The 72,089-nt window shown below is 37.6% G+C and overlaps 1 long non-coding RNA gene and 1 other non-coding gene across 2 annotated transcripts; one reads left to right on the top strand and one right to left on the bottom strand.

Moving 5' to 3' along the window:
* Positions 1–18,988: 18,988 nt before the first annotated feature.
* LOC131490044 (U1 spliceosomal RNA) lies at positions 18,989–19,150 on the bottom strand. Its single transcript, XR_009250923.1, has one exon. It is a non-coding gene; the product is annotated as a U1 spliceosomal RNA (small nuclear RNA).
* Positions 19,151–22,555: 3,405 nt separating this feature from the next.
* On the top strand, positions 22,556–68,264 carry LOC131510672 (uncharacterized). The gene is made up of 4 exons (XR_009261141.1): positions 22,556–22,713; positions 52,833–52,940; positions 59,134–59,241; positions 67,944–68,264. It is a non-coding gene; the product is annotated as an uncharacterized LOC131510672 (long non-coding RNA).
* Positions 68,265–72,089: the final 3,825 nt, after the last annotated feature.

The following is a 72,089-nucleotide window of genomic DNA, read 5'->3' as shown; positions in this document are numbered from 1 at the left end:
ACAGAAAGGCAATAGATATACATTAAAACCATTTATTGGAGACTTTAAAACAATACCCTTCTCAAGAGTAACAATTCTAGAAAGAAAAAAGAATCCAGTACTATAGACAGGAAAATGGAGAGGAAAAAGTAAGAGGAAGGAAATTGAGAAGTGTCTTATTTCTTTCAAATATCACCAAATAGACTTATGTTATTAATGCAAAAGATGAACCCTTCCACATAGACAAAGAGGTCTTGGGTGACCTCAATGAAGTGTATCCCACTAGATTGATCAAACTGACCTCAACAAAAGGATTCTCTAGGGAGCCTTTGGTTAAGAATATAATTAAGATTCTAATTTAGGAGAGAATAGTTTAATGCAATCAAATATTCTAGTACTTTGAAAGCATCGGCTGTTAGGTCTTCTCAGGCAAGTGCTCCAATCATTTTGTTCTTTCGATTTCTGCTCTGATGTCAAGAGAATTTTGTTTGGGCATGGCTCAGATGCCCACTGTCTCACTAGAGGTGTGACCTTGGAAAAGTTATTTAACCTCTTTGTAAAATAGAGCTAGTAAAACAGAGCTATCTCCTAAAGCTGTTGTGAGAGTTCAATGAGCTAGATAACCCAAGGAAAACTCTTAGGATAGTGGTTACCACATAATAGGCATGTTATTTATAACTATTTTTAAAGCGTCCTTGGTGGTAGTAAACAATTTGATACTGGACCTGTTTGAGGCAACCGTTAAGTAATACCACTAATAGTATTTTTGTCTTGAATTATTATTCAGATAACTTTTATTAGTACCTCTTTTGTATGGTAAGAACTTGAGGTCAGCAACAGCCTTAATCTATGTATCTCCTGCACAAAAGCTAGCATTTGTTAGCTAGCTAATGAATGACTGAATAAATGAATGGAAACAAATGGAAGCATTATTTCCTTCTATCCTCACCCTCTCAAGTTGTTTTTCTTTCAAGTTCCTGTCTTTCATGAAAAAAAGTAATAATTAATATAAAAACCTTCGCCCTCACTGCAGTAAGTTGTGTACTAATATTCCTAGAAAGGGCAAAGCCTTATTCCCCGGAATGAACACTTGATTTCAGGAACAAGGACTGTCAAAAAAGTGAGAGATTTGGGCTCAGTGAACATTTCTGGCTGCCCTGAAATCAGCCAATGGAATTTGCCTTTCCACATCAGCCCACCTAGAGACCATATTCATTCGTTCTCATTCTTCATGGCACCTTTGAAGCAAGACTGGCCGTTTGCGAGTGCTTCTTTCCCCTCAGATATCACCACATAGGTTGATATCTACTGCACCTTTGCTGAGGGCCAGTCCTTGTCTCTATTACACACTCTACACATTCACCCCCCAAAGGGCATGAATGGAAACAAAACTGCCAGTTCTCTAGAATAACATCTGAGGCGCTCTGTGAGTACTGACATGCTGCAGAATGGCCACAGATGGCCACCCAGGGACAACCATACGACTGCATAGACTTCTGCAGAGAGCAATATGTGCAGGGAAGTGTAGCCAAGGTCCACATCTACATGCCCACTCTGGAGTCACATAACTTGTTCTGCTGCCAGAGGGCTTCCTGAGGAGGGAGGAGATTAAGCAGGTGTCCATTTTCAGAAAGTCCCTCCCTTTCTATGACAAAGAGATTAAGACCTAGCTCCATGTACAAACAGCTTTCTGAATTTCTCTCATCCATTTAGAACACAGCACTGCAGTAAAATCTTTCCTCCTAGTCTTTGTGATTTTCTACTTATTAGCATTTTTACACCCTCTGTGCTTAACAGGTTAATGGAGCTTTCATCCCTTGTAATGCCACCAGAAATACAATGTTATCTATAATAAATTCTGCGAAAATGCCCATTCCAGCCAGTGTTCTTAATAATCGTTTTCTTAATAGAGTGTGCTGAAGCATTGATCACAAGCTTCATACCTTGGAAGCCTGACCCTCTGGGAGGGTCAACCCCTATCTGTGGAGTCACAGCTAGATCTCATTCTCATGAAGTGAAGGCAGACATTGAAAAGATTATGGCATCATTTTAAATATGTATCTTTTCATAGTCAAAAAAATATATTTTTAAATGTTGATAAAATTAATGATCAGACACCTGCTCACAAGCTTAATATTACTTTGCTGTGTCACCAAATATTTTTTAATATTCTAGACACAATGAATAAATCTTTTTGTCTGTTTTATTATTTTTAGTGCTGATCATTCAAGCAGTTAATGGCCCCAGGCTATCTCTACTGTAACATTCCGTTCCCCTTTTTTAATGTTTACTCATTAATTTTGACAGAGTGAGAGCATGAGCAGGGAGGGACAGAGAGAGAGGGAGAGAGAGAATCCCAAACGTGATCTCATGACCTGTGAGATCATGACCTGAGCCAAAATCAAGAGTCAGATGCTTCATGTATTGAGCCACCCAGGCGCCCCTTCTTTAATTCACTTTTTAAAAACCTATTTACAGCTAAAGTTTGTGGTCTACCTGGGGTGTTTACTTGAGTGAACTCATATTTTATTCATTTGTCTTGATTAGATAAATGAAACACATCGTGATCTTTTGTTCATCAAGCTTACCTATATTGTCTCCTGTTGAATTATTTAAAATAATAAGAAAAATTAAAAATTATTATATATCCAATAATAAGATATTTTAAAAGGGCACTATTATCTTTTAATGAGCTTTACAGTTAAATTTTTTTTTAAAAACTAATCAAGATCTTTTCTAATATTCATTTTATATATGATTATTTAAAAGCTATAGGAAACCTAAAAATATATTTCTAGAATGCTCAGAGGGATAATTTTAACCTCGTATTTTTTATGAGGGTTACCAGTCATGTAACACTAAGTGTAATTTCAGGCTCAAAATCCAACTGTGGAATTCTTTTTTCAGAATTTGCTCATTAAAGCCACAATTTCCATGGGTAGATGCAACAAATGTATATACAGAGAGGCAAGATGACATTTTATTTGTCCTTTAGAATTTTAGGGCATTCCTTGGATATTTCATTAATATTGTTAGATTTATCCCAGGGAATACAATGCAAAATAATGACGCATATAATTTGCTTTTGAAGTACTGATGTGAATCGCAAAAGATTCCCGTGTTAATTGGAGTGTGCCTGTTCAGCACTTTTTATGCCTTCTCTGAGTTCATTACGCAGCCTTCTCTGCAGAGTGCAGAGTGCAGCCTTCTCTGAGTTCATTACGTTGTTGCATAGATTTTGAAAACATTATTAATATTATACAAGTCAACCCTTGTGCAACAGTGATGAGAAATGTAGAAAAAACCATACTAAGATAAGATTACTCCACTGGGCATGATATACCTATTAGGTCACATCAGTGAAGTCATTTCTGGAACAAGAGGTATTTGTTTGAACTAAAATAGGTGTTAATCTTAGTTGGTACTGTGAGTTCTGAACGTGAATCTTAGAGTGAACAACTTCTCATGATAACTAAAAGGATAGAAATGTTTTCATCCATCACAAGAGAATCTGTGTCTGACACTATAGGGCATCTCTTAAGAAGTTTAGGGTGCTTTAAGGAAGGACTCCAAATTCAAATGTTTATCGTAGCCATATCTTTTAGGTTAGGTTCTGTTTTTAATGTGTGCATCATCTTTCATTGGGAAAATGAGAAGAAAATTAATAATATAGCGGCAGCATAAATTATGTGTATATATGTTTTTAGAGGTGGCATATATTTTTAAAATTATGAATATTTTTAATGGAAATAATCAGACAAAAGTTAACTTGACCACAGTGTTATTGTAGTTTATTTACTTTTCTTATATTTTAAATTTCTAGTAATGTGAATAGTAGAATTTGAAATTTTAAAATAAGGAAAAGAATCCAGAGCAATGGGTGACTTCTATTGCAATTAAAAAATAAATAAATAAAAGAAGGGTTCTGACACCAAATTAAGTATCTAGTGAAAAAGGAAATATCACCCATGACACATTTAAATTTGGTAGTTCTTATAACAAAATGTAGCCACAATAATACCTCATTCCTGATGGCATTTTTAGTTTGGTAGCACCAAGAGCAAATCAGTTTCAAAAATAATGTATAACACTCAAAGCAAAAAAATTATCAAACAATAGCAGTTTAAGATAAACTACTGTATTTTGTTCATTTTTTCCTTTTAAAAAATGTTATATTTAGGGGAACTTTAAAGAGTCTGTTTCAAAGAATAACATATCTTATGCATACAATGTTTTTTTTTTAAGTACAATTTGAAGTCCTGTACTAATTTTATGTAGTGTTATACTAGTCTGGAATTTGAAATTTGACTTATAAAATGCCTATTATGTATTTCAAGTAAACATTTCACATGTGTTCATAATTGAGATATAAAAAGAGAGAAAGGGAAAAAATAGGCCTAGGTAAATTTTATCATAAAATCCACCTTCAGGGGTACCCGGGTAGCTCAGTCAGTTGAGTGTCCAACTCTTGGTTTCTGCTCAGGTCTTGATCCCAAGGGTCATGGGATCAAGCCCTGTGTCGGGTTCCATTCTGAGCATGGAGCCTGCCTGGGATTCTCTCTCTCTCGCTCCCCTCTCCCCTCTCCCCTTTCCCCTCTCCCCTGGCCCCCTCTCAGCTCATGCACGCTCTCTCTCTCTCTCTCTCTCTAAAAAACAAAACAAAACAAAACAAAACAAAACAAAACAAAAAAACACATCCCTTCGTATAACTGATAACTGTCACCTAGTTAGAAAATTCCACAAAAATTGAATTGGTAATAACCAATCTCTGGTGCTTCTTGGCCCTTAACTTTGCCCCTTCTGGCAAACACATCAATTATGTTAACAACAGAGCTTTCTGGTACTCTACCCTTGGTTCTTGAACCTTTTCTCACTTTGCCTTCTGCTTGATTTATAAATCTGCTTGAGGTCATTTATATCATTTTTGCCACTTACTTACTAGCTGTGTGCCACTGAAAAGCTGCTTAACTTCACTCTGAGTCAGTTTCCTCATTTGTAAAATGGAATAATACTACCAACTCAGGGCATAATGACTAAATGGTACAGAAGCTGGCATACATGAATGCTCGGTAAGTGTAAGCTACTATCATTTCTATCAGATGGATGATGGATTCTGTATTATTCCTAGATAAATTTTAATATAAGCAAAATGTGTCATAACATGTTCAGATTTTCTTTTTGTCTTTTTTCTCAATTCCATGCCTTGCCTTCCATGCTACCTGCCCTGCCCTGAGTTGGCACTCTGCAGGGAACTCTGTTCCATACAGTCAGGGACTCAGGCTGGGAAGCATGGGGAAGCAGATGGAACATTGAGAGAACATCAATATGTTTGTCAGTCTGCCTTTCTGAGCACCAAGCATTCCTTTGCTCCCTTCTTTCCACACATGGATCCCATTCAAGCCCTCCTCACGGGAGAAAGCCAGAGGGCCCACTCTCTTGGCATCCTCATCAAAGTCCATTATCTGTGAGGGATGTGTAGTCACCTCCAAATCACTTTCAAATGTGAATCCATCTGTCCTACAGCCACTCATTGCACAGTGATGGAATAGTAACCACAATGGAAATAAGATAGTTATTAGACACAAAAAACCCACTGGCCTGTAGCAATTCTGAAATCCTACTAGGCAAATATTATGAGGTTTTTCAGTGAAGAGTGTGGGAATGTTCCTTTAGTAAGCCCTAATTTCACACCTTGGGAAGATCTTCCCAGTTCCATCCTGTAAGAGATTTTTTTCTTTTTCAGTGACCTCTTTGGTTGCTATTGAAGTGATCATTAGAATAAGCCCCATGTGGACTGCACAGATTTGTCAGTCACCTGCACTTACGAAGGAGAGAATCCAAAGACCTGTTTTAAATCTTGAGCAATCATAGGCTTTTAGACTAGGCTCATGGAATCTTTGACAATAGGATTTTATCCCCAAAAAGTGATATGTTTCTTTGATGAAATGACCATAGTTCATTTCAAGATATGTGCTCACATTTCCTTTTTTTGTTTGTTTTTCTTTCTGTTTCTTTTTTCCATTCTCAGCACCACCACTACTACCACCATCCCCTCCCTCTCTCTCTCTCTCTCACACACACACACACACACACACACACACACACAAATCCCATGTTTCTCTTTCAATTGAAGGGGCACTCCTTGAGACTGCAGGCTTTCCTATGGAAAGCTGAATCTTCCTATGGAAAGCTGCTTTTTTCCTTGAGTTATTTTGCCCAACCAAATGGTTTTTCTAGGTGCCTTACAGTTAGTCTGGCCTTCTCCCAGAGGCAGTTTAATCAATTGAAAGATTTTACTGGGAATTTCCCACTCCAAGCTAGATGCAGAGGACAAGTTTCATGTTCCAAAGATTATATATACAGAAGATAATAGAAACCTAGTTCCCTAAATCGCCATACAGGGGGAAAGATGCCTGCAGATCAGAAACACCTGCATCAGACTGTTTCATGAGTAAAAATTAACTTCTATTGTTTTTAGCCATTGAGCTTTAGGGGTTTATTTCTTACTATAGTTAGCAGTTCTCCACCGTATGCAATCAATTGCTCAGGACCATTCTAAAAATATTACTGTATTTTATTGATACACTGGGTTGAATTCTTGCTCAGTGGATAGTAATTGAGATAGTATTTTTGTAGAGTACACAAAACACATTCAATAATGAACAAAATGAAAAACAATCATTTCCAGGTTTGCCAAGAAATGCAATTTATTTGCTGTTCACCTAGTTTTCTGTTGATTAAATTAAACACTGAATCCATAATAGTTTTTTCTAAAATAAAAGCAAAGCTTGATAGGATACAACATATAATTTTAGTAGCTAAAATGAGCCTAAACTATATATGAAACAAAAAATGTTATGTAAAAGAAATATTAGCATATGCTTTCCAAGTTTGACTAAGCAGCAGGTAGAAACTAAACATAATGATTTTTCAAAATAGCAGTGATTGCCAGTAGGCCCCATTTTTAGCCTTTGAATTATTGATGACATAGGGGTCTGGCTAGAAAACATTTTTTTGTATGTTACCTGCTTTTGTCTAGAAACAATGGTTTATTGCTAGATATGAAGTGAAAAGGAGGAAATTCAAATGAGCTTTTAAGTGTAAAATACAACAATCAATATTGATATCTTCTAAGTTTAACACTAAGACACTGATTTAAAAATGTTATTTTCCCTTTAATTATTCCCTATATATAACTCATTAGAGTTATCTGTGCCATCTGATCCTTGGGCATGTGCCAATATTTAAGTATTTTCTTTATGATAGAGTAGTTTTAACCAAGCCCTGAAATTGAAAGATGAAGCTGGATTTCCAGAATTGGCTGTATTTTCTTTTCCTTTTAAATCAGTGGTTGATTGGGGAAACTGGGGGCAGTCTGAATGCTTTATGTAGAAACAGGTTTGGACATCCCAAGTTTATATCAGTGTCTTCTTTTTTTTTTTATTTATTTATTTTTGGGACAGAGAGAGACAGAGCATGAACGGGGGAGGGGCAGAGAGAGAGGGAGACACAGAATCGGAAACAGGCTCCAGGCTCCGAGCCATCAGCCCAGAGCCCGACGCGGGGCTCGAACTCACGGACCGCGAGACCGTGACCTGGCTGAAGTCGGACGCTTAACCGACTGCGCCACCCAGGCGCCCCTATATCAGTGTCTTCTAAGAGATAAAATATCCACTGTTAAACAGATTGGATTAAGATGCTAGAACAAACAGGTGATTCACCTTACTGGTAATCAAGGAAATGGAAGTTAAAACGAACCACACACAACTATTTTTCACACTTATTTGAATGACAAAATTTTAGAAGACTGATCACTTTTAATGTTGAAAAAGATGTGGGAAATAGTCACTAGATTGTCTGGTGTTAGCTCAGCATCACCAAGCCTCCTTTTATTTTATTTTTTTTATTTTTATTTTTTTTTTTAAATTTTTTTTTTTAATGTTTTTTATTTATTTTTGGGACAGAGAGAGACAGAGCATGAACGGGGGAGGGGCAGAGAGAGAGGGAGACACAGAATCGGAAACAGGCTCCAGGCTCCGAGCCATCAGCCCAGAGCCTGACGCGGGGCTCGAACTCACGGACCGCGAGATCGTGACCTGGCTGAAGTCGGACGCTTAACCGACTGCGCCACCCAGGCGCCCCCCAAGCCTCCTTTTAAAGTTCCTTTCATCAAGATGAGAAACCAGGAATTACCTTTGTCCAAATCCCTTTCATTGCATGTTCCAGGAACCATGCTAATAAGACATACTCACGCTGGATTATGGAAGCTGGAGAGGGGGAAGGACCATCATTCTCCAGAGGTTGCTGCAGCCAGATGTGTGTGCAGATGTGAGATTTTGACTAGCTCTAGACACCCACCTATTTCCCTGCTGATGACTGAGGTAGTTGGTCAGTGCTTCCCAGAAATTCCTGAGAGATTTTAGCAATTTACTGGCAAATTGTAAAGAACCACCCATGCTGTTGCAACAGCCAGAAATCATTTCTGGCAGCCATCTAGATGTTTCCTTTGCCCTTCTGTGGTTATAAAAGCTTCTAATTCCAAATACTAAAATTGCTGATTCATGGAATTCATAGAGTGGCCTCTCCTTGCCTGACTAAACCTTGACTGGTAAAGCCCTCCTCAAAAAAGTTTCAGATTTTTTTTCTTTATTAAAGTACAGTTGACACACAGTGTTACATCAGTTTCAAGTGTCCAGCATAGTGATTCAATAAGTCTATATATTATGCTGTGTTCACCACAAGTCTGCCTACCATCTGTTACCATAAAACCAAAACCCTATTACAATACCATTGACTATCTTCCTTGTGCTATACCTTTTATCCTCATGACTTATTTATTCCATAACTGGAAGCCTATATCTCCCATTCTCCTTCATCCATTTTGCCACCCATGCCACTCCCCTCTGGAGACCATGGGGATCTGGTTTACGGAAACCATTTATGGATCTGTTTCTGCTTTTTGGAGAATATAAATTATTATGACACTCTTAGTGTGGTGCTTTGAATTGAATACTTTGAACTGAATACAAATTTGAATTGAATACAAACTGAATACTGTGGTACACAGAATTCTAAAATGACTTTCAGTGGCCCATGCTTTTGTATAGCCCCTCACATTTAGTGTGGTAAGACCTTGACTTGCTCTAACCAATAGAATATGGCAAAAATTATGGGATTTCATTATATTGCATTAGATGGCAAAAGTGAAGGGGCTTGCAGGTAAGATTATTCAGTCAGCTGTAAGTTACTTAAAAGGGATATCCTAGGCCGACCTGATCTAATAACAGGAGCTCTTTAATAGAAGGTCTAGAGATCAGAGTCAGAAATAGAGAATCTCTCCTCTGGTCTTGAAGAAGCAAGCCAGTATGAGTTCTGTAGTTACTAGGAAATGAATTCTGCCAACAACTATGTGAATTTGGAAGAGGCCTCAAGCCTCGGAAGAGACCCCAGACCCATCTGACACTTTGATAGCAGCCTTGTAAGACCCTGAGCAAAGGACTTAGCTAAACCATGCCAGACTCTTGGTCCTTGGAAACTGTGAGAAAATAAATGTGTATTGTGGTAAATTTGTGGTAATTTGTTGCACAGCGATAGAAAATTTAAATATCATTTGATAGTACATATTAAAACTTTTATATGTATCTGTTATAGACCTAACAATTCTAAGATTTTTTTAAGATTTACCCTACATAAGCATTAGCAAAAGAGTATCAGATTATATGCAGACCTGCATCTGATATAATATTATTGTAAATAGCAAAAGAAGAAAATTAGGTAAGTTAATGTCCAGTAATAGGAGGCTATCTACTGGTAAGAGTGAGATGATTGGCATATGCAGATACTCATTTTATGTTTACTGAAATTTAAAGGCAAATTGCTAAACAGTACTTTTAGTATTGTTCCATTTTGTTATAAACAGTGTATACAAAGGTGTCTATAGGTATATTTGTATTCTTGTATGTGCATGGAAGGTTATTTAAAAGTATGCTTTTGAATACCTGAGAAAAATAATTAATCCTGCAGAGTTGGATACAAACACAGTAAGATGAGAAGAAGACTTTATTTTCCCCTTCCAACAATAACACATTGTGTATTTTTTTTAATTGTGTGAAAGCTTCACGCTTGTAAATGTTTTTAATAGAAAAAGTTATTAGAACTGAATGATGGAAATGCGAATGGCTTCATTTGCATGAAGTGCCTAGAACAATGCCCTGCCCAAGATAGGCTCTCAGTAAACGGTTGTTAAATGGATAAATCAAGTTATTACATTCAGAACTATTATCTTAGTTCATGAGATGAAGGAGGAGTTACTAATGTTGGATTTCACCCATAAAGAGATCTGAGTTGTGATAAAATTGACAGCTGACAGTCGCTTTCCAGGGACAGATCATAAAAAGCTTTGTTCATATTGTTCTTGAAAGGCTAATAATAAAATTAAGCTAACTATTACCAAAATAGGTTTAATTATATATTTAATCATTGGTGGAGATACTTTTTTTTATATATTCCTAGAAAAATACTAAAGATCATAATGTTTTTAAATGGAGAATATTCAATGTGTTCATTTTGACACATTAAAAGTTTAGCTCTACATTTTTCTTAACATCTTTCAAAATAAATTTTCAAAGAAAAGATAGTACCTTGTTGAATGAAAAAAGCTTCTGGTGAGTACCATTTCAATGAAGCATTAGATCCTATATTAGGTTGAAAATACACATTGGCTAAACGCATACAGATCAGAAGGAAAGAGGCACGTTGAGATAATTTGGACATAGGTAGTGTGGAATTTTAACCAAAACAAACAGAAAAAAATGAAATCGGAAAGTATTTCACAATCACAAAATGAACTCATGGACTAGTGAAATGAGTTCCACCCTCATGTTCTATCAATGTTTGCTTTAACATAAATTCTGTCCTAGAAAGTACCAGTGCTTGGAAACAAACTGTCTAAAAATTTAATTTCTGTTTTAGGCCCATTAATGATGTGTTTACTTAGAAAACATAATTTGGGAGAATAAGCAATATCAAATAAGAAAATTCACGGTCAAGTTTTGTCAGTAAATGTTAACACCACTTGTAGCACCTTATTATGAGCCTAATTACAGTCTGGATCTGTTATTTACATTAATGGGCATACACATCTTTGTGTATTCATTGTTCCTCACTGAGAATCTTAGAAGTAGTAACCTCTCAGAAGTATTACAGCTATTTTATTTGATAATTTGTATTTATAATTGGTGAAATCTTGAATTTTAAATGCTATTTAGCTCATATTTTCTGTCTATTTTTATGTACTTAGAAAAAAACACTGTAGCAGTTAATTTATTAGTACTAAACTACCTCTATGACAAAATTCCTCAAAGTGCATTCTGGAACCATCCACATTAGAACACCTGACAGGAGTCTGCTCAAAAGGTAGATTTCTGTAACCCATTCATACCTGTGGAATCATAACTTCTGGATAATGAGGCCTAAGAATCTGTATTTTGAAAAGATGTTTCAAGAACACTTAAATCATAGAACCGCTACATTTGCAGTGAGTGTATTGGCAAAGGAATCCTTAGTTAAGTGGAAGGGAGAACAAAAAGAGAAAAGATAGTGAAAGAAGAGAAGTTTGAGCACTTGCTTCTGCCCTCCTGATTCTGCCCTTGGGCAAGAATTAGGAGTAAAGAAACTCACCCCTCACCCACCTCACCCCTTCATTCCAGCAGAATAGTTTCCTTAACATTCAGATTCACCCTGAGAGCCCCAGCCCCTAGACAAGGAAACCTTCTGTGCCCTAGGCTGGAGTAGATGGAGTTTGAGAAAGTTAATGGATCCAGTGCAGAGTCTGAGAATTAGCAGTGGAAAGCTTCCTTAGCAGGGAAGCCTCCTTCCAAGACTCAAAATGCCAATTTTTTCTTCAGGAAATTCAAGTATCCCATTTTACAACTCATTGGAAAGAGAACTAAGTTTGGTTCTCCTACTGTTATCTTAGAGACTTGAAAAAAATTCGTATAACTAAAACATTTTGACATGAAGAACATGTAAGAACAGCTTTTTCTTTCATCTTCATAAATCTAAAATAACAAGTAATTATAATTTGCATACTATTAGAAAAAATTACCCCATAATGGCAAAATAATAGACAAATATATAGATCAATGGAATAGAATAGAGAACCCAGAAATAGACCCACATAAATATAGTCCACTAATGTTTGACAAAGGAGCAGCGGGAAAACAATGGATAAATTTCATGTCTTTTCAACATGGTGCTGGACAACTAAACATCCACATGCAAAAAAAATGAATGTAGACACAGACTTCATACCCTTCACAAAAATTAACTGGAATGGTTCACAGACTAGATGTAAAATGCAAAACTGTAAAACTAGATGACAACCTAGGAGAAAATCTAGATGGCCTTGGGTATGGTGATTCCTTTTTAGATACAACAGGAAAGGCATAATCCATGAAAGAAATGATCAATAAACTGGACTTCATTAAAATTAAAAACTTTTGCTCTGTGGAAGATAATGTCAAAAGCCACAGACTGGGAGAGAATATTTGCAAAAAGTATATCTGATAAAGGATCGTTGATGAGGTTTTGGGGTGATGGTGGGGTTTGTGGGGTCTGGAGCCGACCCGCCAAGAAGGAATTCTTGAAGAGGTCATTGGTGCAAAAAGGTGATTTTATTAAAGCCCGGGGACAGGACCTGTGGGCAGGATGAGCTGCACTGCTAGTGTGGGTGGGTGACCGTTTTATGGTGTTGTGGTTGTTGGGGAGATAAAGTCAAGAGGGAGTTTCCAAAGAGACTTTCATCTGCTAAAGATTTACATATTACTGGAGGCTTAGCTGTTGTCAAGCTAAAGCTGTTTTTCCCTCTAGCAAAGCATTAACATTAAGACAGTAGGGAGTTCCTGGAGAAACTTTTTTACTCTGCCTGCCTCAAGGATTTGTCATTGGGCTGCAGCTTATAAGGAAATTCAGTTTTACCTGCCATTTCCTTCTTGCCTTTGTTCCTCATATCAGTATGGAAGGGAGGGAGATGTTGGAGCTCCAGGAAACTGAGTCTGTAGGTTTCTGGAGATTAGACTATTGATAAGATTGCCTTTTTCTTGTAATTTACTAAGATATTTGTAAACTGATGGAGACTCTATCAGTTTAACCTTTTGTTTTCTGTCCTTTCCTTTGTCTTTGGGCAGCCAGGAGTGCCTAAGGAATGTCACACAAATCCCACCCTTGGTGGTGGGAGGGGACAGTAATGCTGGCTTGTGCTTGGAGCTTAGCTTGCCTTAGTTAGGGTCCCTCATCATGGGTATCCAAAGCATACAAAGAACTCTAAAACTCAACAGTGATTAAGACAAAAACAAACAAACAAAAAAAACCCATGATTTTTAAAATAGGCAAAATACCTAAATAAAGACTTCAACAAAGAAAATATACCTATGTCAAATAAGAATATAAAAAATTGTTCCACATCATATGTCTTTAGAGAAATGCAAATTAAAACTATTAGAACAGACAAAATCTTATTAGAACTATACTACTGTACCAGAGCAGACAAAATCCAGAGGTGAAAACACCAAATGATGAGCATATGGAGCACAGGAACTCTAATTCGTTATTGGTGGGAATGCAAAATGATACAGCCACTTTGGAAGATAATGTGGCAGCTTCTTTACAAAACTGAACAAACATACTCTTACCATACTATCCAACAATCATGCCCCTTGGTGTTTACCCAAGTCCACACAAAAACCTGCATACAGGTGTTTATAGCAGCTTTATTCACAATTGCCCAAACTTGAAAGCAACAAAGGTGTCCTTCAGTAGGTTAATGGATAAACTGTGGTATATCCAGACAATGGAATATTAGTGCTAAAAAATGCTAAAAAGAAATGAGCTATCAAGTCATGAAAATATACGGAAGAAACTTAAATACATACTAGTAAGTAAAAGAAGCGAATCTGAAAAGGCAGCATGCTGTATAATACCAACCATATGATGTCCTGGAAAAGGCAAAACTATGGAGACAGTAAAGAGATTTATAGTTGCCTGGAGTTAGGGACAGAGACAGAGCACAGAGGATGTTTAGGATGGTGAAATAATTCTGAATGATACTACAGTGATAGATACATGTCATTATACATTTGTTCAGACCCATAGGATATACAACACCGGAGTGAACCTTAATGTAAACTGTACACTTTGGTTGATAGTGATGTGTCAGTGTAGGTTCATTGATTGTAACAAATGCACCACTCTGGTGTGGAATGTCTGTAGTGAGGGAGATAGTGCCTGTGTGTGGACAGGGCTATATGAGAGCTCTGTACTTTCTGCTCAATTTTGCTATAAACCTAAGATTGTTCTAAGGAATAAAGTGTGTCTTTAAATAAAGGCAAACCGGGGACTGAATATGGAAATAACAACAAAATACCCTAACATTCTCCTTAAATGATTTTCTTAAACTCTTAAAATAATGAACTTGAGCCATTTAAACATAGGAATTTCTAAGTGTTCTATTAGCATCGTATAATCAGTTAGTTCTTTTTCAGTGTAAGCTAAATTCCTGAAAGCAAATCTAGAAAAAAACAGATTAGAAGGGCCTAAATCATGTGAATAGAACATTATTTTCTCTCAGAAGAAAATTCCATTCTTCCTTTTCAGGAATTGAAGTTTGAGTCCACTAAAACAGCTTCAGCCTTCACCTAAATCAGTCTGACAATATTGTGTAAAACCTATCTGACCATTCTTAAATTTACATTTACTCACTGCAGATTCTCCATCCTCCTATTTCTTTTATTTTGTACTGTGATGGTGCCTATATTAGCTAAAACATAATTAGGTGCTAATAACTCGAACACTTTTGGGTAACTGTTCCTAGGAAATGCTTTGTGGCCTGAGAGAAGGAAGAGTCACACTGTTAGCTTGGGACTGAGTTCACTGTTGTTACCACCGTAATGCAGTAGGTCCATGGGGAGTTGCCACACATGTTTGTTATATAGGTTGTGTTCAGCATAGCAACCTTCTGGTACTTTCATTCATTTGATAAGTGGAATGTATTTGGTATGTTCTAATGAATCTCAGACATTCTAGCATGATGAACTGTGAGATTTTTATCAGGTAGAAAATAGGTTTTGGATATTTGTGAAAAGCAGAGGACCTTTGTACACTGACCCATATTTTAAAAAAAACCTATAAAAAGTTGTAGATTGCAACTATATTCAAAAACACTTTTCTACTCATTTCACTAATATCCATTTTTCAATTCCAAAATTAAGCTTTTATAATCTCTGTCATTTGTACTAAGAAGTAGAGAAGTAGAAGAAATTCCAAAGATGTTACTAACTCTATTTTTAACTTACCAGTGACTTTTTCTTGAAAGGCCAATTACTTAGGCACTCATTTTTTTTTAATTTTTTTTTTTAACGTTTATTTATTTTTGAGACAGAGAGAGACAGAGCATGAACAGGAGAGCGGCAGAGAGATAGGGAGACACAGAATCTGAACCGGGCTCCAGGCTCTGAGCTATCAGCACAGAGCCCGACGCGGGGCTCGAACTCATGGACTGTGAGATCATGACCTGAGCCAAAGTCAGACGCTTAACCAACTGAGCCACCCAGGCGCCCCTAGGCACTCATTTTTTTTTTAAGTTCCTACTTACTGCAAAAGACAGTCATTCAGATTATCTTGATCACAATTCTGCACCTTCCTTGGAAGAAAAGTCTTATCAATTAGAAGTGTTTAGATTCAATTACAGTATATGCTTCTCTTCTTTGCACAGAACCATTAAAAATAAGTGTGATTTCAAAAAATTAAGGAAAAATATAAACTTCCATTTACTTTCTCAGTTTGTGGATTGCAAGCTCCCACTAGCCTCACACCACACATTTCTCTCCGGTGCGAGAACCCTGCCCATCCTACAACATGTTTCCCTACAAAGCTTTCTAGATTGCCCCCAACCAGATGTGCTCTCACCCTTTCTTGAACCCCATTGTATTTTTTACTTTTCTTATGGCACTTCTCACATTCTGTCTCATATTAAAGCTATTGCCATGTTGCCTACTCCTTATTTACAAGACCTTCCTGGAAAGCTGGAGCTCAGTCTCAATCATCTTTGACCTCCTCTACCTACTGTTCTGGACATGTGAAGCATTCATTAAGTGTGTGCTTAATTCATTTGGTCTTTTAGGTTTGGGGAGAGTAGCTATTTTAAAAAGGGCAACAGTCTTGAACTATTTCAAACTCTTAATTATATACATCAAAATCTTTTGAGGGCTTCATTCCTTGCTGACCATAACATGGTACTTTCACAATACCTGATGTATTTTCTCTGATGACCTCAGCTACTACCTATAAACCCTATTTCTGGCCCTTTAAAACTGCCTTACAACTACCTGTTGAATTAATGCATCAAAGAAAAGTGTGATTTGCTTTCATATTTTATTATCTTTTAGAGAAATGCTAATGACATCTTTTAAAGTGCACATAGAACATTTCATTGTTTTTTTACAGGAAAAATTCTAGTTTCTCTAAAAGAAGTGAGTTGATTAACGGATATCAAGTGGCTACAATAGAATTAAGAAAGTTGGAATTTAGTCATCTGTCACACCTTTTTTTTTATGAGACACTGCATAAGTCATGTAATTGTGAACTTCTTCTTCAAAGTAGGAATAGTTGTCCTTCCACACCTGCCTCATATTGCTGAGAAACTCAAATGAGATAAAGTACACGGCAGCACAAAGTATGCATAGGTAGGCAAAAACTAGTTGAGTGGCCAAGGTCATGAGCTCTGGAGTCAGACTCCCTGGGTTTGAATCGTGACATTGACTTTGCTGCCTGTGTGTGCCTGTCTCTGATACTTAATCTGTAAAATGGGAAGATAGTACTACAGATCTCTAAAGCTCTTGGGAGGAGTAAGTGAGAAAATCACTAAAAAACACTTATTACTCTAGTTGTGTGGTTTCAATAGTGAATTGGTTACGATCTTTTAATTTTCCTAAGAACTTTAACCTACATTGCATGGCCCAAGCAAACAATTAATGTATTTATATATAAATTTCCTAGAAGGACCTAAATGATTAAATAGTTTTATAGAAGGAAGTTTGTGTTTTTAACTGTTAAATCACCCAAAATCACAAATAGTAAGTATAGAAACAGTATAACTGTCTTTAATAAACTGAATACCTAGCATTCAAAAGCAAATAAGAGTTTTGGCCCTAGGAGTGAAACTTGACTTTCAACCTATTTCTATATTTGCATTTATGAAACACTTATCTGCTAGACCCCCAATCCATTGACTTCAAAGATTTCTTACCACGCCTTAATTGCTCAGCTCTTGTGTACATCTACTAAGTAAGAGCAGCATACAGATATAACACAACACACTGTACATTTTTGGTCAGCAAACTCTAGAGTGAAAAAAATCTTCTGGTAGCCCATTTTGACAATTCTTGTAATTTGCGGTGATGTTTTCATTACAGTGTGTCACACAGGAAGCCACAAAAGGATTAGACATAGACCAACTCATCCACATTTCTTCCAGCCAGTAATCACATTGATGCCCACCAGTGGCCCAAATCTGTCTTAGTGCCCGCTCTGCCGTTTACCAGACAGTGTGGCCCCTAAACTCATTAAGAAATGGATGTACCACATAGTTTAAAATGCCATTATCTGTGTTTTATTAGGCTCAGTGATTTGATCTTCCAAAAATATCTAAGCCCACAATAAGATGAATGTTGGGTATGACAAAAATATGCTAGCAGGATTTTGAAAACCACAGAGAAACTCTATAGGAAATATTAGGAAAGAAGAGGGCAAAAAACAAGTGACCTGGAGAAAACATATAGATACCATAAAATTGGATCCATGCTATACCCTCCTTATGGTCTTATTGAATAGATTTTGAAAATCCAAAAATCATGTGGACTTTATCCAAACCTGAATTTTTGAAAAAGTCATAGCTTTTACTGAACTAATAAAAACCAGGTAATGTGTTTGCTGATACAATGGAAAGACTACAATGGAAACTTTATATTTGATGATTTTTTTTTCTCTAGTTCCTGAGTTACTTTTTGTAGGTATGAAGGTGCCTAATATTCTAAAGAGTAATAAAACCAGTTTAAAACTTTGAATCTACCCATCAATTAAAGAAGCTATCTGCAGTATTTTCTTTTAGTAATATTTCATTTCAGTCTTTTCATTTGATGCTACAAAGCATTTGACAGGATTGAAAATTTCCTTCTCCAATTTTTTTCCTCCTTGATATTTAAAATGGGTCTCCTGGATTGGCTCCAATTCCCTTGATATTTTCCCACCATTTCTGTCACAGGCTTCTCTTCCCCACCCATCCGATAGATAGATAGATAGATAGATAGATAGATAGATAGATATTGGATCATCTTCCTCTATGTTCTCTGAGTAATCGTATTCACTTCCATAACTTTATCACCTATAAATCTACATCAAAATACTGCTTTCTAGCCCCAACATCTATCTTGAGCTTTAGATTCAGATTTTCAACTGCTGAACACACAATCATCTATAAAAATGCTGCATCATCTTTAAATTCAACTATCAATTTGACTAATAAAAAATAGTTTAACCTTATGCTTCCTTATATTTATTTTTACATTTATTATTACTATAAGTATATGCACAAAACCTTGTATACTGCTTTTCTCCTCAAAGTTGCATCCTGGATCTCTGCAAACAAAAGACTTTGTGATCAGACATTTTCTTCTTATTGCCTCCCATAGCATCTTTTGTATAACTCTGTCATAGTGTTTTATACAGTGAAATAATTATTCATTTTCCTGCCTGTGATGCTAATTACAGTGTGAGCTTTATCTTCAATGAGCATTATTTTTTGTTAATCTTGCATCCCTATCTGCCCAACAGTGCCTAGCACAAAGGACAGATTCAATCAGTGTTGACAAATGGATGAATCAATCATGCAGTTCATAAGACTGACTTTATTATCTTCACCTGTTTTTTTGTTTGTTTTTGTTTTTGTTTTTGTTTACTTAAGGAGCACAAACGCAGTCTCCTACTAACAGATTATGCATTCAAGTTTCCCACATTTGGGGAAATTGCAGAGGTCAGCACAGCCTGAAGTGCAATTGATGAGCCTCACCCTGAGAGAACCACTTTTGTGATCGTGATATCTGCACGGCCAAGTGTTTATTATCTTCACCTTCTTCACTATTAGATTTCTTTAGTTCGGTTGTTACGTAATTATAATGTTCTCCACATACACTTCCATTGTTGTCTAAAACACATTTCTCCAAGGCTGACAGCTTATAGTTACATCATTGGTGAATTGTTTGGAGATGTTAGGAGAGTGATGATGTATGTTGCCATATGATTTTCAGTGTCATGGCTTAGAGTGGAGAACAGGCAAGAATTAATTCCTTCTTACTGTCTCAAAGACATATAAATATAAGGAGATCTTTGAGTCCTTCAATGACTTACAGCCCTCTCACCAACCATGTACATCCAGCCTCCCAATGCAGATCTGGAATTCACAGAGATGGCATGGCTGATCTCTGCCTCAACTCCTTACCTCATTTAAGAGACACATTTCCCGACCATGCTTTTTATAATACATGTCCTCAAAACTCTTTCTACAATCCCAGTTTCAACATTTAAAAGCAATAATAATTTTGTTGTTACTTTATTATTTATGTAATGTATCTTGAATATTGTTGAAAGTGTTTTGGAGAAATTCTAATGAATAACATTGTTGCCTGCTAGAGTGAAAAAAATTGTTTTTAATCCCACCTTCATGAAGCCTATTAAACAAGGTGTAATTAAGTAAAAATCAGGAATGTTAAACAATGAAGTGCTAAGAATCAAAATTAAGTAGAGAAGGGGAAGAAAGGCATGCTTACATTTGAAGTAGAATAACAAGGGAAGGCCTCTCTGCAAACATGACATTTGAGTAAAGACCTGAAAAAAAGTGAAACCGCAGAACCATACAAGTTTCCAAGAGAGAGCATTCCCAACAGGGACAAAAGCAAGTGCAAAGGACCTGAGGCAGAAATATACCTGTTCTATTATAGGAATCACAAGGAAGCCAATGAAGCTGTAGCTAAGGGAGCCAGATGGCAGATAATGGATGTGTGGTTGTGGATGTGTGAATGAGAGGGGAACATAAAGGATGGCAGATTGGACAATTCTTTGTAGATTATATGAGCATTTTGGTTTTACTCTGAGGAAGGTAGAAAGCTAGTGAATGATATTGAGAAGAGGAGATGCTTGCCCTTATATTTTAGCAGGATAATTTTGCCTATTGCATCGAGAATAGACTATCAAAAGCCAAGGGTAGATTCAGGGACACTAGAAGACATTGTAATAATCCAGGCAAAAGAGAAGAGTAGCTTGCTCTAGAGTAATAGAGGAGGAAATGATGAGAAGCAGTTGGATTCTGGATATTCCTTGAAGCTGAAGGCAATTTTTCCCCCAGATTAGATGTAGTGGATAATAATCAAAATATATAATACCAATTTCTCACGCCCTACACCTTTAATGGCTTCTCAAATTTAGGGAGCAGTGTTGAATTTTCTTAAGGTTTCCACTCATTTCTCCATCTAGTCTGTCAGAAAACTCTACCATTTCCAATTCTAAAACATGTTCATATATGTTCCCTCCTTCCTTCCCATGCCTACCACTCTACTTACTGAGCTCTCATTATTTCTTACCTGACAATTGCAATAGTCTTTTAATGGTTCTCCATGTTTCCTGTTTCTCCCATATTTATCTAATTCTGCCTCCTCAAGTCTACCAGAACCATGTTTCCAGAGCAGAGATCTTTGTCTCTCCTCTTTTTAAAATCCTCAGTAGAGCTACAGTGCTACAGAACAAGTCCAAAAGGCCCTCCCTTTTCCAGCCTCATCACCCAGTAGCCAAACATGACCTCTCACCATTCCTCAGTTCTTTCCCATCTATGTGCTTATTTGCCTTTGCTCATTGTGCACTCTCTGTTTGAAATTTACTTTGCTTTGATATCACCTTCTGACATATCGTCTCAGGGGAAAGAAATTCATCAACCCCAGCCTTGCATCCCCAGAGCACATCAGGGCACCTATGACTCTGTGTTATGGCTAGTAGTATGACCATCTCCCATTTTACCCATTTTGTTTAATGCTTAGCATATCAAAGATGCTCAACAAATATGTGATAGATGTTGAAATATATACCTAACCCAAAATGTGCCCTATGCCTTTCCATGCTTCTTTTGCCCTAGGCTTACAGTAGGCCGGTCCAGTGACCATCCCTTAAAAATTGCAAAGTAGTAGGGGCGCCTGGGTGGCGCAGTCGGTTAAGCGTCCGACTTCAGCCAGGTCACGATCTCGCGGTCCGTGAGTTCGAGCCCCGCGTCAGGCTCTGGGCTGATGGCTCGGAGCCTGGAGCCTGTTTCCGATTCTGTGTCTCCCTCTCTCTCTGCCCCTCCCCCATTCATGCTCTGTCTCTCTCTCTGTCCCAAAAATAAATAAAAAACGTTGAAAAAAAAAATTTAAAAAAAAAATTGCAAAGTAGCAATATATAGGTATATAAATCCTTCACAGTCATGCAAAGGTATGTCTACAGGAAGGAGCCTTAAAAAGTCAAAGCAAAGTTACTTAGCAAACTCTTCTCTGCTTTTATATTATATTGCTCTTTCATTTGTCTTTCATTTATACGTCTCTAGTGGTTATTTTTCTGCCTTCTTTACCTATTCCTATTTCTCTTTTAACAGTAGGATCCTCATCTATGCTACCATTATACTTCTTATCTACCATTCCTCTCAGTTTCTTTGCAGACGTTAATGACTCATAAATCTAAAGCTGCACTCTAACCTCTCACCTAGTCTCCCATTTTGTATTTCCAACTCTTCATATTGTTCATATGCCAAACAACATTCACTGCATCCACTTCATAATCATTATCCCCACTTCAGCTCTTCTTCCAATGTCACTCTTTGAGGTACCTACTGCTCCAGTTTCTCAGCTTAAAATATTGCGGTTATCTTTGTCCCTTTTAATTTGTCATTTATGTTGTAGCCTAATAAATATTTATTCAAAATTCTTTTTTTTCTTGCTTGCATCAACTGTAGAATTAGGCGGAATTACAAGAGCAGTCCAACTGGTCCTATTTACTCCAGAATCTTCCCTCTTCATTCAGCCTTTGGCCGACAGGCTAATTAGGACAGTAATGCTAGCTGTTGTTTGCAAGTAAATCCTAAAATCTCAATGACTGAAAACTCCTGTACACTCGCATGTTACTCTGCAACACAGGTGTTTCTACTCAAGCAGTCTCCATTCAGGAATTCAGGATCTTTCTCTCTCATGGTCCCACCCATATCTAGGTCCATGGAGTGCCTCCATTCAGCCAGCAGATAGGGAAGACACATCTGCATCTTTACCACTTTGACAAAGAAATGACACAGATCACTTCTACTCAAGTTTTCACTGGCCAAAACTCTTATCCTATACCTTCACATAGCCAAAGAAAGACTGGAAATAAGTCTAGCTGTTTCCCCAGAAAGAGCAGAAAATGAATTTTGGCAATGCATAGCAGTCTCTGACACATTCATCTCTAAAACAGAACTCAGACCAGAGAAAAGTCTTCTCTGAAAGTATGAAGTCTCAGTCCCCATCCTAAAGGTCCAGACCTTCATAATATGATGCTGCTGTTGTTTGGATAAAGAACAGATTGCCACAAAGAGAGGTGCTTTTCTTCCCACTCAAGGTCTGACTCTGAAGAATGGTAAGTCTTCCCAATTTTTAGGAAATTGTTCATCTAACTAAAGCAACTATACTGCTGCCTGGGTCAGTGGCAATATAGATGTTTTTACTTAACATCACAGAACACTTGAGAAAAAACAGCCCTGCTAAATGCTGCTAAGAAAAACACCAGTCAGTTGACTATCACCTGTGGCCAATTAAACAGACCACTTAGTTTCCAAGCTCATCATTGTGGCTATCTTGACAGTAACATCAAATGAGAACAACTGCAGCTAAATCAACCACACAATGATCTCCATTTTGAGTAAGATGACAGAATCAGTTAGCACAGCCATAGTTTTATTATTTCCATTCAACTAAGTTAATCTAAGAATGTTGTTGAGGAATTAGATCCAAATCTTAAAACTAGATGAATCCTACTCTTACAGACCACACGAACCTGCTTTTCCTTTTATAGAAGAACAAAAGCACAAATCCCAACTACCTGTCACTTAAAAAGGAAAGAGGAATTATATCACTATTAGCCAAAGATATAAACATTGCAGCAGGAGATATGTTCCAGCTTGCACATGCTTCAAACTGTCAGTGCTCTCTGCATTATACCACCCTCTCCTTACAGCATCAGCTCCAGAATGCAGTCAAAACAGTGCAAGTTAAGAGGAGATATTTTGAAGGCAAAGTGACATACAGCCACACAATCACTCAATTGAATGAACAGAATTACAGTTTTTGGAAACTGGAAGGCTGTCACTCAAAGTGACACCTGGCCTGCTGTTCATTGGACAGTCCATGCATGCAATGTAATAGCTCCTCCAATTGTTGGCAAGAGAAGAGCAGGGATCAAGGCAGCTATTGCCTGAATTCCAAATGGCAGGAAAATTTTAGTATTGGGTTCTATTGTTTGAAATACCAGTGGTGTCACAAGTGAGAATGAAAAGAATAGAATTCTAAACACTAAAGAGAAGATTAAAAAAAATACATACTATTTTTTTTTCTCTCAGCTGAGCAATTCTCCATTCTTTTTGGTGGAGAACAGGGAATGAGAACCAAGATGATTTTCATAACTACACACCCCAGAAGGAAATGTTACTGTAAACATTTAAGATGACAGAGACCAAGATCTATGCATTTTCATGCCAAATATTTGAAATCAGCCTTGTAAAGGAACGGAAATTTATATAGTATGCAGCCATACCTGTTGACTCCAGTAATCGGTGCAATGAGGTGCCAAAACACTGTCTAATTCATAAGGAATAAACAAATTGTTCCTTTATTCAACCAGTGCCGATTGAATGTCTAACGTGTCACTCAGGGCTGTTGTTACCATTTACCAAAACTGTTATTCTTAGCACTCAGAATACAGCAGTGGACTGGTGGTCTGGTGGAGCTGAAATATTCAAATTGAGGAATCAGACAATAGACAAAATCAATAATAAAATACAGAGCCTATTAATAGGTGCTAATTGGTTTGCAAAAAAGAGTACAGTCAAATGTCTTAGTCAAGTTTACCTTTGTGAAGGAGATAGAGATAAGGAGGGATTACCATTGTAAATAGAGTGGTCGAAGTGAGGTGAGAGGGTGTTTTACCAATATTTGTAAGCAAAGTATTCGGGCAGAGAGAAAAGCCAGTGCAAATGCCCTGAGAAAGGAGTGAGCTTAACATACTCAAGGAAAATCAAGGGCACCAGTATGGCTAGTGAACGAGTGTGCAATAGAAAAAAGTCCAAGAAGTTAGAGAGGAAAGTGGCCTCAACTTTGGCTTCCGTTTGAGTGACACTGGATGTGAACAGAGGCATAACGGCATCTTAGTTAAGTTTTAAGTGGATTACTTGGAATACTGTGTTGAGGATAGACTAAGGGAGGCAGGGGTAGGAGCAATAAAGCCAGTTAGGAGGCATTTGCAAAAATGAAGACAAGAGATGATGGTAGCTTGGACCTGGATGGCATCAGAAGAGGTACTGAGCAAGAAGTAGTTGGGTTCTGGAAATATTTTGAAGATGAAGTCAGTAGGGTTTTCTGATGGAATAGCATGAATGTAGTACATGAGGAAAAAGGGGAACCAAGAATAATTTCAGGTTTTCTGGTGTGTTTTTTTTTCTTATTTGTTTTTGTTTGTTTTTTTTAGAAACTAGAGATAGGGAAGAGTGTGGATAGAATGAGTTTTCGAGGGAAGTCAAGTGTTTTGCATGATTAGTGTGTTGTGTGTATTACGCATCTGAGTAGACATGTTAATAAGCAATTGAATATGTGAGTCTAAATTGAGTTTTACTTGGGAGATATAAAGTTGGGAGCAGTCAATGTGAATGTGACATTAAAAAGATACTCAAATTACTTACACAACTCAACACCAAAAAAACAAATAATCCAGTAAAAATTGGATACAAGACATGAGCAGACATTTTTCCCCAAAGAAGACATACAGATGGCCAACAGACATGAAAAGATTCTCAACTTCACTCATCATCAGAGAAATGCAAATCGAAACCACAAAATATCACCTTGCACCTGTCAGATTGGCTAAAATCAAAAACACAAGAAAGAATAACTGTTGGCAGGATGTGGAGAAAAAGAAATCCTCATGCATTATTGGTAGGAAAGTTGGTTCAACCACTGTGGAAAACAGTATGGAGGTTCCTCACAAAATTAAAAATAGAATTGCCATATGATCCAGTAATTCCACTATGGAGTATTTCCCCAAAGAAAACAAAACACTAATTTGAGTATGCACACCTATATATATTGCAGCATTATTTGCAATAGCCAAGTTATGGAAGCAACTCAAGTGTCCATAAACAGATAACTGGATAAGAAGATGTGGTATGTATATACAATGAAATATTACTCAACCATAAAAAAGTAATATCTTGATATTTGCAACAACATGGATGGACCTAGAGGGTATAATGCTAAGGGAAATAAGTTAGAGAAAGAAAGACAAATACTGTATTATTTCACTCCTATGTGGAATTTAAGAAACAAAACAAAGTACAAAGAAAAAAAGGAGACAAAAAAACAACAACTCCTAATTATAGAGGACAAACTGATGGTTACCAGAGGGACAGTGGGTAGGAAATAGGTGAAGAGGATTAAGAGTACACTTATCATGATGAGCACTGAGTAATGTACAGAATTGCTGAACCACTATATTGTGCACCTGAAACTAATACAACACTGTACTTTCATTATACTGGGATTTAATTAATTAATCCATTTTTTTAAAGATATTCATATTAAAAAACAAGAGACAAAGGGAGTGCAGATAAAGGAGAGTTCCAAGAACGAAGCCTTGGCATACTTTGATATTAAGAAGATGGGAAGATGAACAGGAATTAGGTGTGAGATAAGTGACCACTATGGTAGGAGGAATATCAGAAGCCAGGTGCAAAACTTATTTCAAAAAATGGAGGGTTATCAATGTCTGGTTCTGTTGATAACTGTTAATGACCAGGTACAGCAGTAGGTGACTACGGTCAGATCACCTGGTATCCAGCCTAAGTTGATGTGTTTCTGAAGTTCAGACTAAAGATGATATCAGCAATCAAAAAAGAGAAGTGCTAAGAATAACAAGAGTAATATATTACACTATATTCTCACTATTTGCCAGGCATTTTACCATTTTACAATCACAACCTCATTCAATGTTCTCAAAAACACTTTTAAGTAAAGATTATTTCCTGCTTTTTACAGAAGAGATCCTAAGGCTCAGATAGTTCTTGTGATTTTCCTGAGGTCACACAACTATTCAGAAGAGGACCTGGGACACAAAACAGGATAAGACACCGCACTGTGCTTGGAACCATTATGCCACAGTAGTGCCACCTCACGCTGCAGTCTTTATTATTCTGAAGTTCCAACTTTTAAAGGGCTTTTAATGATTTTGAGTAAAATACTTACACAAAAGAAGGAAAAATGGCAACTGCATAACTAGTGACAGAATTTTTTCTAAATTAGACCAACCATTGCAACCTGAGTCATGGACCCATTTTTTTACACAGTGCTACATTCAAAGAGAAATTCAATCCCAGAAATATTGAAAAATAATACAGATTTTTTTAGTCATAATTTCTTAAAACTGAAGTATAGGGGTGTCAGAGACAGGGGATACATAGCATTCAACATAAAATGCTTTCTAAATACCTTATTTGATGAGTTTCCCTGTACCTCAAATTTATAACTACCTTTCTTCCTGTCTTTCTTTCTTGCTTGCTTCCTTGCTTGCTTGCTTTTAATGTTTATTTATTTTTGAGAGAGAGAAAGACAGAGCGTGAGTGGGGGAGGGACAGAGAGAGAGACACACAGAATCCGAAGCAGGCTCCAGGCTTTGAGCTGTCAGCACAGAGCCCAGCATGGGCTTGAACTCATGAACTGTGAGATCATGAGCTGAGCTGAAGTTGGATGCTTAACAGACTGAGCCACCCACGTGCCCCACAACTACCTTTCTCATAATAATCAACTCTGGCACTCTGCCCCCCTGAAACCCTGATGAAGAAATTGTCTGCCATATTTGTGAAGCAGAACAGCATACTAAAAGCACAGGCTGAGTCACTGAGCCCTGCTTTGGGAGATCTTTACGTCTCTGTGCCTCAGTTTCTCCATCTACAAAATGTAGTCATGATGGTATCTCACCCTAGGGTTATTGTGTAGATTAAATAAATCATCATATGTAAGCATTTAAAACAGTGCCCATCACATGGCAGATGCAAAATAAGCGTTGGTTAGTATGTAGTGTTACAGCATCTCTCTGGTTGTATCATGGTAGTATTCTGCAAAGACTATCCCAATCTCTGTATGTGCTACCCTGGGACTCTTCCTATTCACATTATGAAATCTCACACTCAGTTTCTGGATTCCCCTTCCTTTCCTGAGCTGTTCATGATTCCTCTCGGGCACTGTGACCCTTTGAAGCTCCTCTTAGCATGTCCAGAAGCAAAACTTGTCAGCTTTCTGAGGAAGTCCAACCCTCCTGCAGAGTCAGTGTTGCTAGTTAATAGAAGGAAAAAGGTGTATTCACTTAACTCATTCCCTTGGGGAGCTGACAGCCACTCAAAGCTTTTTCTAAAACAACAAAAACAAAGATAGGATCATCTCTTGTCCTGCCCCAGCCCAAATTTCTGAGCAACCTCTGTGCCCTAAGGTCTGAAAAACCCTGAGGAGTGGATGGCTAGAGAAGCAAAGCAACTTTGTTTATTATCACCGTGCCTGTCCTGAAACAAACAAGGAGGCAAATCTCAAACCTGATCATAACCAGCCTCTTCAGGGTTTGCAATCTGCTTGTCCAGGCCCAAGTAGACCTTATTTGTGGGGAATCAGACTCTATGAAACTAAAGCATTAAGTGTATCATTCCAGCTTCCCAAATCATGTCAGCATCTCAGGCCTTTGTGTTCCTGGAGGTTTGCTAGAGTTGCCTCTTTTTCCTCCAGGAAAAATTGTGATGGCTCCTTGATTTGGTAATAAAATCCAAACAAGTTGCCTATTGAATAGTAAATCTGCTTCAAGAGTCAAATTGACCATGCCTGCTTCAAATTACTGCCCCCTGGTGGATGGCCTGCAGTTCCAGTTGCTTCAGTCTGAACACTGAGGTCTCACTGATTCATAGTTGTCAATTCAAAATGTGAATTTCAGCTCTTCTCTGGGGCAGTGCCTGGTGAGTTTGCATCTCTGGATAACCTGAAAGACTGTAGACTCTCACTTAGTCGGTGGCATTTCCCTGCTCTGGGGCTATTTGTCTTTGTTCTATTTTAGTGGCTTCTCTAACTACATTTAGAGACCTTTACTCCAGTGCCTGGCATAGCACCTCCTACTAATTTCTCAAGTTTCTAAGAGAGTTGATCTCAACTGGGGGCGGGGGTGGGGGGGGTTCAAAGCCTGCTTAATTCCAGTCCCACGGTTACAGCCAAGTCCCCAGGGATTTGTTCTCGTCAACTGAGGTAACTCAAAAGCATTGAACAAGCCCAAGCATGGCTGTCACTGACCTCTTCTTCCTTCCCAAGAGCAACTCCAATTTTCTCAGTAAATGGATGTCCACTGAATCTAAGTTAAAAATCAATTTTTAGCTTGTTTGTTCACAAGGGAATTTTTAAGGCTTTCTCTGTTGATTCTCAGCCATTAATCTCAAACCAACCAACATGCTATGGAACACAGACTAATAGCACCAGATCCAGCCCAACCAGAGGACTGTTCCTAAGCAAGCCAGATGCAACAGCCATCTTCGCTCTTAAACTGTAGCCATTACATGAACTACCGTAACTTTATCCCGTCTAAGAGCTTTATCTCTAAGAGCAATCCTTAACTGATTAGAATCTGCCCAAGAATCAATGGCACAGTGAATGAATGATCCGGCTTATACATAATAATATAAGGAAATTGTTCTCTCTCCCTTCTTACCTCCCGTCTCCACCAGCAATTCACCACTCTATCCCTGTGACTTTAAGTTCTAGCTGTTGGATATTTTACTTTACCGTTTTCTTATTGCTGTCTCATGACCTTCTCATCCAGAGACTCTTATCTCCTAAAAGATAGAGACGGAGTCCTTTCAGTCAGCTCCTCTTCTCTGGATAATTTTGCTAATACATCATCTAAGAAAGTACCGTTGACTCTAAGTCCTACCTGGACATTGTGTGTATTGATACAGCTCACTTCTTCATGTTTTTGATCCAGTTCTAGAACTATATGTCTTACTCCTAAATCTCTCCAAAATCTCTGCATCTACCTTTCCCTATTACAGATATATTTCTATAGGCAGATATATAACACAAGAGAAGGAACATTCCTATATGTCTGTATTTTGTTTACTTGAAATAACTATACAGTCCAAATTGTATAATATTTACTTCCATATAATAACAAAACATAAATGATCATAGTGAAGATGCACTTTTAACCTATTTCTAGGGTAATGATTTATTTCCAAAACCCCATATATAGCCTAGATATATAGCTGACTCCCACTTGGACTGCTCTCTGAATAGGATTACATTAAATGAAACAGCACTCTAGCCACAGAAGGGCTAAAGTATTACATAAATCTTGATTGTGAATTACCTTTAATAGGTAATGTGGAGAATTTACACAAATGTCACAGGAATTCTTCCTAAAAATTATTTTTGGATGTCTTTCACTGTAGTTCTCCCTCTCATGGGAGTTGCCTCTTCCTCTATCTATCTATCTATCTATCTCTCCATGCTCACCTCCTGCCATGTTCTTCTCCTTCTTACTCTGCCCAGCATAGTTGACATGTCTAGAGCTCCCAACATGTGAATCCCCATACCTTTTGCAGTACCCGTGGAGCAGAGTTTGTCTTCTGCTCAGAATGCTTTTGCTCATAATAGCTTTCACAGGGATCTTGTTGAATAAAAATACAAATTTGCCACCTTGTTAAACTTTAAGTTTGTGAAGTATACAGTCATTCACCTAGCCACTGAAATTGTTCTACAAATAGAAATTATTTTCAGTCACTTCCTCTGAATGTCTCCTTATTTTAAGCTACAGTATCAATTTAAGATGGTCCTAGATGGGGGAAAGATAAGAACAAATAGTTGGCAACAGGCAATCTCTATCATTGGAAATACAAATGAATGCAAAAGCTATTTTAGATGAGCAGATGATAATTGAAGTATAATAATATATCTTACCTAGAATATATGTATGTGTGTGTGCGTGTGTGTGTATGTTTATGTACGTGTATTTTACCAATACAGAGTTTCTATTCCTGTATCTCTTCCACATTTCTGTTTGTTCACTTACATCTTCACATTTGAGAATACTTATGCCTGGTGCTGTATTCCTGACCCTCTACAGGATTTCATGGCCTTGAGGGCCAATTTTCAGTGACCAATGCATCTTGTCGGAGTAGGTCTGAGACTAGGGTCTGAGAAGAATACTAAGAACTTTGATGGATTATCACTAAAACTCAACCTTGCTGAAAAGTTATAAATCTTAAACTTCCCTCAGGCTTAGATGGGACTGATTTCTAGAAGGATCATCAAAGTCACACCAAGCTGTCCTGAGCCCTAAAAAGTACATTAAAAAGGGCATCAGCTACCAAAAATGTAAACAAGTGTAATACACATTCCAGGCGTATGAAGTTCAGGCACTAATCATCTCAGATAAATGATAAACAAATGATGAGTTACATGTAAATCAACAGTGTTGTCAAAACATTGCCCTTTTAATCCCAGATAAATGATGAAGTTTATAAAAGGAGATTTTTGAGGGTCGTGGAAGATTGTTTAAACATACGTGGAGAGTGGTTTAAGTGCTAATCCATTGCCATTTATGTAAACTGCATTTCTATCATCAGTCTCTGCTGCATAAAATTGCCTCATCATTTTATAAATCCATAGACCTAGCTGAAACTAGTCCCTGCTGGAAACAAATTTTTCACATTAAGCTTGAAAGTTTTAAAATCCCCTCTACATACACACAGTGACACAGTCTTGAAAACCTCAGCTCAAGACACGACAAAGTTTAAAGCACTTCACAACTTTTATAGGGTGTCACCCTCTATCCAACTCTAAAAGATCTAACGATACAGAAATGCTTCCACATCAAGATGTTTCACAAGATACTTTATAAATGAATCTGGATTCTACTGAAGCTGTTACACATCTGCTTTGCTTTACCGATGAAGAACACAAACATGTTGATGGTTTCAGTCCAAACCCTTTTTGCAAGCAAGAAGGAAATGCAGAATGTTCAGCTAATTGCTAAGAGGAAATCCATATGTGTTATTTGCTTTCCATGGAAGGACAGGTCCTCCTGCTATTTAATTGATGAAACGTTGTATGCAAAACTGACAGTGATTAATACCGTTCTAAGATGCCATTTTAAGAGCTGTAAGTGTAATGCTCTGGAATATGTTCTTTGACATTTACATTGCTATTTGCTAGGTATAAAATCTAGTTCTTGCCTTAAGCATTTATGTTGGGGTAAAAATGTTAAGTAATTTCAAATGGCAATGTCTTCCTAAGGAGCCAATCTTTAAAAAGCCAGGAGCTGATCACTTTTTGTTCTGAGTTCCTTATTAAAAACAAACAAACAAACAAACATTGTGCTACACATTCATTTTGAAATATTTATCAAGCACCCAGAGGATATTTTATGTGATTTCTCCTTGATGTGCCCCTTCCCATGATGAGGCTCCATGGGCATTGAATACCCCAAATCCAAGGGTCACGTGGTATAGTGAATGAATTCTTAGCAGGTTCTTCCATCCACGGTCCTCTTTACACACACACATAGAACTCAGCTGGGAAGTCTGCACTACATACAGTGAGCCTCAAGACAATACACAATGGCTCTCACATTTCCTTATTTGATGCAGTCTGGTAGGGTTCAAGCCTGAGTTTTCTTTTGTAATCTCAAGCATAGAGAAGGATAAGAAAGGCTTGTTTTTCTTCAAAGGATTCACAGTTCATTATACTTAAGCTTTCCACAGCCCTGTGACCTCTCAGACTCCCTCCTCACCCGGTGTATTACTGCCATCCTGAATCACTTATATCTAACAGAGATAACAAAGTCTCTTTTGCATCTGCCTTAGACATTATTCCTGACACCACAGTATTCAGACACCAGAATTTTACAAAAACAAACCACACAAAATAAATCCAACAGACCCATTTTGTGAGTGTCTTGATAAGAGGACCTGTCATTCTTTGCTCTGTATTTTCTATTCCTCATAGAGAGATGAAGGCAGACACCACAAAGGCAAATATTTTTAGGGGCTAAGAAAGTAAATACAATGGGAGAAGAAAGCAAAGTGACACAGGCACAATGTTAAAGATTTCTAACACTATCTTTAAAATAGCAAAATTGCAAACAGGATGAGTGGCAATTAACACTGGTCTCAGTAACAGAGAATTCACAGGGATTCTTGGAGCCTGGGCTGAACTTGTTGATTTAAAAGGACAGCAGCTATGAAGCTTCATCAGTTGTTTTGCAGGAAAGAATATAAGCCCAGTATTGCCAGAATTTGCAGTTTCCCAAGAAGCTGGAAATTAAGATTTTTATGTGAATTCTCCCAATTTTTAAGTTTGTGAGTGATGACAATAAACTCAGCTCAAAGAGGGGGGAAAAAAACAGTCATTTGGTGGAGTATAAACGTTCAGGCTAAACAAAATCTCATCTGCGAACCAGATCAGCTCTAAAGGCTGAGAGTTTGCACCTCTAGTCTTGGCAGTGCTCAGAAATTTTTTTTTCTGCTTTTAATTCAAGCACAAGATTTACTACTATTTAAACTAAGGTTTTGATGCTGAGAACACTTCCAAAAGCTAAATCCAGAGGTCTGCTATTTAAGTCTGCACTGACATCCCTTGTCAGAACCAGACTCTGTAAAGACCCAAAGGAAGCTAATTCTCTTGTCACCTATCATTTATCTTGAACACTGGAGGATGGAATCCATGATATCTGATATAAATACCAATAACCAACTGCAGATCAATTCAACTTCCATCCACTAAACTCTTCAGCTATCCAGAAGTTCTCCAAGACAGAAAACAATCATAAGGAAAGATGAAAGACAGGTTGTGGTGATAATAAAAATCAGAAATGGCAGCAAAGGCCCAGTAAGCATTATGAGATTTAGAGAAACAGAAGGATTAGTTTAGGGGCAATGAAAGCAGTGAGATGGTGGCAATTTAAGCAATTGAACAACTACATAGCATGGAAGCCAGTGCTTTTATGGGCCACCAACCAACTGAAACTTCCTCCTCCTTTCGATGTCTAGTCACATAAGACTGTTTCCTACCATATCCTGCTTTACTGCCTTAGAGTCCCTGATGCTGACAAACAGACTCACCCTTACCCCACACGCATTTTGAGTTTAAGGACTGAGAAATTAGCTTTGCAAAAACCAGCAAAAGTCTTCTGTGCCAGTTTTAGCTCTATTCAGAAGACGATGACCAGAGGAAAAAGTAAAATCCTCCATCCAAAACCCTCTCCTTGCTAATAGGAGAGCCGCAGACTGCCAGCTGTCTTGTGCCAACCACTTCATGGTTTGTCTTTGACAGATCAGTATCAAACCAAATAGCTATAGGCCAACCAATTGCCAAAAAAAAAAAAAAAAAAAAAAAAGAGACCAAGAGATTCATGCCTGCTGGTGAAAACTTAAACAGGCATGTGGGTAATATGAGTATGACAAGCTGGCAGCCCACAGCCTTTTTGAAGTGAAGAGCAAACAAGTTGAGGATTTTTATAATGTGGGCTTTGTCCGGTAATTCAGCCAGAAGCTTTACCGATACAGCTGCTTCCAAAAACTAAAACACATGGGGCAAAAGCATTGCAACTTAAAGCAAACAAGATTCGCAGCCAGGACCAGCATTCCCAACAGCTGAGGAGTAGACACGCTCTGCCACTAAAAATAAAGTACTGGCCAGATTTTGAATGTCTCCTAGACAGACCAAAAGCAAATGATGATGGACAATTATAAACTGTAAAAAGAACAACTAAAAGAGACTATTATCAGTGTTTGAAGTAGCAGCTAACAGAAAGCCCTTTGGGGTGGAATTCGAGGGTCAGAAGGGACATCTGGGAAAGGGAGATGTCCGTTATGAAAATAATGCTTAAAGTAAAAGAACAAAGATACCACAATTATTTTCTTGTGAAATATGTAGCATACTCTACCCTTACTTTCAGGAAATATGTATTTATTTATAGATAGGCATAGATATCTTACAATCCAACAAAGATAAACAGACTTCTATGGTAAAAGAATATGCAATTCTAAAGTCTGCATTCAAAACAAAGTTTACCTCTTTCCATTTTTTTTGTATTGTTCTTCACAAATTTGTTTTTCCCTGCAGCCCCTTTTCAAGGAGCCACATCCCCTAAAGGCATATCAGCCTTCAGCCTGATTGAATTTGAGCCTTCAGGGGCACAAGGAACTGAAGAGGCCCCATCACTCCCACTGAAGGGAAACTGTCCCTGTCATAACACTAGATCACAAATATAACGAATAAATAAGTTCTCAAATGTTAGGTTGTAATTGCTCAAAACCCAGAATACTAGAGAAAAACCAGGCTAAGGAAGTGCTTAAGTTCCTCCAAAATGGGTCCGTGATCTCTCTAATCAAAAGGAGAAACTCTTCATCTTTCAACAGGTACCCCCCAAAGCTTTAAATCTTCTGGGCAACTAAGTGATGTGCACTACAAGGTAGGCAGATTAGGAGGGTGTGAAGGGCTGTGTCAGCCAGCAGTGCATTCTTATGGGGGTGTAACTTGTGTTCCTACATCTATCTATACAATAGATTCCCCATTACAGTAATTATTATGAATTATAGATAAGCACTCTGTGTGTAATGTTCTGCTCTCCATTTCCTACAAATCAAATTACCGAGGGTTATATTGGATTGTGGACATATTTAGAAAATCCTTTTATGGTGTTTGTTAGGCTTCCTTCTGCCAAGAAACTCCAATCTCTTCTTTGACCAGATGCCCCTAACATGACTGCCGTGAAAATGACTACGCACTGCAGAGGGGTGGTGGTGCAGGGTGGTGCCTGCTGGACCCTGGAATTACCTTCCAGATCAACTAGGGGCTGACACAGCCATCTTGACTGGGAAACAATGAAACAATTGAACCCTAAAGTTGGGCAGATGGAAGGTATTCAGGAATCACTTATTGAATGTCCACACTGGGTATTATCCCAAGGAGGCTGGCTACCAATAGAGACAACCTCTACCGAGAAAGGCTTCTAAACTGGACTGGTAGACAATTACAACTCTCTTTCGCAGGTACTTGACAAGGGGTATCATGGACCATGTGTGCCATTATGGGGCGGAGAAGGGGGGTGGACCCACAAATTAGGTTAAACTGCATACTGTTTATTTATAAAGATTTAATCCCCAAATATTTAAGCTCCTTGCTCAGCTTATCAGTTCTGATTCTGGGTACCTTTGTAGCCCTTTAGATCAGTGATGAGTTGTGTGTTCATATGAATGTCAGAAGCCTACCAGTAACCTATAAAGTCTTCAAGTCTAAGGAGTTGGAAGGACCAGAGCTACAGAGGAAAAAGAAGAAAAAAAAAAAAAACCCTCCTGCGTGGAAGCCACCCACCAGTACCTGTCCTCTCTGTAAGATCCCCATGCTCCATAAATAAAGTGGCCTCATCAAAACTCATGTCCTTCCTCCAAGATTGTTTTGTAGGTGACAGCTGATTGTCACATGCAATAAATCTTGCTATGATGTTAATGACTGGCAAAGATACTCTACAGTAAAAATAGCTAACATTTATTGAACACTTATGGTATGCCAGGGACTACACTACATGCGGTGCATGTATTATTTCATGTAATCTTTTCAACAGCTTAATGAGGTTAGTAATATTATTTCTCATTCCCATCTAATAGATATGGAAAGTTAGAGTGATTGAATGCCACTTTCTTAAATTTGCTCCTGAGAAGCAGGTTCAGATCCAAGCAGTGTAGCTCTAGGACTGTAACACTTAACCACCATACAGCAGCTTACACTCCATTGTGTAAAAACGGACATTATCTGCATTATCTTCAAAACGCTGTTGCCTTAAGCCAGTGATTCTTGGATCCTCCCTGTCCCTCATCTGTAAAACTAAAGGATTGAACTATCTTAGTGGTTTTCAAGATTTAGTCAAGGTCTTTTTGGGCCTGATTAGGGTGGAAGTAAAAAGTGAGGGGTGCCCGGGAAGCATCTGACTTCAGCTCAGGTCATGCTCTTGCTGTTCATGAGTTCGGGCCCCACATGGGGCTTTGTGCTGACAGCTCAGAGCCTGAAGCCTGCTTTGGATTCCCTGTCTCCCTCTCTCTCTCTGCCCCTCCCTGCTCACTCTCTCTCTCTCAAAAATAAACATTAAAAAATTTAAAAAAAAAAAAAAAGAAAGAAAGAAAGATGAGGGTAGCAAAGCTTTGTCTCCTCACCCAATTTGAACCCCAGTACTTCTGCTTCTCTGTTTTTATGTGTTAGATTTAGGCATAATATTTCTTCTGCAGGCTGGTCCTAAATCTAAACATTTTGAAACCCACTAAAACAAAAACCATAAACTACTGACCCATGGTCCAAATCCTGCCTTGCAGAGTTTTTTTGTTTGGCTACAAAGACTTTTTTGTTTTGTTTTGTTTTTTTTTGTTTTGTACTTGAAGTACACACCAACATTTATAATTTAGGGTATTCTATATAAAAATTGAGCCTCTTTTGAAACTTTTGATGCATAAACACAGGGCAGGCCTTCTGCCCAGAGACCATTGTGTGAATAGCCCATCCTGCAGTTCACCATGACTCCCTCTTCACCCACTTCATTCAACTCTACTAACCTGATACCTGTGGACCTGTGAGTTTACCATCACTAGTCCAGAGATTATCTTTCAAGTTCTTCCCAGTCCTGAGTATATCCCTAACTGAACTGTAAACTTCTAAAGAAAAGGACTTTATTTTATGCGTACTTAATATTTCTCAGTGCTTTCTGCTTCTATCACCGTCTCATCCCAATGTGAGAATGCTCCCAAAAGCGTGGTGCATGCAGGCACATGCATACACACACACACACACACACACACACACAATACTCAATGCCTAATAGATGTTCAACAGTTGCTCTTTATGTTGAAAAATGGCTTTCTACATTATACCACTCAGTAACATTTACATTTTACTAAAGAATCTTGAGCCCCCAATTTCTTAGCCCAAAGGAATGCATTTCTAATGGTGCATTTCATCATGCTGTGTGTCAGGCAAGCCTGCAAGAAATTTTGGGGTTGAAGGATTCTGTTAGTAAAGCAACTTGTTTCCAATAAATAAATACTCACTCTGGTTACCTTAATTAACAAGAACTTATTATAAGTATATTCAAGGGCACAAAAAGTATCAATCAGACACCCTTAAGGATGAGAATATTTGATAATAAAAATCCAACATGGTTCCAGTGGCTACCTTATTGGCCCTTATTAGCAGGACTTTGTTTATCTCTCGCCTTTCTAGTGGCGACTCATCTCCTTTCTGACTGCAACTGTTCCTCCCACTGGTATCAGTTAGCCACCTTACCCTCTACTCTCTGTCATTTCTGTTTCAGTTTCTGCTTACTCATAAATTCTGTTTACTTACGCCATCAGTTTACTCATCTTTCTTACTGCCACAAGTCCTCTTTTTGTGGTTCTTTTAAGCTTATATTCCCTCCCCAAACCAACTAATTGACTCCTTCCCCAGATGCCCTAGTTCAAATCCTGAGCCAGAACATCTGACCCAACTAATCACCATTTTGCCTGTTTGGGCAGTTTTTCATGCCAAACCATCTCATAGGACACTGCCCAGCCTAGGCATTGGTTAGGGGTAAGACCACCCTGGTCCAGTGAGATGGGTCAGTAAGAAGGGAACTCATGGCCACCCAAGGCAGCTCCCACAGCCCACTTGTGGGTAAGTCACTTTCCCTTAGAAAGAAGCTATTGGTATGGCAGGCACTCTGATGGACCTGTCCAATAGGATCTCTGGACTTCGATTCAAATCATACTTATATCTCCATCTTTGAGGACAGTTTTTCTCTGTAGCATAAACCAAAGCTAAAGCTATATTGCTGTAGCATTCCTGTTCATGTGGATCTTTAAGCAGGAGACATCAGAGGACCTCTGTTCTTCTTATGTGCTCTTTGATGACAACTTACTCTAACTCTTCAAGGCATGGCCCCATAAAACATGAACTTCAGTTGTTTGGGAGGATTCTGAACCAGTTCTCTTATACATTATTATCCAGGCTTAAATGCTATTGAACTATGCTGACTTTCCATGACTTCGAATACCATCTATATACTAAGGAATTTCAGCCATCTCAGTCCAGCCCTGTCTCAATTTCATGTCTGTCTAAACCATCTCCACCTAGATATCCCAGTGGCTTTATGTTTTTTTTCAATGTTGCCAAAGTTTATTATGTCCAAACTAGTTTTACCTGTCTTGTTCCCAGTTAACCTATTCTTCTTAAGTCATCCAGTTGCTCAAACAATAAATTAGGGCATCACCCTTCATTTTTACCCCTCCCAGGCCCACATCCAATCAATAATTACCATTTCTGTTAAACATTACTTCTCAAATATCTAACAACTGTATCCCTAGTACTCTACTGCCACAATCAAAGTGAACTGATCTTAATATTTCAGAAGCATGAAGGTGCTCTTTGTTGCCTCTAGTCTCTTGTATAACAAAGCTATCCTTCTGACTAGTACACTATCCTCCCATCCGTTACCCCTATTCCAAACCCTAAACTCCTTTTGTCTGGCTAATTCTTACTCACCCTTCAAGTATCAGGTTGGAGTCACTTTCTCCCAGAATCCCGCCCTTACTTACCAGTTCTGGGACAGGTACCCCTCCTATGTGCCTTAGTGCTGTCATCTATCCCTTACCACATCATGTTTGTAGTCACCTGTGTGCTCCTTTGTAACATCCACTAAACCATTCCTTTTGAGGTAGGACCACGTCTGCCTTGGAGTTCCCAGTGCCAAGAACAGCAACAGACACATAGCAGCTCCTTGATAAATGTTTGTTAAAGGAATAAATGCACCATGCTATAAGACCTATATGTCTTTAATAATATTTTTCTTTCAAATGCACCCTGGAAATAAGGTTGTGGTTTTGATAAAGTTTCAAAGACAATTGGAAAAGCCAAAGACATGCACAATCCCAAACACAAAACAGAATGAATAGCATACAAATAAAAAAATGTAAATATCAAATGAAGATGCAAGTCACACAGAGCCATGTAAATCATCCAGATAAGCTGAATACAAATTCTGTACCTAAATGTGTTTCTCAGCCCATATTTCTAAGTACGGTAGCACACCATACCCCTGAGAATTATAGAGTACCTTTTTTTCCTTTTCCATTGTTCATGCACTAATTCATACTACTGAAACTCAGATATTCAGATAACAAATAACCAAGTGTTAGAAGGAAAGTTACAAATTATAGTCATATGTCACAGTCCAAGCAAATGGCAGCCAAATTTCCCTATATAAATTGCAGAATTCTCTTATGATTTCACAAGATGTATTGAAAAGAAAAACAGTAAAAAGGAAATTCATTTTTTACTCAGCTAATATAGTATATAGGTAACGGGTTCATGTTTAAACTGTTACAGATGAGTGAGTTTTTCCAGAAATGCAATTTTAACAAAGCATAATACCACTGAGATATTAAAACTGAATTTAAATTTTTCTTAAATTAGGTTAACACCCTCAGAGCAAATCATGCTAATATCATATTCTTTAAGTAATACTATACTTTAAAAGATTACTTAGCAACAAGAAAACAGATTACAGAAGAAGACAATGGAAAAAAAAAAAAGAGCTAGTCAAAGAATCTTTAGGAGCAAAATGACTTTTAATCAGCTAAAACCTATAAGCTAATAATAAGGAATACTTTATGTGAGTTACCTTCTTGTGTTTCTTATCATTTTGTACTATGGCTATTGCTACGAATTATTAGTAACTCCAAAGTTATCACTTGGAGAGTGAGACAATAGTGATCAATTCATATTTTTCAGGTAAAATGATTACAGTTTCTTGCTGAGAATGAATACAATATTCAAGACAAAAATCTTGTTTGTTTTAAAGCTGACAGTTAATTGTTACTAATTCTCATCATCCTTCCAACATTTTTACATAAGAGAACCCAGAGTGCAATACTGATGAGGGACCACCTCAAATAAAATATGAACAAAGCCTGTATCTGCTGCCTGAGGCTTCACTGAAGAAGTACACGAGCCAGTTTTGTGAATTAATTGTTTGGGGGCATCTGGATGGCTCAGTCGGTTAAGGGTCCCACACTGACTCAGGTCAGGATCTCCACGAGTTTGAGCCCCACATCGGGCTCTGTGCTGACAGTGCAGACCGGAGCCCCCCTGGAGTCCTTTTGTCTCCCTCTCTGTCTGTCCCTCCCCTGCTCATGATCTGTTTCTCTCTCTCTCTCTTAAAAACAAATAAACATTAAAAAAAAAAAAAAGTTTAAGGGTAATTGTTTATAGTAAGGTGAGGTTTAAGATTTTTTGACTCCCACTCCCTACCCAGGCCTGACCTCACAAGGTCAGGTACAGCCCCTGGCCTTGGCACAAACATGGCTATCAAACATTCCCATCTCTTCCCCTCCGTAAGAACAAATTCTCCAGTAACTCCTACTGGAATGCTACATGTGTCCTGATAATTCAAGGATGTAGGTTTTGTCATTTACGTATGTTTTTGCTCTGATCTCAAATTCAAAAAAAATAAGATGTATTTTGGGACATCCTAATGTAGAAACTCTAAATGTTCCCAGAAAAAATAAATAAATAAACTTTTGATGGCAAAGCCATTTGGGAATTAATAGTTGGTATCTTTTGGCTGTAGTCAGAAATAAGTGAGCATCCATCCATAGCAAGCCTCATAACATTATCTCTGTTTGCATTGTTATTATGCTTATAAGTGTTTTTGGCATCCAGTGCCAGTCTTAAAAAAAAAAAAAAAAAAAAAAGACCTAAGATCATCTTGTAACTTATTTTTTTCCCTTAAGTTAAAGCAAGCAAAATACTAAAAAAGTAACACATTTTTATAGAATATATGAGGGACATGAAAAAAATCCACATATAAGTCCTTGTGAAATATATTTGTGATCAGTGGAATTAGACCTCTTCCCAGTGTTCCAGTGACTATCAAAACAGATGTGTGATATCTGTGTCTGTCAGGTGCCTCTTTAAAGCCTTACATGGTTGTCTTGTCCTTGTTCAGCTCACAGTCATTTAAAAAATACTTTGAGAGCTAGCCATGAGAATTACAAATCATTTTTCAAAGGTATGTGCCGCTCTGCAAATTACAATGAGTTTACAGGTGCCGTCTTATTCTGTGTAACCTAGAGATGAAAGAGTCATCAAGGACACTGATGCTCATTGCTGCATTGATGAAATCCTCATGAATTCAAAAATTGTGGCAATAATCTCTTTCATGGAAATAGATCTAAGAAGTTGTCAAGCAGATGGCATCTGATTTCCTCCTAAATGAAGAAGCCTTGTAAAATAGTATAAGGGCTCCAATAGCAACAAGCAGCAGGAGTAGAAACTAGAAGCAGTGATCTTATTCCCTTAGTGACCTGCTGGAACTAGGAGGGACAGAATGGAGCAGGCACACTGCTGGTCACTTTGTCATACACTGGCTCACTTAGAGACCATAGCCACCTAATAGAATAGCATTCTTTAATTTAAAACGCATGGAGCTTAAATATAAAAGATTAAGTGACTTCCCCAAGATCACCAGGCTAACAAATGTCTTGGCAAGATTCTCACTCAAAAAAAAAAAAAAAAAAAAAGGCTAAGAAGGAAGAGACACCTGTAATACTTCAAACATATACACATAGCCCTACTATAAAATCAACATATTATCAGGGCTCAAAGTCTGATTATCAGCCCATTATTCCCACTTGCATACACTTTTCCACCCATGTGCTCTCCTGTTCTGATCTTGTCATTCTTTCTGTTATTATTGAAGGCTCTCCTAAATGTTTTTTATTCATTTTTTTTGAAAGAGAGAAAAGGCGCAAGCAGGGGAGGGACAGAGAGAGAGGGTGACGCAGAATCTGAAGCAGGCTCCAGGCTCTGAGCTGTCAGCACAGAGCCTGACATGGGGCTCGAACCCCCAAACTGCAAGATCATGGCCTGAGCTGAAGTCAGTAGCTTAACCAAATGGGGACCCAGGTGCCCATGGCTTTCTTAAATGTTGATATGAACCCAATTTTCTCTTTAGCTGTTCCCTAAAGCTGATCCTTGGCAGTGAACACTGGGTTTGTGTATGGTTTTTATTCTCTTTAACCTTCCCCTCCTTCAGCTTTGCCTTTCCCTTGTAAGCACTGCTGTCCATACTTGTGCCCCATGCTGATGCAACTAAGCACCGTTAATGAAAACCCAGGAACCCAGCTGACCTGGTCTAATAAATTCTATATTGTCACATTTTCTTGCTTACTGCAAAGCAACATCACTACTCCTCACTGACCACAGATGGCTCTTAGATCAATACCTCAAGTCTTGACCCCTCATCCTCTTTCTCATGACATATTTTGTGCTGTCTACAAAATAACTTTCGTTATCTGCCAAGATCTAAAACTGTGACAAAATTGAACCAGCATCCTTTCCCTCGAACCCTAGCCTCACTTCAACTTGTCTGCTATGGTCAAGGGGCACCCTTACCCACCTAGACACTAGAAACAGAACTGCGGCATCCTCTTCAGTCCCTCTTCTCTCACATGCTCCCAAAGCCCAGCACCAATTCTACCAATTCATCCTTCCTAAGTTGGGTTTCATGTGGTCATACCTCCACCTCTTTGTTTCCCTAACTGAATGACAACTGTCACCATTAATACTGGGACCCTACAAACAAATGTCTGTATTTCCAGATTCTCCTTATCCCAACTACCAATCACACAGGAACAACTTATATTTTCCCATACCTAAAATCTTCAACATGATCAGGAGATCCTTTATTATCTGGCCCACAGCTACTTCAGCCTCAACTCTCATCCCACTTGCCTTCTCATTCACTATCCTTTTTCTTCCCTACATACCCTCTAACTTGACATGCTCTTTCTACATCAGAACCTTTGAACATTTTGTCACTTTTTCCGGAATGTTCTTTATCCCACACTAGCAAATACATACTCAGCAGCTTCCTCCAGTCTCCATTCTCATTAGATTCCCTTATCACACCCTTTTCTTTTATTGCCCTCATCATGGTTTGTATTTACTTCTAAATGAATAAATATTCCCAATTGTATTTCCAAGTAAGATTTTGTGAAAAATCAGAGAAGGTAAAGATGATGGCCTGTTTGTGACATTGGAAGGAATCTGTTATAACTGAGACAAGAGAATGAGAGGTAGCGTGGCACTAAATGAGTGTGAAGAGGACAGTGAGGCCATATTGTGAAGCAACCTTGTAAGTCCTTAGAAGTTTGGGTATTAACCTATTAAAAATGGAAAGACGGTGAAAATTTTAGGCAGCAGGAAAATGTGATCAGATTTGCATTTATAGATCACTCTGGGTAAAAGCTAAAAAATGAATTGGAAGGGACAAGAGTGATTACATAAAGACAAATTTGGAGGTTCTTGCTGGTGGCTTGGACTAGTAGCATGGCTGTGAGGGTGGAGAAAGGTAGGTAATTAATAGAAGTAGTTCTGCAGTAAAGTTGATAGACTTTGCCCACTGATTGAAAGTAGAAGTGAGGGAATAGATGTGTCAAGAATGAGTCATAAATTTAGGCCAATAGATGGCCTATAGATTTAGGCCATAAATTTAGGCCAATAGATGGATAGTAATGCCCCTCGCTGAGAGAGGCAATATGGAAGTGGAATAGGGAGGGGGATACTGATAAGTTTTGTTTTAAATAGGTTGCCTTTAGGAATGTTCTGGAGAAGGCAAGTAAATATATCCGTAGGCAGTTGGATCTACTGCGTTATATGTGCAAATTTGGAAATATTCAATATGTAAGAAGTGCTTGAAATCATGATGTATCCTAGGGATGCAGAAAGGGTGTAAAATGAGAAGAGATTGCCTACGACATTTTCATTGCCTATGTTGCCCAAAACAATTTTTCTGCCAAGCCTTATCCCTTCAAAACATTCAAACCCTAATTCAAAACTCACATTTTCCATGAAGCCTTCCCAGATTCACATTGCTTTTATCCTATCCTTCTAATAACACTCATTACCCTTGAAAAAGTTATCATTGGCTATGTATATGTTTATGGGACTTTCCTCATGCCAGTGTTATGTTGCAAGCTCCCAGAGGAACCAGACTTCTTATTTCTTCTTTCGTTAAATGTATGCCCTACTCATTCAATTGATATTCTTGACAAGCCAACTCTACACCTTCTAGTAATGTATACCTATTGGGGTTTGTCAGTTTTGAGCTTCCCATTGTCACAGAGCAATTTTAGTAATTTATGTAAATATTTTTGTTTTGGCCAAGTTATGTATGTAACTAAAGAAGATATAATCATATGATTTAGTCAAAATAGAGGGTTGGAATTATAGCTAGCCAAAACATTGACCAAAGAAGAACATTAAAGCAAAAACTGCTATCGGAACATAAAGCCAGCCAACATCTTTTAGTACCATTTCCAGTTTCATTACATTGACATGGGTAGGTGATTTGAGGTGTCATTTACAACTCTGTCTCTGATCCCACATAATTTGGCCTACACAGACAATTTCTTGTCCATTCAGACTTCTCAAAGAACTGACAGCTGTCAAAAAGCATTACTGACAAAGTGACGTTGAACACTCTTCATTAGTTGGTCTCCAGAGCAGTGCCCACTGATGGCTTGGCAAAGAGAGGGCATTGGGGCTTCTGATGGCAGCCTACTGGGCCAGTCTTCCACTGAAACCATTGAAATCCAGTTAATTTTCTCCACCTTCCCCAGAGCTGGGTTGTTAGAGATAGCAACAGAAAGGATAGGTACATCTAAAAGTTTTTGATTAGATTTCCACATCACCCACATCAAGTTGATCAATGATCCTTTCTTTCTGACTGGCACATAGCAGGTTTTCAAAAAATATTTGTTGAATGGTTCAAGAAATAAAATTAACATGAATTGAATACATAATACATATTAGGCAATGCATGTGTGTTTGGGCCTCCCCCCCGCCTTTTTTAACAACACCAGGATATTTTTTCATCAGTATGCTAACAATAAGGGAACCAAAATTCAAGAAGTTGGTTCATCTGCTCAAGTTATACTGCTGGTAAGTAACAAAGTGAAAATTTGAACACAAATCATATATTTTTTTTTTACGAATAAGATTTTGGATTGGCAAGGTGAGGTTATTGCTTCAACCATTAGAAAAATATACTGATTAAGAGAACATCAATGGTTGGAAGCGTAGAAGGCTCTCACACTCCCATCACTGAGCTATGCGGCATTAATCAGTGCAGCCACAGATCACATAAGCGTCTTTGGCAGCCCACATTATAATATAGACACAATGTCTCTAAGCTCCTCCCCCTGAATAGAACAGATGATGTTCCACACAAATATATATGAAGCTGATTAGTGGAATAAAACTGTACAGTCAGCCCAGATTTCAATTTTCCATCTGTTTCAAGTGAGTCACATCCTACAGATTCAGGGTCAACCTTATATATGTGCACAGTAAGCAATTTCATATCCTAGATTGGCTTTAATTCAATAGGAATGTCCTAAAAATATCTTCCCATATAAGAAGTTTTGCTATTAGTGCTTAGGTATTCTTTCAAATCAGAATGTGTCCTTTGAGGAACTATTACATTGAATTTCTAACAAAATAAAATGAATGGATTTTTCAAGTCACTTCAAATGACTTATAGAAGAGACATAGCATCCACTACATGGATTATGCTGTCTTGGAACACAGAATAGTTAGGTTGACCCCTGTCCAAGTGCCACTGTCTACTGACTAGTAGTGCTGTGGATCTCTGTGAACCTCTGCTTTCTTACTTGTACAATTAGCAAAAATTAGATTCTGATAAGTATTAAATAGCGATGATTATTGTTTCATTACAACTTATGGCTAAATCTATTTAAGCCTCCCTGTATGCACTGTGAAAAAGGGAACCCATTTTATAATTATATTTGATGCATTTATTTTAGGGAAGAAAAGTCTATAAAAGTAGGCATCAGTGATATAAAGAGATAAAAATGCCAACATGCCTTCATCTCAGCTAATAGGTAGTAATATTGTGTGTGTGGTGATGATAATGACTATTACAATACAGTGGTTTATATTCTGAATTAGGAATGTCAGAATTTTACACATGTAACACTTCTAATGGCTTTAATGCTGTCAGCGCAGAGCCTGATGCAGGGCTCGAACTGATGGACTATGAGATCATGACCCGAGCCAAAGTTGGACACTTAACCAACTGAGCCACCCAGCTGCCCCCTAATGGCTTTAATGCTATGAACATTCTCATATTAAAAGGTTGCTGAAAATTTAAAAATGCTAGTCTTCCAGAATGTAGAAACTTTCAGTCTTTAATAACAGACTCTTCACCACTGCATTAGTTTCTCCGGGCTGCTGTAACAAATTACTACAAACTGAGTAGCTTAAAACAACAGAAATTTATTCTCTCATAGTTCTGGAGGCCAGAAGTCCAAAGTCAAGGTGTCAGCAGTGCCATACTCCCTTTGGAGCTTCTGAGGGAGAGTCCTTTGCCTCTTCCAGTTTCTGGTAGCTGTTGGCATTCCTTGTGACTGCATTGCTGCAGTCTTTGCCTCCATTTTCACATGAACTTCTCGTCTGTGTGTCTGTGTCTTTTCCTCTTCTATCTCTTATAAGGACACTTGTCACTGGATTTGGAGTCCACTTGGATAACGCAGGGTGATCTCATCCTGAGAGTCTCAGTTACATCGCAAAAATCTTTTTTCCAAATAAAGTAATATTCACAAAATTCACAGCTTTTACCTACTAAGTAAGTCTATATTCGTTATTTCATCTAGTTAATTTTGAACAAATGCCTTCTTCATGCAGCATTTTAGGCATTGGATGTACCACAGTGAATCAAGAAGCCATGGTCCATACTGCCTTCATGGAAGTTAAAGACTAATATAAATGACATCCAGTAAACAACTAAACTTATATTTAAACACAACATACTGTGGCCACTTAAATGAGAAAAAGAATAAGGTACTGTACGAAGGATAGCTGTAGGTAGAATATCCAGGGAAAGCTGCTTTTAGTGTAAGATTTAAACTAAGACTTTGGAATTTGAAAGACCTAGGCATGCAAAGAATTAAGGAGCAAGGGAACTTGCAGAAGAAATAACTTATGCAAAGGCCTTCAAGCAATAAAGAGTGAGACAATTTCCAGGAACTAAAGCAGACAGCAGTACTGGAGAATGAGTGGATGAGTTTAGGGGGAAGGCAAGAGATGTGTTCAGAGGAGTTGACAGGAACCAGAGCATGAATAGCCTTGTAGGTAATGGTAAAGAATCAAATTTTTATTCTTATATAAACTTTTGAAGATGTTTTTTAAATAAAAACATGGAATTTTAAAGATGATTGGCTTGCCAGGTTGAAAATTGACTGGGTAGGGCAACAGTGCAGTAGTCTAGACTAGAGACAGTGGTGGCTTGGACAAGGACAGTAGCAGTGGATGACAAAAGGAACTAGATTGGAGTGACATTTAGAAAGTGAAATACATATGGAGTGCCTGGGTGGTTCAGTCGGTTGGGTGTCCAACTTCGGCTCAGGTCATGATCATCTCATGGTTCACGAGTTCGAGTCCCAGGTTGGGCTCTGTGCTGACAGCTCAGAGCCTGGAGCCTGCTTTGGATTCTGTGCCTCCCTCTCTCTCTCTCTTCCCCTACCCTACTCGTACTCTGTCTCTTTCTCAAAAATTAAACATTTTTAAAAATTTTAAAAAACAATAAAGAAAAGAAAGTGAAATACATAAAACCTGATAAAAGATTTGATACGGTTATAAGGGAGAAGACCATCAGCTCTAGGTATGCTGACTTGTACAGGTAGATAAATGCTGAGAGGCTATAGTGAGTTGGTGAAAACTGCAAAAGCATAAGATTAGGGAATAAGGAGTCATTTAATTAGTAATTAGTATGCATACATTTAGTATGATGGTTAATTTTATGTGTCAGCTTGGCTAGACTATGGTGCCAAGATACTTGGCGGTGACCAAATCAGTTTAGATATAGCTATGAAGGTTTTTTTTTTTTTGGGGGGGGGATGAAAATGGCATATTAACATTTATTTGATTAGTGAGATTGAATATTTTAATACATTTATTATCCATTTATATTTCTTCTGTGGTTTGCCTGTTGGTGTCATAGAATCATTTCTCTATGAGGGTATTCCTTTTCTTTTTTATTTTATTTTATTATTTATTTTATTTTATTCCAGTATAGGTATATATTATGTATATAATTATATAATATGTTATATATTATATATATAATTATATAATATGTTATATATTATAATATATAACATATTATATAATTATATACATATATTCCAGTATAGTGTTATATATATAGTGATTCAACAATTCTGTACATTACACGGTGCTCATCACAGTAAGTGTACTCTTAACTCCCTTCACCTATTTCATCCATCCCCCCACTCACCTCCCCTCTTGTAACCATCACTTTGTTCTCTAGAGTTAAAAGTCTGGTTCTTGGTTTCTCAGTCTGTCTCTCTCTCCTTTTCTTCCTTAGCTCGTTTGTTCTGTTCCTTAAATTCCACATATGAGAGCAACTGTATGATATTTGTCTTTCTCTGACTGACTTATTTGTATTCTAGAACCACCCATGTTGTTGCAATTGTCAAGATTTCATTCTTTTTTATGGCTGGGTAGTATTCCATTTGTGTGTGTGTGTGCATGCGTGTGTGTGTGTGTGTATGTATATACACCGCATTTTCTTTATCCATTCATCTATGGATCGATACTGGGCTGGTTCCATAATTTGGCAATCGTAAATAATGTTTCAGTAAACATAGAGGTGCATGTATCTTTTCAAATTACTGTTTTTGTATTGTTTGGGTAAATACCTAGTAGTGAAATTACTGCTTCATATGGTAGTTCTATTTTTAATCATTTGAGGAATTTCCATACTATTCTCCACAGTGACTACACCATTTTGCATTCCCACCAACAGTGTACAAGCATTCCCTTTTCCCTACATGCTTGACAGTACTTGTTTCTTGAATTTTTTTTTTTATTTTAGCCATTTTGACAACTATGAGGTGATAGTGCATTATAGTTTTGATTTGCATTTCCCTGGTGATGAATGGTGTTGTGCATCTGTATGTCTTCTTTGGAGAAACATCTGTTCATGTCTTCTGCCCATTTTTTAATTGGATTACTTGGTTTTGGGGTGTTGAATTCTATCAGTTCTTTATTTATTTTGGATACTAACCCTTTAGTGGATATGTCATTTGAAAATACCTTCTCCAATTAAGTAGGTTGTCTTTTAGTTTCGTTAATTTGTTTCCTTTGTTGAGTGGAAGCTTTTTATTTTGATGTAGTCCCAATAGTTCATTTTTGTTTTTATTTCCCTTACCTCAGGAGACATATCTAGAAAAATGTTGCTTCCACTTATGTCAGAGAAATTACTGCCTGTGCTCTCTTCTAGGAATTTTATAGTTTTAGGACTCACATTGAGGTCCTTAGTCCATTTTAAGTTTAATTTTTTTGTATCATTTAAGAAGGTGGTCTAGTTTCTTGCTTTTGCATGTAGGTGACCAGTTTTCCCAGTACCATTAAAAACATCATCTTTCTCAGGGTGCCTGGGTGGATCAGTCAGTTAAGCGTCTGACTCTTTGTTTCGGCTCAGGTCATGACCTCATGAGTTTGAGCCCCACATTGGGCTTGGCACTGGAAGTGTAGAGCCTGCTTGGGATTCTCTCTCTACGTCTCTCTCTGCCCCTTCCCTACTTGTGCTTTTTCTGTCTCTCTCAAAATTAAATAAATAAAGCTTAAAAAAAAAGAATGTCTTTTTCTCATTGCATATTCTTGCCTTCTTTGTAAAAGATTAATTGACCATATAGTATAGGTTTATATTCTGTTCCTTTGATCTATGTGTATATTTTTATGCCAGTACAATGCTGTTTTGATCATTACAGATTTGTAATATACCTTGAAGTATGGAATTGTGATAACTCCAGTTTTGTTTTTCATTTTCAGAATTGCTTTGCCTATTTTAGACCTTTTGTGGTTCCATACAAATTTTACCATTGTTTGCTTTAGTTTTGTGAAAAATACTGTTGGTATTTTGATGGGGATTATATTAAATCTGTAGGTTGCTTTGTGTAGTATGGACATTTTAACAATATTTGTTCTTCCAATCCATGAGCATGGAATATCTTTCCATTTGTTTGAGTGATCTTTAATTTCTCTCATCAGTGCTTAATAGTTTTCAGAGTAGAGGTCTTTCACCTCCTTGTTTAAGTTTATTCCTAGGTATTTTATTATTTCTGATGCAATCATAAATAGGATTGTTTTCTTAATTCTTCTCTCTACTAATTAATTGTTAATGTATAGAAATGTAACAAATTTATGTATATTGATTTTGTGTCCTGTGACCTTACAGAATTCATTTATTAGTTCTAGTAGTTTTTTGGTGGAGTCTTTAGGGTTTTATATATATATAGTATCGTGTCATCTGCAAATAGTGAAAGTTTTACTTTTTCCTTACCAATTTGGATGCCTGTTATTTCATTTTCTTGTCTGAGTGTGGTGGCCAGGACTTCCAGTACTATGTTGAATAAAACTGGTGAGAGTGCATATCCTTGTCTTGTTCCTGATATTAGGCAGAAAGCTCTGTTTTTCAGCATTGAATGTGATGTTAGCTGTGGGTTTTTCATATATGGCCTTTATTATATTGAGGTATGTTTCCTCTAAACCTACTTTGTTGAGAATTTTTATCATGAATGGGTGTTGTATTTTGTCAAACGTTTTTCTGCATCTATCGAAATGACCAAATGGTTTTTATCCTTTCTCTTGTTGATGTGATGTGTCACATGGATTGATTTGTGAATATTGTGAATATTGAAACACTCTTGCATTGTTATCTCTCCTTGTTGGATTGTCCCCTTAATGATTATGTAGTGTCTTTTTTTGTCTCTTGTTACAGTCTTTATTTTAAAGTCTATTTTTTTCTAATATAAGCATTGCTACCCTGGCTTTCTTTTCACTTCCATTTGCATGATAAATGCTTTTCCACCCCTTCAGTTTCAATCTGCATGTGTCTTTTGGTCTGAAATTAGTCTCTTGTAGGCAGCATATAGATGGGACTTGCTTTTTAGCCATTCTGTCATCCTGTGTCTTTTCATTGGAACATTTAGTCCATTCAAAATACTTATTGATAGGTATGTGCTTATTGCCACTCTGTTACTTGTTTTATGGTTGTTTTTGTAGTTCTCTGTTCTCTCATCTCTTGCTCCCTTTTCTCATGATTTGCTGGCTTTTTTTAGTGGTATACTTGATTCCTTTCTTTTTATTTTTTGCATATCTGTTACTGGTTTTTTATTTGTGGTAGGTTGTAATAGGTTTGTATACAATATCTAATGCATATAGCAGTCCATATTAAGTTGATGGTCACTTAAAGTTGAACCCATTCTTTATTCCTTTCCCTGTCCACCTTTTAGGTATATGATGTCATACTTTACATCCTTTTATTTTGTGAATCCCTTGACTGAATTTTATAGATATACTTAATTTTACTGCTTTTGTGCTTCCTACTTTTCTTACTCCTGCTTATGATCTTTCCTTTCCATTCAAAGAGTCCCCTTTAACATGTCTTGTAGGGCTGGTTTAGTGGTCATGAATGCCTTTAACTTTTGTTTGTCTGGAAACCCTTTATCTCTTTGTGAATGATTGCCTTACTGGATAGAGTAATCTTGGCTACAAGTTGTTTTGTTTCTCTTTCAGCACTTTAAATATATCATGCCACTCCTTTCTGGCCTGAAAATTTCTGCTGAAAAATCAGCTGTCATCCTTACAGGGTTTCTCTTTTATGTAACTGTTTTATTTTGCTGCTTTTAAAATTCTCTCTTTATCACTACTTTCTGCCATTTTAGTTACTGTGTCTTGGTGTGTAACTCCTTGGGTTGATTTTGTTGTGGGCTCTTTGTGCATCCTGGATCTAGATATCTGTTTCCTTCCCCAGATTCAGGATGTTTTCAGCTATTGTTTCTTCAAATAAATTTTCTCATTTGTCTTCCCCTTCTGGCATCCCCATAATGCAAATGTTATTATGCTTGATGGTGTTACTGAGTCCCTAAGTCAATTTCCATTTTTCTTTTTTTTTTTTTCTTTCTCATGTTCAGCTTGACTGTTTTCCATTACTCTCTCCTCCAGGTCACTAACCCATTCTTCTGTTTCCTCAAGTCTACCAGTTATTCCATTTAGTTCATTTTTCATTTCATTCATTGAGTTTTTCATGGCTGATTGGTTCTTTTTTATGTTTGTTCTCTCTTTGTTAAAGGTCTCACTGAGGTCCTCCACTCTTTTCTCAAGTTCAGTGAGTATCTTTATGACCATTACTTTAAATTTTCTATCAGACACATTCCTTATCTCCATTTCATTTAGTTCCCTTGCTGTGATTTTGTCCTGTTCTTTCATTTGGGACATATTCTTCTGTCTCCTCATTTTGTCTAACTCTCTGTGTTTGTTTCTTTATGTTAGGAAAGTCAGCTACATCTCTTGCTCTTAAAAGTAATGGCCTTTTGAAGAAGAGGTCCGGTAGTGCCCTACAGCGCTATATCCCCTATTCACCAGGAGCTGGTGCTTCAGGTATGTCTCCTTTCTGTGTTATGTATGCTCTGCTGTTGTGACTGAGATGCTTTTGCTTTCAGTCCCATTGGCTGCAATGGTTCTTTTTGCCTATTTTGGACAGAGTTTGGTCCCTGTGTTGTTAGTGGGCCAGTCTTGGGCCACCTTGAGCTTGAGTTGAGTCAGACCAGGCATTTGCCAGAGATGAGATAACACCAAACTGGAGGGTGCTTCCCTTGTGTTGTCCCCTAAGAAGCTTTTGTTGGTCGATAGGGCCTGCAGTCAAACCAAATGTCTGCCCCCAGCCCACTGCTGGGACTGCAATCAGATTGGTGTGTGTGGTTATCTTCCCCTTTCCCTGGGGCAGAAATCACTTTGAGGTGGTGCTGGCTCCTGTCAGGCTGCTTACACATTGCCAGGCTTGTGCCACCATGCAAGATGGGCTCTGGCCAAAGGCATATTGGAGGGGGGCGTGTCCACAGGAGAACACATGGGCAGTGAACACAGGGCTCCCTGTTAGCAAGTCAGATAGAGAGTGTCGGCACTGCACTGTTCCCACAGGTGTCTATGCTTCTAGGCTGGGAGGCAGGGGAGGGAAATGGCTCCAGACAGCTCTTTTGTTCTTAGAGAAGTCTCCCAAAGATCTCCAGCACATGCACTGAGATTAGTAAACAAATCTCCCTCCCATATACATTGGACATTTTTCAAACTGCTGCTTCTATGCTGTATCTCTTCTGTATTGCTTGTTGTGCTATCTCTTTAAGGGCAGGGACTTGGTTTCCTTTCACCCACCTGGCTTTCTCAGAGCTGAGCCTGCTGATTTTTAAAGTTCCAGGTGTTAAGCCCCACAGATTGTAAGAACTTGGTTTGGTTTCAGAACCAAATGCTGGGTTTCCTGTTCCAGGGTATGAGTCTGTCTCTTTCCCCTCTCCAGGACCCTGGTATCCCTCCCTTCAGCAGACAGTCTGGTGGGTCAGAACTCCACCTTTCCTACCCTCTTTGATGTGGCTTCTTCTCTACATTTGGTTGTGGAGAGTCTGCTCTGCCAGTATTCAGGTTGTTTTCTGGGTTATTTACACTGATGTGGATGTTAGTTGTATCCATGGAAGGAGATGAGCTTAGGGTCCTCATGCTCCACCATCTCCCTACATTTAAATTAGAAGACTTTGAACAAAGCAGATTATCCTCTATAATGTAATTGAGTCTCTCATCTAATCTAACTGAAGGCTTTAAGAGAAAGAGACTGCGAGCTCTGAGGAAAAGGAAATTCTGCCAGCAGACTCAACCCACAACTTTGGTTCTTCCCTGTGTCTCCAGGCTGCCAAACTGCTCTGCACATATTGGGCTAGGCAGCCCTACAATCACATGAACCAATTTTTAAAAATCTCTCTCTCTCTCACTCTATAGACATAGATTTCTCTGTTTCTTTGGAGAATCCTGAAAATACAGTTCATAATGACCTGATATTGTAAAACAAAATACATTTGCCTATATGCATTAAGTAAGACTTGTAAAAAATATATCAAATATTAGAGTTTTAGAGGTTTTATGACTGGGATGCCTATGAGACATTCAAATGAAGATGTCAAGTAGGGAACTGGATATGCAACTCAGAAAATAGTGACCTGGGGTTGTATCGTTATGATTTGTCAGCATATAAGTAAATTTTAACATCCATGGGAGTAGAAGAGACATTTAACTAGTGAGAAATTTCCAGAATTGTTCTAATTGCTTTGTATATCTCATTTTATTTAAAGTTTATAGCAACTCCATAAAATAGGCATTATAATCCCCAATTTACAGATGTAGAATTGGACTTAAAAATTAATTATTTTGCCGGAAGCCACACAGGTTAAATTCAAACCTCAGAATGACTGACTCCAAAGCCAACTCTCTTAATCATTGTGCTTTTATCTTATTTTTCTTTAGCTTCAGATTATTTTATCAAGCGATCTTTTTTTTTTTTTTAATTTTTAAATATTTATTTATTTATTTTTGAGAGAGAGAGAATGCGAACTGGGGGAAGTAGAGAGAGAGAGATTCCCAAGCAGGCTCCATACGTAGGTCAGAGCCCAACACAGGGCTCTCCATCTCACTATACCAGAGCCAAAATCAAGAGTCAGATGATGAACCTACTGAGCCACCTAGGCGCCCATTATCATGAGTTTTAAACCCAGTTTTAACTTTGTAAGTAAAAGATTTAACAAATAGTTAAGTAAAAGAGTAAAATCTTTCTGGAAACTGAATTCGTAACACACACAAATAGCTAAGGTTATTTTAATGCCATTTGACACAATAATTCCACTTGTAAAATATACTCTAAAGAAATAAACAGAGGGGAAGATAAAGATGTTTTGCATAGGGATGGCCCTTACCAGATTACTGATAATCTTGGAAACCTGGAATAGCCTAAACATCCAAAGGTATGTGAATGGTTGAATAAATCATTATGTATTCGCCTAATGTTTATTATGTGGTCATTGAAAAATCATAAATTCAAAAATACTTCAAAATGTTAGAAAATGCTATAAATATTAGGTGGGAAAATGCACACATATGTTTAATGATAATATGATGTTAAAAGTATATTTGTACATGTGCATGTAAAGAGGTTTTGTAGACAGTATACCAAATATTAAGAGTGCTTACCTCTATGTTGTAGAGTGGGTAATTTTAAATTCTTTTTCATATTTTGTAAGTACTTTCTAAATTTTTCTGCAATGAATATGTATTACATTGTACTAAGAAAAAAAACCCTTTTGTTTTATTTTTAACAAACAATGAATTTCAAAATCCAGGAGCTAAAACTGTAAAGCTTCTATTCTCTAGCAAACTAAGTCATTTAATATGTTAGCTTCAGCTATAGCATGTGTTTATATTTTTATTAAAATTTTAATGAGTTTAAAAATACTTACTAATCTTCTAGAAAGTTTTAAGAATTAATGTTTATATTGTGCTTTGGGATCCTTGGCTAAAAGGTGCTACATAATGCAATATTTTATTATTAAATGTTATTACAGTAAATTGAAGGCAAAACATGTAATAAAAATTTCCCTGTGGCAAAAATCTGAAGTCCATATATGGTTTCATGGTACTTCGATCACATTTAACTGTGAAAGTACCAACATTAACATGAAAAGATTTTTGCGGTGGTCTGGAATCAACAATGAATACGTACTGTGTAGCATTTCATATTTAATTACACATCATATATCATAGTAGATTTTGAAATTATACACCACAAAATTTTATATTACTAGGTGCCAAAATTACAAATGTTAAAATGTTTTTCTGGGGCCCCTGGGTGGCTCAGTTGGTTGGGCGTCCAACTTCGGCTCAGGTCATGATCTCATGTTTAGTGGGTTCGAGCCCCACATCAGGCTCTGTGCTGTCAGCTTCTGAGCCTGGAGCCGGCTTCAGATTCTGTGCCTCCCTCTCTCTCTACCCCTCCCCCATTCACAGTCTGTCTGTCTGTCTGTCTCTCTCTCTCTCAAAAATAAATAAACATTAAAAAACATTTTAAAAATATATTTTTTATTTCAGAGAATTCACACAGCTAGTTTCTCTTGATAACAGTAATATTAAGGGCATATTGATAGAAATGGAATTTTTAAATCTCAAACCACCATCAAACCTTCCAGGTGTATAATCATATTTTCAGTCAGTTCTTATTCACATTAGAAGTAAGTATTAGAAGTAAGTAATAGAGAGCATCTATCAGCCAGGTCCTCAGATCTTCTGACTGACAATAATCATGATATACAAGTGAGGAGAAAAAGAATATTTGCAGAGACTATATCTATGTAAATAATAGAAAGAATCAGGAAGGAGGAGAAGATAATTATGTTTGTTGGTTTCAAATTCGTAATGTGGGATGTTCAGTAACAACTTCAGGGTAGCAAGAGAACTGGAGAATTTAGGAAGGACTTTTTAGAAACCTAATTAAGAAATTCTCTTCAAAATACTATGAAGGAAGTAGGTAGACATTGGAATTCTTTAGTTGTCTCTGTTGGCTGGATACTTCTTAAAAAAAATATTTGATTCTTTGGAAATTGTGTCAACTGAGGCTGCAAGATTTATTTGGGTAACAAAGGAATGTAATTGAAAAACAAATGAGTTATAACGTTAATCACTCTAGTCAAATGTACATATTAAAGATCATTTCCCTTTTATTACACAAGTCAAAGGAAAATACTCCCATGTTTTAAGAGGTTAATTCTAATATTAGTTTAGAAAGTCATATTTTACAAATTAAATTATTAGAATTAGTCAACCTTGGGGTGCCTGGGTGACTCAGTTGGTTAAGTGTCTGACTTCAGCTCAGGTCATGATCACGGGGCTCCTGGGTTCAAGCCCCAAGTCAGGCTCTGTGCTGACAGCTCAGAGCCTGGAGCCTGCTTCAGATTCTGTGTCTCCCTCTTTCTTTGCCCCTCCCCCTCTCTCTCTCACACACACATACACACACTCTCTCTCTCTCTCTCTCTCTCTCTCTCTCTGTCTTTCTCTCTCAAACGTAAATAAACATTTAAAAAATAATGAAAATAAGAATTAGCCAGCATTGGTAAAATATGGATGAGGTTAGGCAGCCTTTTTTCACAAGTGAACTGTTCTTTAATATGTAAAAAGTCCTTCAATAATGAACATTTTCTTTGATGTTTTTCAATTGCCTAAATGGAAGTTAACATTTTTAATGAATAAAACAATATAAGTTACATATAAGCCAGAAGACAATTTCAAAAAATAAGTGCCTTATGAAATGATGAGGTTAAACTTTAGTATGCATTAGAATCATCAGGATAGTTTATTTCAAATATAGATTCCAGGGTTCAGTCTGATGTGGAACCTAGGCATCTGGCCAAATGATTCTGAAGCAGAAGAGTTAAAAATCAGTTTGAGAAACATTGAGTTAAGGTTTAATTCCAAATAATTGGAGAAACTTTATGGTCTGCAAAGCTATATATGATATTTTTCAGCAAGTTTTTACATACATAATATCCTAAAAAGTACTAATTGCAAGTCAAATTCTAAATCCACATACACAATTTCAGAACCACATAGAATTTCCATGCAAACTTTGGTCAGCCCATTCTTAAATTTGGCTGAACATTTTTAACTTCAGAAACCAATGTCCACGTGGACTGTTTTTATGGCACAAATTTACTATGGTAAATTATTGGCATAGTGTTGAATAATAAAACTAATAAGGTTATTAAAAAGTAGTTATTTACATTAGAAAAATTTAAAACTCATTGTCCTCTGTCTTGTCAATTTTTTCTCCCAGGTTTTTCCATATGCATAAAGCAAAATGAAAATTTATATAATTTTCTGTGAATCTGAGTAATGGACCCTTGAGTTTGAGTAAGGAGATCTGATTTTCCTTATATCTTTTTCTTCTAACTTGTCTGGGTAATTTCTTTGATTCTCTAACTTACACAATCATTATATCTATTACTGACTTGACCTATGTGTTACAGAAAAATATCAGAATCATAAAATTCTGTCAGAAAAATTGACCATAACTCATCTACATATACATCAGAGTAGTTCAGCTAGAATTCAAAAATTCAGATCTGAAAGCACTTAATAAGCATTTTTATAGAAAAGCATTGTATAGGTTGCTTTTTTTATTAATGGTTCCAAATGATTGGTCATATTTCAGTTCGAAAACATAAACATCAAGCTCTGAGCACCTCCCAGACAGAAGTCTGGTTTTATTCATCACTTACTGTATCTCAGTGCCTAGAATAGTTCTGAGAAATAATAAGAGCTCAATATGTATTTGTAAGAGTATACATTATATTGGTAAATTTTTGTAGATCAAGGTCAAAGATTATGCACTGTTTGAGAGAGTCAGGTAGAGTCATTCTTCTATGTCCAAGAAGGTGCCTGTCAGTGGTTTGTGATCAGAAAGTGGTAAATCATGTCAAGATGTTATATAATGTTTGGGGTCATCATAGTAATTCTGAGTATGGTTTTATTCACTTGTCTTTTTCCTTTCATTGTGCAGGTGAACTGAAGCAGGTTGACAATAATTTAAAGTCTTTGTCAAAAGCATCACAATAAACTCTCAGCAATTTAGCAGTCATATCTATACATGAATTAGCCCCTTTGTGGATTATTCACAGAGGACACAATAAGCTTTATGTTCTACTGACTTAGTAGTTTACATATAGCCTCTGCAGGATTTTAGAACATTTCTCTCTTTTCCTCCTAGAGTCAGACATTGCATAAAACCATGGAAGCCAAAACACATCATTACCTTCCAATATGCTCCTTAAGGATGATGTGAGTCAGACCATGGATGAGCTTAGAAAAAGATAAGGTGAGCTCCAGATGTTGTGAATCAGTCAGAACCAATCCAGCATCTCTCTTGAGCATGGAATCAGTAACAAGAAAGACTTTGGCAAATGATAAAACAGGATAGGAAGCTGGGGAATTTTTCAAATCAGATATTCAGAGTGTGTTTTCATCATTTGAATGGAAATGGTATAAACTCCCAACACATCAAACACCTGGATTAAATAGAGTACAGAAATACAGAGCAGAACAAAATATAAATTATTTGCAATTTACCATTCTTGCATTACCCTTGTCAGTGTTCCCCCCATTAGCATAAATAATTCAAACTTTCCAAAATGACTTGTGCCCCAGTTGTTCAAATTGTAAAATAACTGACTACATTATGCAATGTTTTAAAATTGGGCTATGCTTGAAAATTTTAAATTGCACTACTGTTTATGTAGACAAACTGGATATATATCTGGAAGAAAACTGTTGGATTCAAGTTAATCTTCTAATGTTTATTAATAATCATGTTGGTTTGGTGAAATATCTCAATATACATATAACTACAGACTTGATCAAATAGTCACATTTGTATTTCCTGTGAATGTTTGGATTCAAAAAGATTTTTTCTCTTTAAAAAATAATTTTGAGAACCATTATGATAGTACTATTTTTTTTAAGTTTTTATATAATTATTTTGAGAGAGAGAGAGAGAGAGAGAGTGAGTGTGTGCTCACAGGAGCGGCAGAGAGAGAGAGAGAGAGAGAGAGAGGGAATCTCAAGCAGGCTCCACACTGTCAGCATGGAGCCCGATGTGGGGTTCGAACTCACAAACCATGAGATCATGACCTCAGCTGAGATCAAGAGTCAAATGCTTAACCAACTGAGCCACCCGGGTGCCCCATTATAATAATACTATTAAGTCATGCTTTGACAACTCTTTGCCACAATCCAAAATTACAAAAATGATAGATAAGATATAATAAGAGAAAGATAAAAAATTATAGCTAAGGTCAAAACAAAGCAAAATGAGCTAAGCACAAAGAAGGCAGTGGGGCAAAAGTGGCAGTCACAGTAGATTCTATATGTAGAAACAGGCCAGGGACAACCAGGACTTTGGTACCCACAGAATAATGAAACTAAATCCATTTGGATGTGGGGGTTGAAGTCTGTCTCTTTGCTTGAAAACAGAGCCAATATAGGTTTCCACGCCCATGAAAGGAAGCTGAAAAGAGCTGAAACCTAATATTTTCTGAGCTTACAGCTTATGTAAAGGATCTTGCCTGTTCTGGGCTGAGTGTGTTCTCCCAAAACTCATATGATGAAGGCCTAACGCCCAGTACCTCATACTATGATTGGAGATGGGGTCTTTGAAAAGATAATTAAGTTTAAATGAGATCATTGGGATAGACTATAATCCAATATGACTATTATCTTTATAAGAAGAAGAGATTAGGACACAGACACACTCACTAGGGAAGACCATGTGAAAACATTTGGTGAGGATGGCTGTCTACAAGCCAAGGGGAGAGGCCTTTAGAAGAAACCAACCCTGCTGATAACTTGATTTTGGAATCCTAACCTCTAGAACTGTGAGGAAATAAATTGCTGTTGTTTAAACCACCTTATCTGCAGTTCTTTTTTATCACAGCCCTCACAAAATAATACAACGACTAGGAAGGCAGAGTGACACAAACGCAGCCTCATAGTCAGGCTCCAAGTCAAGCTGTCCATTAGTCAGCCACAGAATGTGTACTAGCCGTTACGTTGTATGGATCTGGGGTCTTAGCTAGAGGAAACAGGTTCCTACGAAGCTGGTTGGACACACCCACACAATCACTAGACAGGGATAGGGATGTCCAGAGAGAAGAGGGTGGGGGTGGGGGTGAGAATCCCATTCACGATTAGCCTGCACACCCAAGGTGCAAACCATATAGCAAAAAAATAATACAAAAAATGAAGCCAACCACATCACCAATTGAAAATTTCAATACCAAATTAAAATAAGAGAGCAATCTGAAAACAATTTTAAAATAGAGATATTTTAGAAAACTTAAAGAGATAAGGAACATTCTCCTTGATTAAAAAAAGATATGAAAGTGAACAAATGAATATAAAACAAAAATTCCTAGAAATGAACATTATAGTTATTAAAACAAGAAAATCAATGGTCTTGTTATACTCTAGAAAGTTTCAAAAAAATAATAAATTACAAGACATTGTTGAGGAGTTCACTCAGAATGTGAAAATGCAAGAAAAAGAGCAGTTAACTTCTAGGGTGCATAAATTGAGAATCTAAACAATCATCTGATAGAAATTCCATAGGATAAGAAGAAAGTACATGGTAGAGAAGTAGCGTGCAAAGATAGAATAACTAAGAATGTTTCTTAATTAATGTATCTGGGACCCATTAAAAGCATCAGTTTCAAAAATTGGAAATATTAGATTAGATTTCCCAGATTAAAAGTAGGGCAAAATGCAGGATTTTATGCTTTTTCACTGTGGACCCTAAGGACCTTTAAATGTGGAATTTAAAGTCTATGACAGGTATATACCTTAGGAACTACACTGGTATCAAACAATCATACTTTGATGAGTGAGAGTTTTCCCTGAAGAACATGGATGCACTCACACTGTCATCATGGCTAATGATAAACCCTAGAGCAGAAAATAGGGCAGGCCTTAAGGCTGGGGGAGAAAGAACATATTTCTGTTTGGGATCTAGAGTCCAAGAAATAGAAGCTTAACAATATTAGTAATGGCAACAGGGGGAAAAAAAAAAAAAAAAAAAAAACTAGTTGGTGAATTAAGTCCCCATCTTCAAGGAGTCATATCTAAGTTCTAGTCCCACTGGTATTTTGAACATTGGTGGACCTGTGTTCTCACCCAAGGACAAAGGCCATGTCAGGAGTAGGCACAACAGATGCCTAATGCTAAAAGCTCTTATGAGTGCCTTATAAAATTCACCTACGTGAACTAAAGTGGCTGGTCCATAGTAGTTGGGTTCTAGAGTTCTCTGCCTAAGGAGTAACTTGGTATACATTTTATTCCTGCAAGGGCCATCTAAGTCTTAGTGAATTGGCTGTGATCATGGGGGCTTAAAAATACTGGATGTATTAGTTTTCTAGGGCTTCCATAACCAAGTGCCAAACACTGAGTGGCTTAAACAACAGAAATGTATTTCCTCACAGTTCTGGTGGGTAGAAGTCCAAGATAAAGGTATTAGCAGGGTTGGTTTCTTTTCGGGCCTCCCTCCTTGCCTTATAGATGGCCATCTTCTCTCTTTGTCTTCACACAGTCTTTGTACACATCTGTGTCCCAATCTCCTCTTCTTATATAAGAACACCAGTTATTGGTTTAGGGCCCACCCGTACCTCATTTTACCTTAAATACCACTTAAAGGCCTTTTCTGCAAATATAATCACATTCTGAGGAACTGAGGATTAGGCCTTCAACAGATGAATTCAGGCACACATAATCCAGTTCATAATACTGGGCTATCTTCAAATGTTAGAACAGAATTACCTAAGACCAGGTTCCAGCAATGGACAACCAATCTTTTTGTGGCGACAACAGCAAGGAGGTGCTAAGAGGAGGCAAGCAACAGTAGGGAGGGGGCTCTCCAAAATCCAGCAGCCACAGATACTTGACCCTACAAGTGCCTCAAAGCTCCTTTGGAGGAGCCCTGACTTACAAACTTGCTTAACCTGCTCCTTAGAAAAATTTAAGAAGAGAGTTACTAGAAAACATTAGAATTTCTGGTTAACTCAAACAAATGGAGGTTCAATTTGAGCACCAAAGAAAATGTGACTTGTCTTTATCTCAAGATGGGTGAGTGAAGCATGCCAATCATCATCTCAGAATGCAAATAAAACTTTTATTGCTAAAGGAGAAAAAAAGTAAGAAGTGGAGAAGCTGAAAAGGCAACTAAGAAAAATGGGGCTTAAGAGATGTGGTCCCACTGCTTACTTGAATGATGCTGTGTAGCAGATTTTGTTGAAGGTTCTGCTTGTGTCTGAGGGTAACCTACTGAAGTAAGTGTGTGAGAGGAATGTTAAAAACAAGTATTTGTTTTAGCACAATTCCTATAATCATGAGAATTTCAAAACTCCATATACCTTAATTGTTTTAAGGATTAAGAGAGAGAGAAAGAGAGAGGAGGAGAGGGGCAGAGAGAGGAGAGAGAGAATCACAAACAGGCTCCACACCATCAGTGCAGAGCCCGACACAGAGCTCAGTCTCACAAACCACGAGATCATGACCTGAGCCAAAATCAAGAGTCCTACACTTTACCAACTGAGCTACACAGGCGCCCCACTCCATATAATTTTTAGAATTTAAAAACAAGTATAAATAAAAGGAACATGAAGAAGTTCTATATATGGTCTTAATTCTTAGATAAATTTAACTTCAGGGAGACTACCATTGCTCACAGAGCTGCTCCCTTGATAACTAACTAATCAATACCCTTAAGTCAAGTGTACAAATGCAGCCAATGAAGAAGAGGCTCAAACATATTTATTTGTTCCTTCAGGAAATACCAATAAATATACAACAGCAAATGAGAGAGAAGAGATCCCTGCTCTCACAGCATTTCTGTTTGTGGCAAATAAGAGTAATCTAAAGAGGGTTTAATAGAAGGCTGTTTACAAAGTCATAGGCAGAATGAAGGGAAGCTGTAAGGAATAGTGCAGTACTCTGGGTCCATTAATTTACAGCTATTATTAGATCTTCATAGATCTCAAGGAGCAGGTAAAGGGAAAGATACTAGAACCAAGAAGGAGAGTGCCCTATAGAGAGGGCCAGGCCACCTTGACAGAAGCTGTGAGTTTTAGTCAAGAAATTCAGTCAGCCCAAGGGGATAATCAGGAATGGAGTCAGAGGAATAATAGCTCCCAATTTTCTCTCCTTGCTCTCTGTGTCTCTTCTGTCAGGACACCCCATTGACCAAATCCAACCTGAGGCCAGAAGGCAAGGGAACCACTCACGAACCCACATAGGTCAGCCTCCAGGTCTAAGAGCAGGGTAAAGCAGAGTGGAGTCTTGATCTGGAGGGAGAATAGAAGATGTCTGGCCTGGCATCCCTATCTTTACATTCCATCAACTTGAGTCCGGTGCACAGAAGAGCTCACTCCCTTTTACACACACCATGTTGGACCCCACCTCAATAAATGGCCTTTCCAAATATTTGATGTTTTATAGTAATGACAAAGAACTTAACTCTCAAGGAATTTGGACACTCATAAATGAGATCAACACTTACAAATTTCAAAGCATTTGCTTAAAGTACTCCCAAAGGGTCTCTTATGAAAGGCTGGGAGTTCTTTCTGGCAAGGAATGGTAATAACAACAGCTTAGTCAAAGGTGGCTCCCCACAGCCTGTGCCTGGATAAGAAGACTTTAGAAACCTAGATTTTGAGTTGAAATTTAGGCTTCTACTAGAAAACAAAGTCTTTAAAAATTATCAGGGTCAGTAAAATGAACCAATATAAACTTTTTGTGTGTCGCTTCTCCAAATATCTAAAGAAAACACGGCCAAGGTCAACATCCCCTTCACCACTGTCCTTTATTGCTCCAATACTCTGTACCCTTGTTTTGACGAATTACTGAAAATTTGTAGAGAGTATCCATTCTTTCCCTTTGTATATTTTAAATGTCTTGAATACCCTTTCATCCACGAGTCTCAAAGTATTTTATAAACATTAATTTTCCCAACAAATATGTGAGGTTAAAGTATAATTATCCCTTTCCTCCCAATTGTTTAAATGTAAGAAACACAGAAACGATAAGAAACCACACCCCTGGTCTCAGAGCCCATTTCCTGCAGAATTGGATTCAACTTCCCCAGTCACTAGCAATCTTTTCAATTCTTATGCCACTGAAAAGAATATGTCAGTGTTTTATTTTTCATTACCCTACCCCAATAATTGAGGACCCTCTTAAGGAAACTAATGATTGTGGAGCATGTAACATGAGTCAGGCGCTGTAAATCACTGATTTAAGTCAGTGATTCTCAAACTTCAATGCACATTCAAAGCATCTGGGAAGCTTTAAAAAAGTCCTGAGGCGCAGGCGCACCCCATGGCAATTAAATCAGAAACTTTGGAGGTAAAGCCCACATATCATTGTTTATTTGTTTTTTTAACTTCCCAGGTGATTCCAGTGTGCAGTCAAATTTGAGAAGTGGTGTTTGAAATCTTTATCGCTTAAAGTGTGGTATGCAGACCAACAGCGTCAACATCATCTAGATGTTTCTTGGCCATGCAGAATTTCATGTGCCACCCCAGACCTACTGAAACAATATTCATTTTAACAAGCTCCCAAGTGGTTAATATGCATACACAAGTTGGAAAAACACTGCCTTAAGTAACCAGAAAGCAAAAAAGGTCAGTGACACTATCCCCATTTTATAAATGAAGATATGTGTTCAGAAAGGTCAAGTAATATGCCAAGATTCTAAGACAGGGCTAATTAAAAGTTCTTATATTTTTAATTCCACCAGTTTAAACTGGACAAGGGGAATCACATTTTTGAAAATTGATGAAAGCTTTGAAACCTCATCCACGAATTAACACAAAAGATTTTTTTACGTGTATTTTGAAGGATTTCTCATACCAAAAGGCTTCCATGCAAACCTGCAGAACCAAGGACCACAGGTTGTGAATTCTACCCCTCCCTCTGCTCCCTACCCCATGACTCCATGACCTATATGATATAGATATTTGATTTCTATTCAATATAAAAAGAGGTCTATAAAGAAAATAAGCTTTGTCTTAGATGGATAACCACATACACATATGCACACAAAGCATTTGTTCTAAACAGTCCAAATACTCTGGGAATTTAACAACCAAAAGTCCTTTTGGAAGGCACATTGACAGAAGGTAACATTGTACATGGGCTCTTCCACACACCTGTTAGCAGTTGAACCTAATTGTTCAGCAGCTGGTACTGATTTGGGATTCTTTCACTATATCTCATTATTCCTCTTCTAAAATTTTTTCTGGTTTGGAACTGCTGCTGCTGTTTTTGCACGATGTATATATTTTTAAAACTAAAAAGACATACTTTGAAAGAACTCTGGAGAAAGAACTTCTTTATTATCCATTTTGTAGTCAAATTTATTTAAACTGACAGTGGTGATTATTAGGTGTGGAAAATCTAAGGGTAAGAAAAGATTTAACTAGTTGGCTATCCTTCATTTCCTTATATCTCTTTCTAACATTTAGGTAGTCTGGCTAAATTCATAAATATCTGGTTTGCAGATACTTGTGGATTAGAATTGCAAGGAATATTGTCATGAGTAGAGAAAGATGCCTTTCCTGGGTTGGAAACCCTCTGGAGTAAAAGTACACATAATATTATGTACACATAATATTATGTACACATAATATTAGCTAGATTTTAAAGCAAGATACCCTTGATGGAGAACTAGATAAACTAAGACATTTTAAGAAGCAACATGAAAGAGATAAAGACAAGATATTTAAAATATATAAAATAAAAAGAAATTAATGGTGCATACAAAAAAATACAAACACACATAAAATGATCACAGATCAAGTGATTATTTAAGAGTGTTTATTTGCAAGTCCAACGTGGCTTTTCTTGAGTGTGTTCATACAACATCAAGACCACTGGCTATCTTTGAAATCAAAATGCCATGTGAGATTGGGCTATTGGGGGTAAAACACAGACCAAAGCATTGAACAAGCCTGAATCACATCTCTCTCTCTCTGTCTGTCTCTCTCTCTCCCTCTCTCTCTTTTTAAGTTTATTTATTTTGAGAGAAAGAGTGAATGAAGAGTGTGCAGGAGAGGCAGAAAGAGAGAATCACAGGCAGGCTCCACACTGTCAGTGCAGAGCCCGACACCGGGCTCGAACCCGCAAACCACCAGATCATGACCTGAGCCAAGATCAAGAGTCAGACACTTAACCAACTGAGTCATCCAGGCACCCCAAGCATGAATCACCTTAATAATAACATAAAATGGGATTTTTAAATTATATTTAAAATAGTCCATAGAGAAAGGAAAAAGAAGCTATTCCATAATTTTAAAATTCTTAAAAGCATATGATTAATAACTTGGTTCTTTAATAAACCTGGAAAATATAATATATTCTCCTAATTATTCTGACTTGGAACATTCACTAAATGACGGATGCTCCTCTGAACCCAGCAGATGGTCTTATAAGTACTACTCAGGTCATAACAAAGACTATGGGTCAATGACATTGAAGGTTCTTGGAAAGTATTTGTACTGTCTGTCCTTAAATCTAGTTGGTAGTGTATACTTCTTCACCAATAAGAGCACATATGTCACTAGAAGTTATAGGTTTCATTGAGATCAGAATATTTATTCTGTGGGTGATAGTTTGCTTTTTGTTATGATGGCAACATATATTTGCACACATATTTAGAACATGCACGATCTGTGTTTATTATAACAGACAACTTGCCTAAATATTTATAACCCTGAGTTGAAAAGTAGGAATTACATTAATCTGCATCACTATTGATGGAGCTAGGTTTGGATTTACCTGTTAGTGTTCTTATAAATCTCACTAATAGATGTAATAGAGGTCCCCTTAGCAATGTGCCCTCAAGTAATTCTGCAACCATAGCAATAGAAAGCATTAAAGTGTCTTGAGACAATTTTCCTTTAAAATAGTGTCTCTGTGGCTAGCCAGATATTTATTGTAACATTGTGCTTTATGTCTTTATCTTTTTTACTGCAGAATTAGCAATGATATTGGCTTCAGAAAGGAGTTATTGTATAGAAAGAATGCCCAAACGATGAAGAAAGAACAGATTTACTCACTCTTATTAAGGCAAGTAGCATATTTACAATGAATTAACAGAATAAATACATACTCATTTAAATATTATGATCTTCTATAGAATTAGATAAATGTTAACTTTAATACAATCAAAGTTGTATTTTTGGCGGACTCTTCAGCTGTTGCTAGCTTTGTGGAGCATATATGTTAAAAGACTGAGTGAAAATAGAAGGCCAATGACATAAACTATAAATTAGAATCCATACTTCCTTAATTCATAACTTGTATCACATTTTCCTCCCAAATCAAACGTTTGAGTGGTGATGAACCTAACCCCGACCAAGAGACAGCAATGTGTGGTGGAAGGAGTATGAGTCAGACTAGATTCTGGTCCTGCCTCTGCCACCATCTAGCTGTATGACCTTGGACAGGAACCTCAGTGATTGGGGAATTCTGTGTCCTCAGTGTGAAATGACGCTTGTAGGGTATGATCATCTCTTCAGTCCTTGCCAGCTCTGTTCTTCCAAGCATAAGCAGCTTTGTAAAGTCTTAAGAGAAAAGAACCGCAGCAGCCATTCTACCCCCACTTCTCGCCTGGTGTGTTATTGTAATGCTTATCTGAGGCAATATTTGTCAGAATTTTTAGAAATATAAAAAGTATGGATCAATACAAGACAATGAGAGATGAAGGCAGAGATAACATCCTATAGCTAACTATCTCTGACCCATTAGTTTTATGTCTTTGTCCCCTGCCCCTTCTATCTAGGTCTTTTTTCTGTATCTTATTTATCTTTCATTTATTGACCCACCCTCAGAGTCTCAACCTCAACCCAAAGGAGGGCACCTTTTTAACATTATAAAATTTCAAGGGGCAGCACATGATATTTGTAATTCCTCAACCTGTTAGTTGAGAAAATATAGTTAATCAACATTTAACAAACGTTCTTTGAGTACCCAGGGACTTGATGGAGTATAAATACAGATTCCTGGAGCCTACATTCTGGTGAGGAGAGACATGTAATAAAAGAATCACACAGGCAAAAGTAAAATACAAAATGATAAAGGGACAATGAATTTGGTAACTTTTACTAAAATACAAAATACTTTTGTATTTTATTAATCACAAAAACTCCTACATTTACAGAAGGGTAGCATATATATGTACAAGGATATCATTTGTTCAGACTATATTTGGTGTATTATTGCAGGTCCTTTACAATAAAACTGCTGTCCCATGTTAGGAGTTTCTATATTGTGTGACCATTGTGTCCCTAGCTAGAATTTAAGCTCATTGAGGACAGAGATCTTGCTTATTATATATTTTCCAAATAAATGTATTGAGATAATTAACTGTTTGCTGATACCTCAGGCAACCCCCAAGTTTAGTCCTCACTTCTTTTTTTTTTTTTTTTTTTTTTTTGGGACAGAGAGAGAGACAGAGCATGAACGGGGGAGGGGCAGAGAGAGAGGGAGACACAGAATCGGAAACAGGCTCCAGGCTCCGAGCCATCAGCCCAGAGCTTGACGCGGGGCTCAAACTCACGGACCGCGAGATCGTGACCTGGCTGAAGTCAGCCGCTTAACCGACTGCGCCACCCAGGCGCCCCAGTCCTCACTTCTGTTATCTTCACAATGCTGGATGCTGACCAGAAGCAGGGTGGAGTGGGGGTGGAAAATGTGTTCTACAGGGGTCAGGCTAACAGAGTCTCCACCATCTTGTGGCTGTACTCTCTGGGACACATAAAATTGCCAGGTAAGAGGACACAGGTATGGAGGATATATTCCAACTCTAACTACCTCAGCCCAGAACTGTATCGCTATGTGATGTAATTATTCCATGGCAACTTCCCAACCACACTGGCCTGTATCTCTAGCACCCAGCATGGTGCCCAGTCAACGAATTTTCATTGAATGAACCAATGGAATGTGAAAAAGCATGTTCTTTGCAATCCAGTATCACAAAGGGATTTTTAATCCTTTCTACTATGATACAACAGACTTGGCAAAAAATACTTGCTTTCAGCCGCCACCTGGAAACATTGCAAATACAACTCAGAACCTCACATCAGTTGTCTGCAAAGTGTTCTCATGACTGTGGGAATGGGAGATGACTAGTGGCAGTCAATGGCTGCCACCTCAAGCAAGTCCATTGGATTAAACCTCCCTAATAAATATCAGTCTTGTTCTCGGTTCTTTGAAGGGATAAGAGAAGCCTGCTCTCCACCAGCACTGAGACTGTCTCCTGCCAGTTTCAGAGGAAGGGTAACAAGTCCCCTCAACAGGGTAAAATATGCATGCAGACTCCCATTACACACAAAAGAAGGAAACATTAATTTTTTCAAGGCAAATACTTCTGTCAGTCGTCAAAATTCTGGAGTTTTGGAATAAAACTGTCTTATATTTCTAAAGGTCTCTGAGTTTTCAAAGCACTTTTATATTAGTGATCTTAGTTGATCCTCAAAACAACACCATGTCATGGAAGGATAGGAGTTTTCATCCACACTCCAGAGGAGAGTGTTCACCAAGTTAGGTAGCCTGCCCGTGTCACATGGTGGTAAAGAGCTGGAACTAGAGAGCACCCAGACTTCTGACTTCACACCAGTGCTCTTTCAGCATCATATCATAATTCTTATCTTCAGAAGGATGAAGGTCCTTTTGACCCTAGGTTGTGGTTTGGGCACAGTTGCTTCCACCTTTACAATTACTGTCAAACTTGGTTATTGTCTCCGATGCTTGCTATATAAAATGACCACAGACAGCAAAATCTGAAGGGAGCAGTTAATAAGGAGAATGCTGAGAAAGACGTCCATCTTTCTATATTCCCTCCAATGAAGTCAAGAGCAATTTCAGACAGTGCTCAGATAACTACTTTTTTCAAGCTACGGTACTAAGCTCCCTGTAAAATAATTAAACAAATAGACAACCTGATCACAGTTCTCAGGGAGAACTAACATTTTAGCAGTCTCCTTCTAAATCTCAATTTTCCTAGGCTCTTCTCCACCATGTAACTGTTCTGAGAATGGCCTTAATTCCACTATTATTTTTAACAGACACTGAAACTCGTCTTCTTTTACCAAAACATTTACATAAAACACAAGAAATCTATAACTCAGTACAATAAACAGATGGAATTCTCCTTGTCTTTCCTAAAATGACACTCTGTATGTAATAGAACTTACAAAATTTTCTTTTGTTTCTAACTTCTTCAGTTTCTAAGAAAAGAACTTAAAATATATGAAATTAATCATATGTCGTTTACATTTAAATCAGGCTCTTTATGTGAAATAGTTGTGTATGAGCACAGTGTCATGCTAATATGAGTGTTCAATAAATACTTGGTGAAGGATTGAGAGAATGATGCACTGCCCTGTGAGTACACATTGTCTTTGTTGTGCTGGATGACTTTCTGTAGAGCATTAAAGAAGGGAATTATAAAGCACGGGGTAGAGAATTAGGCCTTTGAAGACAAAGATTCTAGTCATTAGTACTAAATAATGAAATGACTTAGGGCAAACTGCTTGACTCACCAGGCCTTTGGATTTCTCAACAATAGAATGAGAGTGTGGATAAGAATTTAGATGGTCTCTAAGGTTACTTCTAATGCTAGTATTTTCTAATTCTGGACTGAAAAACTATCAGCCAGAGAAAAATATCACTCTCATCAGAAAATAAATATGGAAGAAAGGGTAATCTCAGGCAAGGTTTCTAAGTTTAAATGTGCCTGGGGGGTGGGGATCTTAAGAATAATAAAGACTCTAATTGAAGACAATAAGGACTTCCCAGAGTCTTACAGACAGTTCTTTTAGCATATTATCATCTGTTACAGAGCCCTATAAAAGGAATATAGTAGAGGGCATCAGAAGTGGGCTCTGAGGAAAAAGGAAGGGTGCTAAGGAAAGCTAATGTTTCTCCTCCTTTTTCTTTTTTTTAACAAAGCAGTTGAGGAAAGGGAAAAAAATTATGATGAACTGTTCTGAAGTCCCAGAACTTGGGGGAATGGCTAATATATATCCCTAGGAATACAAAAGAGAAGAAACTTAAAGCAAACGGAATTGATGGAAGGAGAATCCAACACAGAACTCTAATTTTTGAAGAAACTGGCGG

The sequence above is a fragment of the Neofelis nebulosa genome, chromosome 1, assembly GCF_028018385.1.
Source record: "Neofelis nebulosa isolate mNeoNeb1 chromosome 1, mNeoNeb1.pri, whole genome shotgun sequence".
Lineage (NCBI taxonomy): Eukaryota > Metazoa > Chordata > Mammalia > Carnivora > Felidae > Neofelis > Neofelis nebulosa.
Note: the sequence above shows the minus strand (reverse complement) of the source record. Positions and strands in the feature narration are given on the sequence as shown.